The 72,089-nt window shown below is 37.1% G+C and overlaps 3 protein-coding genes, 2 non-coding genes and 2 pseudogenes across 5 annotated transcripts; 5 read left to right on the top strand and 2 right to left on the bottom strand.

Moving 5' to 3' along the window:
• Positions 1-25,023: 25,023 nt before the first annotated feature.
• LOC132614925 (uncharacterized) lies at positions 25,024-27,756 on the bottom strand. Its single transcript, XM_060329479.1, has 2 exons — positions 25,915-27,756; positions 25,024-25,842 (listed from the first exon to the last, which is right to left on the bottom strand). Exons 1-2 carry the CDS (start codon positions 27,754-27,756, stop codon positions 25,024-25,026), a joined length of 2,661 nt encoding a protein of 886 aa, XP_060185462.1.
• A 7,007-nt stretch (positions 27,757-34,763) lies between these two features.
• LOC132639398 (uncharacterized) lies at positions 34,764-37,525 on the top strand. The gene is made up of 2 exons (XM_060355847.1): positions 34,764-34,953; positions 36,297-37,525. Exon 2 carries the CDS (start codon positions 36,728-36,730, stop codon positions 37,355-37,357), a length of 630 nt encoding a protein of 209 aa, XP_060211830.1. The 5' UTR covers positions 34,764-34,953; positions 36,297-36,727; the 3' UTR covers positions 37,358-37,525.
• A 603-nt stretch (positions 37,526-38,128) lies between these two features.
• Positions 38,129-46,271, bottom strand: LOC132639402 (pleiotropic drug resistance protein 1-like; annotated as a pseudogene).
• A 2,519-nt stretch (positions 46,272-48,790) lies between these two features.
• On the top strand, positions 48,791-48,862 carry TRNAG-UCC (transfer RNA glycine (anticodon UCC)). The gene has a single exon. It is a non-coding gene; the product is annotated as a tRNA-Gly (tRNA).
• Positions 48,863-50,322: 1,460 nt separating this feature from the next.
• On the top strand, positions 50,323-50,417 carry TRNAY-GUA (transfer RNA tyrosine (anticodon GUA)). Its single transcript has 2 exons — positions 50,323-50,359; positions 50,382-50,417. It is a non-coding gene; the product is annotated as a tRNA-Tyr (tRNA).
• A 2,127-nt stretch (positions 50,418-52,544) lies between these two features.
• On the top strand, positions 52,545-63,554 carry LOC132614914 (ferric reduction oxidase 2-like; annotated as a pseudogene).
• A 2,387-nt stretch (positions 63,555-65,941) lies between these two features.
• On the top strand, positions 65,942-67,415 carry LOC132607088 (mitogen-activated protein kinase kinase kinase 20-like). The gene has a single exon (XM_060320943.1). The coding sequence runs from the start codon at positions 66,220-66,222 to the stop codon at positions 67,210-67,212; it is 993 nt and encodes a 330-aa protein (XP_060176926.1). The 5' UTR covers positions 65,942-66,219; the 3' UTR covers positions 67,213-67,415.
• Positions 67,416-72,089: the final 4,674 nt, after the last annotated feature.

Raw genomic sequence — 72,089 nt, 5'->3', positions numbered from 1 at the left:
GCCCAATATATCTCGGACTGAGCTTTCCTTTCTTACCAAATCGCATAACACCTTTCATAGGTGACACTTTCAGGAGTTCCCAATCGCCAATCTGGAATTCTAACGGTCGACATCGTTTATCACCATAAGATTTCTGTCGACTCTGGGCCGCTAATAGTCGCTCTCGAATCAGTTTCACTTTATTGACTGTCTGCTGGACCACATCTGGACCAATTACTGAATCTCACCCACGTCAAACCAACCAATCGGGGATCTGCATTTCTTGCCATTCAAAGCCTCATATGGTGCCATCTGAATACTGGAGTGATAACGATTTTATTATAAACAAATTCAATTAGCGACAATGATCACCCCAACAACCTCTGAAATCAATAACACAGGCCCATAGCATATCTTCCGGTGTCTGAATAGCACACTCGGCCTGTCCGTCGGACTGAGGATGAAATATTGTGCTATGACTCATCTGAGTCTCCAGCCCTTCCTGGGACGATCTTCAGAAGTTAGCCGTAAACTGAGCACCTCAGTCGGTTATAATAGATATAGGAATCCCGTAAAGTCTTATTATCTCATTAATATACACTCTGTCATAACTCTCAGCCGAATAAGTAGTCCTGGCTGGAAGAAAATGGGCTGATTTCACTAATCTATCAACAATACTCCGAATAGAATCGTATCCGCATTGAGTGCGCGGTAAGCCTATAATGAAGTTCATGCGAATCGTTCCTCGTTCCCGAACTGAAATTTCTAATTCCTGAAGTAACCTGTTGGGCCTTTGATACTCGATCTTGACTTACTGACAATTTGGGCATTGGCCAACGAACTCTGCAGTGTCCCTTTCTCATACCATCCCATCAGCATAAATATTTTAGATCATGATACATTTTTGTGGATTCAGAATGAACAGAATGTCGAACATTAAGTGCTTCGCCCATAATTGATCATCACAGCCCTGCAACGTCGGGCACACATAATCTGCCTTCGTATAATAATATCCCTTTCAGACGAAATTTCAAACTAAGTCTTTTCTTTATCAAAGGTCATATCTTTGTATTGTACAAGGATAGGATCCTCAAACTGATGTTGTTTTACTTCTTCTATAATCGACGATTCATCAACTTCTCGAACAAAATCCCAATATCTCCAGAATCAACCAAACGGACTCCAAGGCTAGCTAACTGATAAATTTCCACGAACCAATTCTTTCTCATCAAACTGTACATCAGTCAAACTGCCCATGGACTTACGGCTAAGTGCATTAGCTACCACCTTGGCTTTTCCAGGATGACACAGAATATCGACATTATAATCTTTCAATAATTCAAGCCATTTATGCCGCAGATTTAGCTCCCTTTTGCATAAAAATATACTGGGCTCTTATGGTCCGTATACATATCAGCGTGGACCCCATGTAAGTAATGCCGCCACATTCTCAAAACATGAATCGCCGCGGCTAATTCCAGATTATGTATGGGATAATTTCTCTCGTGCGATTTAAACTGCCGGGGAGCCTAGGCCATAACTTGACTGTGCTGTACTAATTCATAACTTATCCCAATATCAAAAGCATCATAATAAGTAACATACCCGACTGGCCCCTCGGGAAGAGCGAGAACTAGAGCTGTAATTAATTTTTTTTTCCTCCAGTGCTGGAAACTGCTTTCTCACGTACTGGTTCACCGAAATTTCACGGCCTTCTGAGTTAGCTTCGTTAATAGTGTCGTAATAGAAGCAAAGTCCTTCACAAATTTTCGGTAACACCTGGCTAATCCCCAAAAACTGCGTATCTCGGTCTATGTCGAAGACCTAGGCCAACTTTTTATCGCTTCAATCTTCTGTGTGTCAATTGTTTCTATTTCTATTTACTTTACTTCACTTTCATCCGCTCCCCCTCCTTTGGGGTTGTGCTCATACCGTATCCATGTTTTTCCTCTATAATCCATAACTTGATTACCTTCGTACGAGATCTTAACAAAATTACGAAGTGATGAAGTTCTCAATCATATAGTACAAATCTTATCTGATAGCTGGCACTCGAATAATTTAATTAATATAGCAATTTATCCTTTTAAAAAATCATATCCTTCCTTCATGCCCGTTCCTTATCCGTCGTTCTATTTTCTCGATAGTCAAATTACTTAATATTTGCATGATTCATCATTCCATGCCATAGGTTTTCCTTTGCCCTGCACTATTACACTTAAGTTCGTTTTCGCAAATAATTTCGTATTTTGCCTGTCGACCCTTTTAGAGGCTCTACTTAATTAGGTTTCTTACTTGTCAATTTTCTGGCATTTTGATCTCCTTATCTTATACTCAATTACTCTCTTTTCCTTCCAAAATATCGTCGTATTAGAAACTTCTATATTCTATAATCGATAAGTACCAATACGCAGTGGGGGAGTTGATCCCATTTTCTAAGAGCGAATGAGTCCATACTTATTTATCATTAGAAAGACCTATTCGTAATAATTTGAGTTTAGTCATTCTGTCTTTCTTTATGAATTTTGAGAACCTATGGATAAAATATCTCAACCAGTAGCAAAACAAATATCAGTTCATTTCATGACATATGTACCATATCTTCGCTTTGTCTCATAAATTCTTTTCAGTTAATGCCTCCCATATATTACAACGCTGGCTATTAAAATTCACCCATCGATCAACATAGTCATAAATGGGGCCCTACACATACATATATATATCACTAGCATTTCTTTTACAAGACATCTGCAATCATTTGTTCAAACTCACTCTAATTCTAGAGTTGCGTTGCTCTTTCTTCTTTTTCACTAATCTAATCCGTCTCAGCCCACGCGACCTTTATAAAGTTTCTAATCATTCCACATACCTTAATTTCCTTTTAGGTTACTACAAATTTCCTATTTGTTTCTTACATCCATATTTGCGACAATTTTTGTACATTTCCTAGGAGGTCACCCATCCCAGAATTGTTCTGGCCCTGACACGCTTAACCTTACAACTTTAATGTCTTTAGACGCGTTAAGGCCGGTATAATTGCATCAATTTCCCCGCACAACCTTTATCACATAATTCAAGGCAATTCGGGGTCTTACATATTTTCAAAACGTTCTCGTAGCGGGTCCCACCCCGAACTAGAGAGAATTCTTTTACTTTTCGGACTATCTAGTCACCGTGTCGCCCTCTGTAAATCATCAATATTTTTTCTCCTCATGCATATACATATATAATTTTAAATAGCCCACAAATTTAAGTTTTTATTCCACAAATTCCATCTCCAATTAGTCGATGAAGACTGATAAAATACTACTGTAAGGCATTCTCCAACCACCAGCAAAGAAAACCAGAGCCCGACGAACTTCGCGGAAATCTTTTAGTACTTAATTCACATATTTGCCTCCATATTTATACTTATATATATTTTTCCTTGAGTCGTAAGCAAACTATTCAATTCCCAACTGCCTGTTATACATTTAGTATTCTTCAAATGAATCGAAACTTAATCATTGGACATTTCTGCCCTTCAACATAGGCTTTTCCGAAGCACGATGTGGTTGAAACGCATTCTGGTCCGTTTAAATGAATTGCAAATTTGTTGCTCATAAATGCTTTCTCGGAATAAAATTTTCCAAACAAGAATGATACTTCTTACGATTGACACGGAGGTATCCCTTAAACTTTAATCCCACATAATGGATTTACCCTATCGATATCGACTTTCAAAACATACTAAGAACTCATATCTCGATCTCCTTTTTATATTTCTGGAAAAATTTGGGCAGAGGTTCCTCTGTATTTCTTACTATTCCAAAACCTGTACACAGGAAATACCAATCATGCCTCACAGGGCCAACACATATACGTATATATATCATCATATCACATCATATCGTAGCCACACAGGGCTAACAATTGCAATTAAAAGTATACAGATGTCGAGACTTACCTCACATGCCTAGCTCAACGGCATCGGAGGCGACTTCCTGTTTATCTTTCTTTTCAATCTTCAACTTTATATTTCCATCATACTTCAAATAGCCCCTCGACATACATCTTTCATACCATTTCTTACCTGTGTACGATATAGCTTCCAATATCGTCGATCACTTTCTTACGTCGATACCGTCCTCCAGCTGCAATTAAAGGTTAGCAGAAAGAGATTCATTTCCTACGGCTGGCTCGATCGCACGATCTAAGATTCAAAGAAAGGAAACATCTTAAATGCCCTGTAGCCTCCTGTTTATCGATGTGGTGCACAACACACCGATAAACAAGACTCTACTAGACACGGTCTGTAGACATCCCAAGGACAAACTGCTCTGATACCACTTCTGTCACGACCCAACCCCGCGGGCCGTGACTAGTGCCCGAATTGGGCACCCGAACACAATCACAAATCCGAGCGGCAAACAGATGACTTATACCGATACAAATATCAAACGCTGCCTCAGATTATATCAAACACATCCAGGTATATAACAGAAGCCGACAAGGCGGTGTTTGATATTTACAAGATTTTCAAAGAAAATTTCGGCAGAGTTTCCTTTGTTTTTCGGACTATCCAAAATAACCCTGTACACAGCAAATACCAACAAAGGCCACACAGTGCCAACAAAATAACATATACATGTGCGAGCCGACAAGGCTGCCATAACGAAAGAGATCATATGGACACAACTGTACAGTAGTAGGCACACACACCCACAAATAAGTCTACAGACCTCTAAATAGACCAAACGAATCATATGGCGGAACAGGGCCCCGCCGTACCCGGAACAAATATATATATACATACATAACGAACAAAAGTATATACCAAAAGTGTATGCTCTAAAATGAGAAGAGCACTCCAAACAGCTGAAGGGGATATCCTAAACTGGGGGATCACCGAACTGTGCGTCTGTACCTGCGGGCATGAAACGCAGCCCCCGAAGAAAGGGGGTCAGTACGAAATATGTACTGAGTATGCAAAGCAGAGTGTACAGAAAGCAAATCTGAGACATAACGAAATGGGAGTATCAGACATAAGTGCAAATCCAATCTTATCAAATTATTTAGTTTCAAATATGTGAGTCATGCATAGGGTACAGAAAAATATGGTCGCCCGCCTGTCGATGGCGCCATAAACACAGCATAACACTAGAAAGATTTCAAATCTCCGTATCTCCGTCACATATCACATCACAGCATAACGCCATACCCAACATAACACCAAATATAAGTGGAACCCGACCCTCTTTTGCGAGTAGCTCGGTGAACCATAAACACAGCATAACTCCGGAGTATATCAAAGTGCGCACGATAACAGAACCGGCCCGGGACTCGGCGAAGGAGTAACAGAATGCACGAGTAGAGTCGTGAGTAGTCATATGCATAAATTCATTATCATAAATTCAAACATAAGCAAAATGATCATACTTGATATTCGAAATAATAATCATAACAAATTCTTTCAAAAAATTTCCGAATTACATAAAGGAAAGTCGCGGGACCCACGGACGGGTATTGACCCGAGTCGGGCCCGCCTATAGAAAACATATTCATCATATGCCATATAAACTCTTACCAAAATATTAAAGCAATCCGAACCTTTCGGAGGAAGATATGGCGTTTATAGTTCGGAATTCTTTAAAACAACTTATTGTGCAAAGTTTAGAAATCAATTTTTTTCAAAGGCATAATAGTTCATATTTCATCATATCATACATAGGAATGCCAAAGAATATATGTAAAGATCATAGCGAACTCGGATTTCGAATTTAGGATTTCCTTAAGGCTAGTAGTCTAGCCTATTTATAACTAAAGCATGCCAAACGAAAGAAGGGCTACGCTTTACATACCTCGTACGCACTCCAAGCTAGCCGATCTAAAGTAAATTTCAATCTACGCCTCGGGCTCCCCAAGGTCTACAAATAGGCCAACGAATACCAAACATTAGCTAAGGGCACTTAAGCCATTCATTCCAACTACTCATTAAATTCTACAGAAAATTCGGCAGCATTTCCCCTGTAAATAGGCCATCCCGAGAATTTAACTCGCTCAAAATCAACAACAACAACCACAATAACCAACCTAGCAACATAAATAATAAATTCGGAAGGCAAAATAACATTAATAGCTCTCTTTTTCATCATTCGACAACTTTTCAATTATTGATTCAATGGCTTACTTTCAAGTCACAATATCGTTCGTACATTCGATTATTAACCCAAATCCATACTAACAACATTCAAGAACACTCTAAACAATTCACATAATTTTTCCAACAAGACAATAATTTTTCTCCAAGTGGCCGAAAACAGTCCCCTTAGCCGAGAGCAGCCCCCTATTTTCTTTCCTCATTTTCAAGTCATGTTTTGTATCACAATCCACAATATATCGATGTCATTTTCACAAATATACGACTTACATCAAACGCATAATAGGACCCAAATCAGCCCACAAAATCTCAACCTCATTCTTGAGTCATTAAATGCTCAATTCCAACTAGAATTCATAACGACGACAACTAAAACACTAAGCGATATTAATGCGATTTTTGCCAAACATTTGGGACCATGCACGGCCACACCCACATATATACATATAGATGGTTCTAATTTATTTCTTCGCTCTACGACAATCAAACATGCTACAAGGAATTTAATTCATCAATTTTGTCACAACACCCATTTACATAACCACACCCATACACACGGCTAACACACCCATCACACACCCCACTTCCAACATACTATATTTCATGATTTTCATCCATATTAACATACCATAACATGAATTAAACGTCCATAACACATAAACAAGAGCAAAACTTACCTTTCCTTCTTCAATTCCACAAATGGCTAGGGTTTGCTATTTGACACGAAGGGTGGTTGGATGACCCAAACGATACTTTCACGCCACTTAGGGACCTCCAAATAGTGGGTTTATACCAAAGAAATAATTTTTAGGGAGGCAAAAATGGGACTTGATTTTCCATGGCTCTAGCCGTGAGCCTCCTTGTTGGAGCTCTTCAACTTTTGTTATTTTTGTCCAAGTGTAAAATGATAGAAAGATGACTTGAAGTCATCTTTTTAAGTCCACAAAATATCTCTACTAGTTTATGGCCCACACATGTGTTGGACCAATTAAAATTGGCCACACAATGTGTGGGACCTTTTTGTGGACCACACGGCTACAAGGCCATTTTTGGGCAAGATTTTTAATTCCAATTTTATGAATTGTGGTCCCAATTTTTCCTAAGTGTTCAATGCCATCAATTTCATATTCAACTTATGTCTCAAAATAAAATCGAATGGTCAAAAGTCCCGACTTCAAATCCCGGAATAGTCTTGGCCTCAAATTATCATAGTTAATCCGGGTTGTCCCAATGTATAAAAATACGGGACGTAACACATAGTTTGGACTTAGCTTGAGTTGGATCATATTGGAGAGCGTTTGAGGTATGTAAAGCAACCTTTCTTCTTTTGGCATGCCTTAGTTTCACATAGGCTAGATTAGAGCTTTAAGGGAATTCCAAATTCGAGATCCGAGCATGTTATGATCCATATATATATTCTTTGGAACTCTTATGTATGTTTTTATGAAATATGAACCATGATGTATTTGAAGTAATCGCTTTCCGAAATTCGCATAGAAAATGTTCACTTTAAGGAATTTTGTAATCTCTGAATGCCATATTTTTCGCATAGAGGCTCGGATCGCTCCAATAATTTTTATAGGAGTTTTCTTGATGTATAATGGGTATGTTTTTCATAGGCGGGCTCAGTTCGGGTCTATACTCGTCCGTGGGTCCCGCGACGCCCTTTATGTAAATTCGACAACTTTGAATCAAAAAGTGATAATTATTATTCCGATTTCGAATATGACTATTTTACTTATCCTTCGGATTTATAATAATGATTTTATGCATATGATTCCTCACTACTCCGCTCGTGCCTACTATGATATCGTTCGCCGGTTCCCGGGCCGGTTCTGTTGTCGTGCGCTTTTTGATACATTCCGGTGTTATGCTGTGTTTATGGTTCACCGTGCTCCTCGCTCGAGGGCCGAGTTCCACTTATGTTTGGCGTTATGCTGTGTTTGGCGTTAGCTGTGTTGTGATGTGTGACGGGGATTCGGAGATTTGAAACTTTCTGGCGTTATGCTGTGTTATGGCGCCATCGACAGACGGGTGACCACATTTTCCAGTGCCCTATGCATAATTTATACTTTGGAAATAAACATTTTGATATGTATTATTTTCTATATATCTGATTCGATTATTATTCAGATTTATTTCTGTACCTTCTGCTTTGCATACTCAGTACATATTTCGTACTGACCCCCTTCTCCGGGGGCTGCGTTTCATGCCCGCAGGTACAGACGCACAGCCTGGTGATCCACCTGTTTAGGACACCCTTTCTGCTATTCGGAGTGCTCCTCTCTTTCCGGAGCTTATACTTTTGGTATATATATTTATTAGTGCATTTGTATATATTCGTTCATGGGTACGGCGGGGCCCTGTCCCGTCATATGATTCTGTCGGTCTGTTTAGAGGTCTGTGGACATGTTTGTGGGTTAGGGTCTTTCTGTATGGATGTATGTACATGTCGTTTGGGCGATCCCATACGCCGAGGCGGCCGGTCCGCATATGTTGTTTGGGCGATCCTATACGCCGAGGCGGCCGGTCCGCATATGTTTATATATTGCTTGGTTAGCCCTGTGTGGCTTTTGTTGGTATTTTCTGCGTGCATGGTATATTGGATAGTCCGTAAAACAAAGGAAACTCTGCCGAAGTTTTCTGGAAATTACCTAAATTTGAAATAAAGTCTTGTCGGCTTCCGCCATATACTAGAATGAGTTGATAGAATTTGAGATAATATTTGATAGATGGGTTCGGGTGCCCAGATCGGACACTAGTCACGGCCTACGGGGTTGGGTCGTGACAAAAGTGGTATCAGAGCGGTTTGTCCTCGGAATGTCTACAGACCGTGTCTAGTAGAGTCTTGTTTATCGGTGTGTTGTGCACCACATCTGTAAACAGGAAGCTACAGGACATTTAGGATGTTTCCTTTCTTTGAATCTTAGATCGTGCGATAGAGCTGTGCTATTAGGATGATTCTGTTCTGATCTGTTGTTGTTTTTCTTTCAGTGATGCCTCCGAAAAAGGCGACGGCCGCCCAGAAGAAAAAGGGCGTAGTAGGAGAGACCAGCCGGGCTCAGAAGGATACTTGGACCCTTGCTCAGATGATGCGTGATATTACGTCCCGGCCAGCCGACTCTGCTACGTCTTCATCGTCAGAGGAGTCTGGAGCAGCTTCACCATTAGCTCCAGGGGCTCCAGCTCCCGCGCCTCCAGTTTCTCAGCCAGGGGCGGAGGACAGGACACTGAGAGAGGCTGTGCAGTTATTGACCACTCTGGTAGCGGGACAGGCTCGCAGACGCGGGCGGAGAGATGATGATGATGACGATAGGCGTGACAGCCTGACGGTTCGAGAGTTTCTATTATGTGGCCCTCCAGAGTTTTACGGGTCTAAGCCCGACAAGGACCCCCATGACTTTATTCGGGGGATGCGGCGCTCACTAGATTTGGTCAGGGCTTCAGAGACTGAGTCTGTTGAGTTGGCTTCGCATAGACTACGGGATGTTGCTGCTCACTGGTATGAGTCCTGGGAGCTATCCAGGGGTGAGGGTGCTACCCCAGCTACTTGGGACGAGTTAGTGACTGCTTTCACTCACCACTTTTTGCCCCCAGAGTTACGGCGGGCGCGGGTTGACCGATTTTTGCATCTGCAGCAGAGGGGTCGGAGCGTCCGTGAGTATAATATGGAGTTTGATTCTTTGGCCCGGTATGCACCTGCCATAGTAGCAGATATGGCCGATCGGATGCACAAATACGTGATGGGGTTAGACCGCTATTTGATTGATAGTAGTATGGCGGTGGCATTGCAGGCAGACATGGATATTGCCCGACTACAGGCTTATGCCCTGGGTATGGAGGACCGACATAGAGCTGATTATTCTAGCAGAGATCGGGACAGGAGGCCGCCCAAGAGGGCCAGATTCGCAGGTTATTCTGGAGATTCTCGAGGCGGACAGCCCCAGCAGCAGCAGTCAGGCAGACATCCTCCTCCGTCAGGCCGGGGTACACAGCCAGCCGATAGGAGATTTGACAGTGCAGGACAGTCTGGGGCCGGTCAGAGCTCCAGAGCATCAGGGTCACAGATAGCTAGAGGTCCCAGCCAGTCCAGACCACCCAGGCCCCGTTGTTCCCATTGCGGGAAATCGCACCCAGGAGAGTGTTATCGACTTACTGGATCCTGTTTTTCATGCGGTGGTCAGGGCCATCTTATGCGAGATTGTCCGTTGGCGAGCGGTTCTGGTAGTGTGGCTCAGCCGACGGGGTCAGCCGCTGGTTCATCATCTGCTCCATCAGTTGCACGCCCTGCGGGGCGAGGTATGCCTGCACCTGCGGGACGCGGTCGAGGTCGTGGCAGTGCTTCAGGTTCTAGCGGTCCTTCAAACCGCATTTATGCCTTAGCCAGCAGACAGGACCAGGAGGCTTCGCCTAATGTCGTCACAGGTATATTACTGGTTTTCTCTCGTGATGTGTATGCATTGATTGATCCTGGTTCTACATTATCATTTATATCTCCACTCGTTGCTGATACAATTGGGATAGAATCCGAACCGATAGAGCCTTTTGAGGTAGCTACACCAGTAAGGGACTCTGTTATAGCCAGTCAGATTTATAGAGATTGTTCCGTGATTATCTGTGGCCGCTGCACTAAGGCGGATTTGGTGGAGTTAGATATGATCGAGTTTGACGTGATTATGGGTATGGATTGGCTAGCTTCTTGCTATGCTAATGTTGATTGTCAAAAGAAGATAGTCCGATTCCAATTCCCAGGGGAGCCAGTTATAGAGTGGGCAGGTAATACAGTATCGCCGAGGGGTAAGTTTATTTCATACCTCAAGGCTGAGAAAATGATCAGAAAGGGGTATATTTATCATCTGGTCCGTGTTCATGATTTAGAGGCAGAGGCACCGACTCTTCAGTCAGTCCCAGTGGTTAATGAATTTGTAGATGTATTCCCAGATGAGCTTCCAGGTCTTCCTCCCGAACGGGAGATAGAGTTTGCTATTGATCTGTTGCCAGACACTCAGCCTATCTCTATTCCTCCGTACAGAATGGCACCTGCAGAATTGAAAGAATTGAAAGAGCAGCTGAGAGATTTATTGGAGAAGGGTTTCATTCGACCTAGTGCGTCACCCTGGGGAGCTCCGGTATTATTTGTGAGGAAGAAAGACGGCTCGCTGCGGATGTGCATTGATTATCGGCAGTTAAATAAGGTAACCATCAAGAATAAATATCCCCTCCCCAGGATTGATGATTTGTTTGATCAGCTGCAGGGTGCCAGGTATTTCTCGAAGATAGACCTGCGATCGGGTTACCATCAGGTACGGGTACGAGAGGCTGATATTCCCAAGACAGCATTCAGGACCCGATATGGGCACTATGAGTTCAGAGTTATGTCTTTTGGGCTGACAAATGCCCCAGCAGTATTTATGGACCTGATGAATCGGGTATTCAGACCGTTCTTGGATATGTTTGTGATCGTATTTATCGATGATATTCTGGTTTATTCTCGGTCAGAGGCAGAGCATGCGGACCATTTCAGGACGGTACTTGGCACACTTCGGCACCAGGAATTATATGCTAAATTTTCTAAGTGTGAATTCTGGTTATCTTCAGTGGCATTTCTGGGACATATTATTGGGGCTGATGGCGTCCGGGTGGATACCCAGAAGATCGACGCCGTAAAGAATTGGCCTAGACCTACGACGCCGACAGAGGTGGGTAGCTTTCTGGGATTGGCTGGTTATTATCGGAGATTCGTGGAGAAGTTTGCTTCCATTTCAGCGCCTTTGACAAGGCTGACTCAGAAGGGAGCTAAGTTTCAGTGGTCAGATGCTTGCGAGCGTAGCTTCCAGTTGCTGAAAGAGAAGTTGACTACGGCTCCAGTCCTGACTCTTCCGGAGGGTCCAGATGGGTATGTGATTTATTGTGATGCCTCTGGTATTGGTTTGGGATGTGTGTTGATGCAGCACGGCAGGGTGATAGCTTATGCTTCCCGGCAGCTCAGAAAACATGAAAAGAATTATCCTACTCACGATTTGGAGCTGGCCGCGGTCATTCATGCTTTGAAGATGTGGAGACATTATTTATATGGGGTTCACGTTGACATTTATACAGATCATAAGAGCCTTCAGTACATCTTTAGGCAAAAGGAGCTGAACTTGCGGCAGCGGAGGTGGTTAGAGTTGCTGAAAGATTATGATGTTGACATTCTCTACCATCCTGGGAAAGCTAATGTTGTGGCGGATGCACTCAGCCGCAAGTCTATGGGCAGCCTAGCAGACGTGCCATCAGAGAGTAAAGAAATGGTTCGCAATATTCATCAGTTGGCTAGTCTTGGAGTTCGCTTGGCTGATTCTGGAGATGTTGGGGTTTCTGTTCGAGGTATTGCTGAGTCCTCTATTACAGAAGATATTAAGCGGCATCAGTATGAGGATCCTATTCTGGCACAGTACAGAGACGCAGCGCTGGCACAGGAGAAGACTCTGTTTGAGATTTCACCTAATGGAGTGTTATTTCACAGAGGCAGATTGTGTGTACCTGACGTTGCAGGGTTGCGGCGACAGGTTATGGGCGAGGCACATTATGCCCGATATTCTGTTCACCCAGGGTCGACGAAGATGTACCATGATATCAGATGCCTATATTGGTGGGACGGTATGAAAAGAGATATAGCAGAGTTCGTTGCTCAGTGTCCAAATTGCCAGCAGGTTAAGATTGAGCACCAGAAGCCCGGTGGGCTATTGCAGGAGATGGAGATACCGACGTGGAAGTGGGAGATCATTAATATGGACTTTATTACAGGTCTACCTCGCACTCCACGGAGGTATGATTCTATTTGGGTTATTGTTGATCGGCTGACGAAATCAGCCCATTTTCTTCCGGTTCGGACCACCTATTCAGCTGAGGATTATGCCAGGCTTTATGTCAGGGAGATTGTACGACTTCATGGAGTTCCTGTGTCTGTTATTTCCGATAGAGGTGCCCAGTTTACAGCTAAGTTCTGGAGATCGTTTCAGGAGGGATTGGGGACCCAGGTGAGCCTGAGTACAGCCTTCCATCCCCAGTCCGACGGACAGGCCGAGCGCACTATTCAGACATTGGAAGATATGTTGCGTACCTGTGTTATTGATTTCAGGGGTAGCTGGGACGACCATTTACCGCTTGTTGAGTTTGCGTATAATAACAGCTACCACTCCAGTATTCAGATGGCACCATATGAGGCTTTGTATGGCAGGAAGTGTAGATCACCGATCGGTTGGTTTGATGTTGGGGAGACTGAGTTGATTGGCCCAGATGTGGTCCAGCAGGCCGTGGATAAGGTGAAACTTATTCGAGAAAGATTGTTGGCAGCCCAGAGCCGACAGAAATCTTATTAGGTTGGTTGTTGTTGTTGTTGTTGATTGATACGGCCGAGTTAAATTCTCGGGGTAGCCTATTTACAGGGGAAATGCTGCCCAAATTTCTGTAGAATTAAGGGCGAAATTGGAATTTAATGCCCAAAGAGTCTTTTAGCTAATGTTTGGCATTTTATGGCTTATTTTTAAATCGTGGGCAGCCCGAATCATAGTTTGGACTTAGCTTGAGTTGGATCATATTGGAGAGCGTTTGAGGTATGTAAAGCAACCTTCCTTCTTTTGGCATGCCTTAGTTTCACATAGGCTAGATTAGAGCTTTAAGGGAATTCCAAATTCGAGATCCGAGCATGTTATGATCCATATATATATATTCTTTGGCACTCTTATGTATATTTTTATGAAATATGAACCATGATGTATTTGAAGTAACCGCTTTCCGAAATTCGCATAGAAAATGTTCACTTTAAGGAATTTTGTAATCTCTGAATGCCATATTTTTCGCATAGAGGCTCGGATCGCTCCAATAATTTTTATAGGAGTTTGCTTGATGTATAATGGGTATGTTTTTCATAGGCGGGCTCAGTTCGGGTCTATACTCGTCCGTGGGTCCCGCGACGCCCTTTATGTAAATTCGACAACTTTGAATCAAAAAGTGATAATTATTATTCCGATTTCGAATATGACTATTTTACTTATCCTTCGAATTTATAATAATGATTTTATGCATATTATTCCTCACTACTCCGCTCGTGCCTACTATGATATCGTTCGCCGGTTCTGTTGTCGTGCGCTTTTTGATACATTCCGGTGTTATGCTGTGTTTATGGTTCACCGTGCTCCTCGCTCGAGGGTCGGGTTCCACTTATGTTTGGCGTTATGCTGTGTTTGGCGTTATGCTGTGTTGTGATGTGTGACGGGGATTCGGAGATTTGAAACTTTCTGGTGTTATGCTGTGTTGTGGCGCCATCGACAGGCGGGCGACCACATTTTCCAGTGCCCTATGCATAATTTATACTTTGGAAATAAACATTTTGATATGTATTATTTTCTATATATCTGATTCGATTATTATTCAGATTTATTTCTGTACCTTCTGCTTTGCATACTCAGTACATATTTCGTACTGACCCCCTTCTCCGGGGGCTGCGTTTTATGCCCGCAGGTACAGACGCACAGCCTGGTGATCCACCTGTTTAGGACACCCTTTCTGCTATTCGGAGTGCTCCTCTCTTTCCGGAGCTTATACTTTTGGTATATATATTTATTAGTGCATTTGTATATATTCGTTCATGGGTACGGCGGGGCCCTGTCCCGTCATATGATTCTGTCGGTCTGTTTAGAGGTCTGTGGACATGTTTGTGGGTTAGGGTCTTTCTGTATGGATGTATGTACATGTCGTTTGGGCGATCCCATACGCCGAGGCGGCCGGTCCGCATATGTTGTTTGGGCGATCCTATACGCCGAGGCGGCCGGTCCGCATATGTTTATATATTGCTTGGTTAGCCCTGTGTGGCTTTTGTTGGTATTTTCTGCGTGCAGGGTATATTGGATAGTCCGTAAAACAAAGGAAACTCTGCCGAAATTTTCTGGAAATTACCTAAATTTGAAATAAAGTCTTGTCGGCTTCCGCCATATACTAGAATGAGTTGATAGAATTTGAGATAATATTTGATAGATGGGTTCGGGTGCCCAGATCGGGCACTAGTCACGGCCTACGGGGTTGGGTCGTGACACCACCAACCAAACGTTGACCCTAAGTTACATAATTGGTGACCTCTCGTGTAATTCAGAGGAGTGTCCACCTGAGCTCGGGCAAGCACAAGTAGTCAACTCTGTGTCATAATTTATAGCACCTAAGGATTACGGAAAATATTTGTTGAAAAATAATTACAGTATTTTGTTTACTTATTCGTTGGTGTTTGATAAGTAAGTAAGAAAAATAATATTATCCAAAAAGCAGTTTAATGTAATCTAAAATATATTATGGGGTGAGAGTGCAGGTCAGGGGTGGCAGCTAGGGCGAGGGGGTCAAGCGGTGGCGGGAAGTAGGGGCTTAGGTGTTAGGTGGCGGGGGAGGCAATGAGCTTGGATCTATACCACACATACCTAGATGAAAAGAAAAAAAAAGGAGCATCATACTGCTGAAGGATATTCAAATAACGAGATTTGATGTGTAAAGCGTTTTCAGGTATAATAGATAAGCTAGTGTAGCACATCATATTTGATAATCTACTAAATGATCTTATCATACTAAGCTACGTCTGATAGTTATTGTTTTGAGTAAATTCTTTACAATATAAGCAGATAAATAATTAAGTCGTCCTTGACCAGTAATCCGCATGATGTCAAAGCACTTTCACATAATTGACCCGTGAACTTTTAGGCAAGCAATAAGAAATTAGGCTTTAAGCAACAATCTTTTTGAAAAATTGGCTTTAAAAATGCCTAGCAAATTAAATGGATCCAAGTATCACTTAGTATAGTATAATACTTGATGGTATCCCCCTCACCCCTCCATTATCTATTTTAGACTTGCCCTGTCAATTGCCAATTGCCACCAAACCAACAAGTGCCAATTACTAACACAACCTTTAACACTATACAAAAGTAATTATTTAGTTCCATGACTCCATCTTGTTACCAAAGTAGAATAAAAAACCTTTTTGATACCAACAAAGGCCGTTTTCACATTCCACTCAATGTCATTATTTGATTTAGATTAGTAAAGTGGAAAAGCAACGATTATTCAATTATTTTAGAGTTGTCTCATGAGCATATTATCGGGCGCAATCTAAGGCTACGTGTTTATGTATTAACTATCCATGACGAACCATAGAGAATATATTTTTGGATAGGCACTACTCATAAGTTGTTGGGTATTATACTATTATACGTTCATAATGGAGTAATAGTTTCTTTTTGGATAATGATGGTGCTAGGATCATTGGATTATAACTTTGGCATACTAATGAAGTGATTCTCCAGTAGAGAAAAGTGCTGGTAGAAAGGTAGCTCCTTGATTTTCTTTTTATGCCTTTTAGGATGAGCTAACTTAATTCACAAACTTGATTCAGTAGGATTACTTTAATTCACTTTTTCCATTGTATTTGGTCCATGAGACTTGTGGAAATTATGAAGAAGAAAAAAAAGGAAAAGTCTAAATGGCTTATAACGGACTTAGTGATTTTACATAATGTTGTTGCTATATATCCTCTTCAATTTGTAAATTAGCTAACTTGTTTCGCATTCTTTTGGTAGGTTATTAATTGCCCAATTCTAAATATATTTTTCTCTCTTCCAGTTTCATGAGGCCAACCTATGGCAGAGCTAACCCTACAAATACATCGAATTCACTATGTTCTTAGCGGTCGTAAATTGAATTAAGATCTACGTATAAGTTTTAAAATCTGGTAGTGTCCCCGAACTGAGCAGTATGCGCTGAAAGGGGTTGATTTTGTTGAAAGTTGATGCTTTTGTATGTGGCTCGAATAGTATTATCAGAATTACATTTCACTTTGGATATGAACTAAGATGAAATCATATATTAAACTATTTAATGATAAAAATACCATTTTAAAAATAAATAATTAATGTATAACAATTCCTTATTATTAAAAATCGCACATCAATGCTTTCATTATTGATTACCGCATAAACTTCCTACACTGTAAATAAATCCCATATAACTAGTAAGTGAATCAAATAATCCATGAAGTCATACAGTAAGTTATGTAAATTCAGTCAAATAGTCAATCAATTTCAAACATTCCTTCAAAATGTGGGCATCAAGACTTCCAAAAGGAATTTATTAGTTGTTCATGAGTCATGACCACCTGATCTTAATAGTAATATGGGGCTGTTAGAAAATTACAAGAGGAAAACAAAAATAAAGAAGGCTTGAGGTGTGAGAACAACTTTTTTTAAAGAAAATATTGCTCGTATACAAATTTAGGGAAAATACGGACAATCTTCTTCAGGATACAACAAGCCACATCAGGATACAAAAAGCCACAAATATGATACTTGCTGATTTTTCTAATTGTACAAGCAGCTAAATTTAAATCAAATAAACTGATTTTCTGTTATAGAAATAAAATAAAATAATTAATTTATTATTCGGCAAGGACTTAATATATATATATATATATATATATATATATATATATATATATATATTATACTATCAAATATATGATAATATTTTTTTAATCAAATATAATGAGTAGACAAGGACTTAAAAAAGGGCCAAATATGGCTTCACCCATCGATGTGTTAGAAAAATATTATTTTCTATTTAATATCTCAAAAATAAAAAGATAATTTCTAAGGTTTTTATTGGTTTTAATACAAAAGAAATAATTTTATTCATTATTTTAATACTATAATAATGACTATTTAATAGGCTAATTATTGTATAATATTATATGAGCTTTAATCCTTAACAGACAATTTGACTTGGTCTTTGAATTCAAGTTTTGCAAAATATAACATATGACTTAAATTGACTTGAATGGCCTTTTAATTATGGTCTAACAATTGGACGTTTTCAATCAGCAATAAGGGTCTGTTTTCAGCTATTTTGGTTCCTCTTCTTCTTATATATGCATATATTCTTATGTGCTGATAAAGTGACAGTGATGAGTAAAACAAAGAAAAAGAACTTTTCTCTTCTTATTTCTTTTGTAATGCTGGGTTTCTCTTTTGGTTAATCTTTGTTAGATTCTGGCCCCTAGTTTTATACTAGAAGAGCTTGTTGAAACCTGGGGGATACACCCAAACGGGGTGAAATATCCTTTATAAGGACAGTGTATTAATTGACACGCCTCAAGCTATGAGATTGTTCAAGAATTCAGTACAGTGTTTGTGATCAAGTATTTTCCGTAAGATTTCCAACAATCTTAAGGATATTTGTCACTCTATTAATTCTTATGGAAAATATAAAGAGAATAACTTAGTGCAATCTGTCTAAGTTCTAGGTATGCTTCTCAATTATATTATGATGGAAAATATATGTATAACTATATAAAAGGAAAGTAGTAGTGATCTTAATATGATTAATTTATACTTTTATTCGAGACTTTTAAGTTGTGCTTGGAATGTAAAAATTATAAGTGTGTTTATTATGATGTTCTACAAGTTTGAGATTATGAGGTGACAATTTTTATATTGGATAATGTATTAAATTACTTAGACTCTGAAATTAATCATGTTTTTGTCTTGGTCAAGACTTTTATTTGGAGATAAAGTCTCTAAACTATGTTAATTTTTTGGTTAAAGAATTTAAGTTGTCTTCAATTCTAAACAAAGTTGAGTGTGTGGATCTGTGTACACCGTATGTGATTATTGATTTTTTGAGGTGGAAGAATGATTAATTTATTATAGCTTATAATTAATTTGTTGATATTGGAGTATTATAAATACATATAAGTCTCCTCTCGTTATATTTGAAATGTTTAGACATAATTTGTTGAGACTTGAGATATTTTACAGAATATAAATCATGAGGCTCACTAATTGTGAAGGGTATTGTCCTTCAACTATTTTTTTTTTCATAACTATGTCTTCATGAAGTATACTTGGTGAGTAAAATTTTTTAGCTCGAAAAATAACAATATATGAGATGGTCAATTATTCCTGATTGATGATTTCATTCTGATGGTGGAATGTGTTAATTGAGCTTAACACAATTCTGTAGACCTAAGAGATCAATGGAGAAGAGTGATCTCTGAACAGTGCAACAGAAAGAGAGATACCAATAGAGAAGACAAAGAGAGATAGAGCTTATTATCACTAATCAAGGTAATCCTTACAATGACTTGTATCTTTGTATATGTACAGAATTACTTAACCGACTACTACTGTTAACAACCTCTAACAAGTCGGTTACTTCTACTAACTACCTCCGGCTGTCACTTAGCTGTGAATTGACTATTATACCCTCCTATACCACTGTCAGTTGACTACTATGCCCTCTTATACAAATATGGCATGTAACAACATCCTCCCCTCTCAAAAGTCCTTGTCCTCAAGGACAAAATGTGGAAACTGTTGTTTAAAAGAATGCAGATCCAACCAGGTGCTATCTTCAGAGGAGCAATTAAACCACTTCACCAAGACTTGAGTAATTGATTTGCCTCGTTTGAGCAGTTGCCTGCTGTCCAGGATGGCTTCCGGATCCATAACAATATGACCATAAGTGGAGATGGCCACAGGTAAATCAGGAACAGTATGAGCAGCCCCCACCTGCAACTTCAACTGAGAAACATGAAAATTGTGGTGTATCTTTTCATTAGAGGGCAGATCCAACTGATAAGCAACGGACCCCACTTTCTTGATCACTTTGAATGGACCAAAGTACTTAGGGCTGAGCTTATGGTAAGAGTGACCCTTCAGAGACATTTGTCTGTAGGTGTTGACACCCAATTTTGTCCCTCCTTTATTCTAATTTATTTTCTTGGGCTTTTAAATTTATTAACGAGCTAAATACTTTGTTTTCACTACTATTTTTATTACTATTAACATCGTTACTTTCATTACTTCATTACAAATTTTAAATGGTTCGTCATCACTTTATTTTCGGATTTTGTACTCGTTAAATTAATTTTACTTTATTAAATCCTTTACTTTCTACATACTAATTATTATTTGTCTTCACATAATATATATTGTACTAGTTGTTAATTAGAAACCCCAAAAATAATTTAAATAAAGAAGAAGAACCCACATTTTTCGGACCAACATTTGATCTCAAATAACTAGCCCATATATTAAATTTAACAGCCCAATGCCCACAACCAAAATTCACCCAGACCAGCCCAAAAAAGGACGACCCGGTCCATTCCCCTTCATTTTCATCAGCTTCCCCTAAAACCTAATTCCTTCATACCGCCGCTCCTCCTCTATTCGCTCACCCGCCCCTTCTCCCTCCTCCTCTCTCCTCACGCTCCTCTCCACTTCTCCTCTCTCCTCACGCTCCTCTCCACTTCCCCTTGTCCCCCACGCCTCTGTCTCCTCTGTTCCCCGCTTCGTCTCTCTCCCACGCTCCTCTCTTTACTTTAATACAAACAAAACCCTATAAATGGGATCCGAAGTTGAATCGTTTGGGGAGGAGGATTCAGTTTTTGAGGGGACTCAACATTGTTTTGGAAAAGGGGGATTTTTCAGTATTTGGGGGGATTTTTCAGATTTTGGGAATGATTTCAGTATTTTTGAGGGATACATACCATCTTCCACACTTGACTTTTCCTTTTTCCAGTGAACTTTAGCCGCGACCAACAATTACTCTATTTTTCATTTTTCGTTTTGAAACTTTATTTACTTTAATCGGGTTTCGGTTCGTTCGAGTTCGAGCACAGATTCAAGACCTCGACACCCCGTTCACTGCACCTGAAAAAGGTGTGTAATTTGCCTTTCATTTATGTTCTTCTCTGATTTGTTTTTATCTTGTTTGAGTAATTATGTGTTAGTTGGTATTAGAGCATGTTAATTAGTGGGTTTAACAAGGGGTTTTTGTGTGTAACTCGGTGTATTCTCCTGATTGCGGCACTCGGGTATGTTAGTATAACCGAAGACGTTTGCTGGTAATAGTAATGTTCAAGCATGTCTTATTTGTGTAAGTGTTGATTTTCTATTTGAGAGTATGGGAGATATACCTAAATATACTAGATGTATATAGTTCCTGTATACCTTTGAGCTACAAGAATTTGTACATTAGAGTATATATATCAGGTATATCATTTATGTGGACTCCGAATTATTAGTTTGTGCGTCATAATGGTATTAAGTTGGATCTGGACTTTAATTGTTTGCTTCATTGGACTGCTCTTTATTAGTTTCTAGATTCTGAATATTGTGTGTATCATTCGAGTTTTGTCTTGTTTATTAGAAATATGGAATTAATTAAGCAGGGTTGAGTTTTACGAATTTAGATATTTAATGTCGTTTCAGCTTTCAACATGTATGCGAAGTATGACTTTTTGTTGCCCTGTTCTGTTTTCATCTCCATGTTGTTAAATATGTCCATTTACAAATATGAATATCCTTGTTGAATGCGGCTGTTTTGTGTGAATTGGTGTTGGTTATTGGTTTAGTTCATGTTTGGTTTAAGTTTAGTATGCATATGCTGTTTCGTGGATAATCTGGTCCTCTTTTGTTTGTTTAATAATAGCAGTATAGACATGAGTTTTAAGCATAAATTATTGTTCTAGTGCGTATTCTAAGCGGTTGGGATCAAAGGAATATGTTACGAATAATTAGTTAAGTTCCAGCTCTTGTCTTAGCGGTTTAGAGAAAATACAATGATACATGGTTATTTAAGCTCAATCTAGGTAGTATAATCTGTTAACGAGAATGCTACAGACTGAAATGGCCCCTTTAAATGGTCCTTGGATATTGCTTAAATCTGCTAAATATGTTTAAAGACTAATTTTAGTGTCTGAAGAAATCTGAGAATACTAGACAAGCTAGATTTATGTGAATCTATTTGGATATGAATGATTTGTTACTCGAATCTGTCTAAATATACCATTTGGGTCCAAAGATGAGAATATGCATGTGTTGAGTCTATCTTGATCAAAGGAATTCAGGGGAGTTATTGTAACTGAGATTTCGAGTTAACTGAAATACACGACGACATGGTTGTGCTGTTTGTTTGAGTATCTCGAATCCGTCTTGTGCCATTAAGTAATGTACGAAGAGCATGTTGCTGAAATTAGCAAAGAAAACAAGTTTGAGGCTGTAGCAAATTGAGTAGACTTAAAGGATACAAATCATGTTGATAAATGGCTATCCCATTTTAAATATCTGGTAAACGATGGTACACTTTGAAAACATCAGAAACTCAAGTACGAATGTGTTAGTTTGATTTCGGATCTGCTTGTGCTTATACTCACTGTTGGAGTGTAAAATATTCCAGTGAACCTGCATATGAATTTGGTTCTTCTTATACTTTATTTGCTGATCCGAAACGGACTAATTAACTTTACATTCTTTTCTTTGCATGAACTGGGAATTTCGAATCCCAAACATCCTCGAGTTGCTCGACGATCTCGCTGCTACATTTATGAAATAATATTGCTTGTTGCTGCTGCTTCCCCGTGACGAATCGCCGTATATCTTAGGCAAACAGTTGGCGTGCTTAAGGCCTAAGCCAACTGCTGACCATAAGCTGCTGTTACACTTCTGTTTTCTTTCTTTCCATGATTCGAGCTGCATGGGTTATACATTGGCTAAATGTTCCACTGTTTGTTTCGTTGTGTAGTTTACTTGTCTCCATTTGCTCGTGTGATACTTGTTGAACAAAAGACTAGCAATTGGTTTTATTTAGTCACGCTAAAGTCCGTCTATAACCAGTGATTAAAGGAGCAATTTTAGCACATATAACGGTACATGTCCCCCAACTGGCAATAGCTAGAACATTAAAATCAGTTAAACAATTAGAAGTTTCATGAGTTAAGATACATTTTAAGTTAGCTGAGCTTTGAGAAGAAGCAATTTTAGGAAGGCAGTAACCCAGACATTCAGAATCAGAAGTTCTAGGAGTCAAAACGTGTTTTAAAATCAGTTGGGCTTGACATTTGGAATTTTACGTATCCAAGATTTCTTTCTGCAGGTGAAGGGTAATAGGTTATTAACTTTTCTAGATCTCCAAAATAAGCTAACTGGTCTTTCGGATTCTAAAAAAATCATACGAGCTCATTTTCTTAGATGTGTTGATTCTTTTCCCCAGACATGAGTCAACACATTTCTTGGTTACTTTAAAACAATTCTTATCTTTCTTTGGATTAGAACGTCGTTCAAATTCTGGTTTTCTGAAAAGGAACGTTTCATTAAATTTTTACTCACTATTTCAAATTACTTTGAAAGTCATATATTTAATCTGATGTTTGAATTACTCTTCAAAACGTGATTTTCATTTTGGCATATAAGGTTTTTCAATGATTTCCCAAGTCTAATTAAATAACATAAGTCCGGTCGGTTAACCATTGTTAATGGGTCTTAAAGGGTGCCTAATACCTTCCCTTTAGACTAGTTGAACCCTTACCTAGAATCTTAAGTTTCGTAGACTTTAAAATAAAATTAACTTTAAAATAACTTTAAAATAACTTTAAAAAACTTTAGGTGTCCTAATTCACCATAAATAATTAGGTGGTGACTCCTTAAAATAAACAGAAAATAGGAATCACCAATATGTTGTACTCTACTTTAACCCGGTTAAAAAGGGGTATGACAGTAGGGTTGCAGTTTCACATACACCATATCTCCAACAGCAAAACACCTAGCACTTCTCTTCTTATCTGCTTGAGCCTTCATTCTAAATTGCGCTAACAACAAATGATGTTTAAGAAGCCTGATAGTACTCTCCCTTGCTTGTAGACTTCGATCCACTTGATCCACCATAGAGTTGTGGGGAATATAGGGAAGATGTAGGGGAGGTTTCTGACCATATAACACTTCGAAAGGTGTCATCTTTATAGCAGAGTGATAGGTGGAATTGTACCACCATTCAGCAAGTGCCAACCAATGCACCCATTCTTTGGGTCTATCATTACACATGCACCTTAAGTAGCCTTCTAAGCACTTATTAACAACCTCAGTCTGGCCATCGGACTGAGGGTGGTAAGTTGTGGAGTGATGCAACTGAACTCCTTGGACTGCAAAGAGAGCTTGCCAGAACTTGCTCAGAAATATAGTGTCTCGATCACTGATAATGGTCTGAGGAAGGCCATGCAGTTTATAAATGTTGTCTAAGAAAGCCTGAGCAACTGTGGATACTGAATAGGGGTGAGTCAAGCTAATAAAGTGAGCATACTTGCTCAATCGATCAACTACAACCAAAATAACAGATTTGTTGTTTACTTTAGGGAGTCCTTCAATAAAATCTAGGCTGATATCCTGCCATACCCTCTCAGGGATGGGTAGGGGTTGCAACAAGCCTGGAGACTTCACATTTTCTCCTTTGCATTACTGAAAAACAGGGCACTTCTTGACATGAGCATAAACATCTTGTTTCATGCCCTTCCAATAATAGATTTGGCTTACTCTGTGTAGAGTAGAAGCCATGCCAGAGTGGCCACCAACAGCACCATCATGCAAGAAATGTAGTATATCATCCTTGAGTTGGGGATCTTGAGCAATGACAATTCTTCCCTTTCTATACAGAACCCCATCGTGTAACAAGTAAATGGGGTTGGAGAGGGCATTACTGGATAATTGTAAGAGCAGTTGCTGCAGTCTCAAGTCCTTATCATATGTTGTTCTGATTCTAGCTAAGAAATCAGATGTAATAGTGGATAATGTGTGCAGTTGGATACCTTCACAAGGAAATCTGGACAAAGCATCTGCTACTAAGTTGTCCTTCCCCTTCTTGTATAAGATCGTGTAGTCATACCCCATCAACTTGGCAAGCCATTTCTGTTGGCTGGGTGTGGAAATTCTCTGCTCCAATAAGTACTTAAGACTTTGGTGATCTATCATAATAAAGAAATGCCTCCCAATTAAGTAAGGCCTCCACTTGTCTATTGCAGCAACAATTGCCTTCATTTCCTTCTCATACACAGATAGTTGTTAATGTTTCACACTCAGGTCTTTACTCATGTATGCTAGAGGATGATCATTTTGCATTAAGACAGCCCCAATGCCATACCCGCATGCATCGGTTTCAATAACAAAATCTAGGGAAAAATCAGGAAGTACCAGTACAGGAGATGTACTCATTGCTATCTTCAATTTCTCTACTGCCTCAGTAGCTGCACCAGACCATTCAAACTTGTCCCTTTTCAAGAGATCAGTAAGGGGTTTAGCAATCACACCATACCCCCTCACAAACCTTCTGTAATAGCCAGTAAGACCTAAGAACCCTCTAGGTTCTTTAATAGTCGTAGGGGTAGGCCATTCCTTCATTACTTTGACCTTATGAGGGTCAGCTGCTACACCCTCCTGAGTGATAATGTGACCAAGATAATCTACTTCCATCTTGCCAAAAGAACATTTGCTAAGTTTGACAAATAGAGTGTGATGTTCCAGCACTTTGAAAGCCTGCTCTAAGTGCAATAAATGGGAAGACCAAGAGGGACTGTAGACTAATATATCATCAAAAAATACAAGAATGAACTTCCTTAGGTAAGGTTGAAAAATGGTGTTCATCAAACTCTGAAAAGTGGATGGTGCATTTGTTAAACCAAATGGCATAACAACAAATTCATAATGCCCATTGTGTGATCTAAATGCTGTCTTTTCAATGTCCGATTCTGCCATCCTAATTTGGTGGCATCCAGCTCTAAGGTCCAATTTAGAGAAGAATTTGGACCCTCCCAATTCATCTAGAAGTTCCTCTATGACAGGGATAGGGAATTTGTCTTTAACAGTGTTATTGTTTAGTTGTCTCTAGTCAATACATAATCTCCAAGACCCATCTTTCTTTTTAACCATGACTATAGGGGAAGAATAGGGACTTACACTTGGTCTGATGACACCAGACTCCAACATTTCTGCAATCATCTTTTCAATTTCATCTTTTTGGCTGGCTGCATATCTGTAGGGTCTCACATTCACAGGTGAGACTCCATCTTTCAGTATGATCTTGTGATCATGAGCTCTTCTAGGAGGCAACTCTTTGGGCACCTCAAACAATGAGGAGAATTGATCTAAGAGTTTCTGCAAATCCGGGGCTATCTCTACCTGTTGACTATTGAGAGTTGTTAAGCACTGCTCTTGGGACTGCACAAATGCTACTGTCATCATGTTCAGCTGAGCTGGCTTACTCAACAACTTGTGCATTTGGATATTGTCAACCAGTTTAGGGGGGTTAGGTTTGCTTCCCCTAAGTGAAACCTTCCTTCCATGAATCATGAATTCCATCTTCAGGTCTCTAAAATTCCATTTAATGTCCCCCAAGGTAATAAGCCATTGAATACCAAGAACAACATCGGCCCCTCCTAGTGGAATCACCAACATATCAGCCATGAAATCTACACCTTGCATCTTCCATTCGACCTTCCTACTCATGAATTTGCTATACACTTTGTTCCCATTAGCTATAGCTACCGAGAAAGCAGGAATAGTCTCAATCTTCATACCCAATCTCCTAGCAATATTGACATCCATGAAGTTGTGTGTGGCACCCGAATCCACCAGTACATGAACCATCTTACTCTTCACCGACCCTTTCACTCTCATAGTTGTGAAATCTACTGTTCCTTCTAGTGCATGAGCAGACATTTGGGGGCACAATTCAAACTCTTGTGCACTCTCTTCCATTAGGGCTAACTCATCTAGGTCATAGATTGGTTCAGGTGGTTCTTTTATGTCTTCCTCGACCTCAAGAATCAACAGCTGTTTCCTCTTCTTACATACATGGTTTGGAGTAAATTTCTCATCACACCAAAAGCATAACCCCTTAGCCCTCTTCTCATCCATCTCACTACTTGAGAGTCTCTTGGGGGGTGCATTTCTACCATTAAAAGTACTGTAATTCGAAGCTCTATTATTGCTAAAGCCTTTACTACTATCACCGTGATACTGATTCTTGTAATTAGAGTTCCAAGAAGTACCTGGGGTGGGTAACAATGCCTTAGAAGTTCTGATAAATGACTGGTTCTGCAACTTTAGTAATTGTTCAGTCAATTTGGATAGGTTATATGCTTTCATCAAGGTTCTTGGTGATAACATCCTAATATTAACTTCAATCTCTGGTTTCAGTCCATTCAAGAAACAACTGATTGAATACTCCTCTGTCAATTCCACATGGTTCAACAGTTTATCAAATTTGTCCAAAAATTCTTGGACACTCCCATTTTGCCTCAATCCGATCAACTCTGCCATTGGATCATCGCTCATAGTATGGCTAAACGTGAGATTCAAAGCACACACATAACCTCCCAAATTTGGAAGGTCTCGACCCAATCGAGATTTCACCAACGCTTGATGCCATTGAAGAGCCCTTCCCTCCATATTAATTGCGGCTAACTTCAATTCTTCTGGTGTTTCATCAACCTCGAAGAATTGCTCGCATCGACAGATCCAACCTCTCATATCGTCACCATTGAATCTGGGAAATTCTACCCGTGAATAACGAGTGTTTACGAAATTGGGGTTTCCACCGCGATTTCCTCTTCCATTCTGATTTCCTCCACCATTGACGTGCATATCACCATTTTCATGGATCTCCTCTCCTGCTGGAGCTCGATTTTGACCCATCTGTACAATCAATTGACGGATTTCCTCCATCGTTGTACCCATAGTTTGCATTTGTCCTCGCAATTCATCGACATCCCGTCTCAATTCTTGAGTTACCGTCATGATTCCGCAGTCGTACCGCTCTGATACCAAATGGAATGTGTTAATTGAGCTTAACACAATTCTGTAGACCTAAGAGATCAATGGAGAAGAATGATCTCTGAACAGTGCAACAGAAAGAGAGATACCAATAGAGAAGACAAAGAGAGATAGAGTTTATTATCACTAATCAAGGTAATCCTTACAATGACTTGTATCTTTGTATATGTACAGAATTACTTAACCGACTACTATTGTTAACAACCTCTAACAAGTCGGTTACTTCTACTAACTACCTCCAGCTGTCACTTAGCTGTAAATTGACTATTATTGTTATATCCCATATTTTCATACATTGGGACGTTTTAAACTAAACGTGACAAGTTAAAGACAAGACTATTTTAAGATACGAAGTAGAGATTTTAACTTCCGGTTTCGTTTCAAGTCATAATTTAACTACAATTTCGTTTGGCATTGATATATTAATGGAAAATTGGGATTAAACTAACCATAAGTGGGATTGGGAACAAAAACAATCTGCCCATATTTTTTTCCATGTGTAGCCGTGTAGATTAGTGCCATGGTCAAAGGTTATTGACCCAAGATTAGTGTGGTACACATGTCCAAGTCTTGTAGGGAATACACATAGTGAAAAATCTGATTCACTCCACAACTCACTACATCATTTCAACACTTACAAGTTAAGAACACATAGAGAGAGAAAGAGAAACTCTTGACCTAGAGCTAGCCGAGAGTGAGGTCCAAATTTGCTCCCAAAAAAAATCAGTTTTCTTCCTCAAATCAACTCCTCATTTAGTGTACAAGAATATGTAGTAGTTGTTGAAACGAAACAAAGAAGTGTAGCACCTCAATAGTGTTGAAGATTCGGCCAAAGTGAAGAACAAGATTGTAAGGTAAGAATGCTTATTGTTCTTGTGTTTCATGACGATTTGAATGTATAGTTCATGCATGTTGTTGTTGGATTGTTGTTGTAGTTGAAGTAGAGAGTTAGCCATGAGTATTGGTGAAGTCATGGTTGATTTCATTTTGCTTGTATTGTTGATGAATTGAATATGTATCAACATAGGTAAATGAACAAAGATTGTAGAAGTTTGTTTGTGATGTGGCATGTTGGATATTGGACTGTTTTTCTAAAAATTAAAATGAGCCGTGTGTTGAAGACTCTAATGAAATCATGTTTAATCTTCTTGTACATGTATTGGAAATGGATTGAATGTGTTGTAGTTTGGATAAAAGGATGAAAATCATGAAGTTGTTGGAATAGTGTTGAAGCCGTGTAAAGGAACTGTTTTAGGGGAGATTATGGACTGTTTTGTGTCACATTTTGATTGTTGTTGTTATGGACATTGTGGTGTATTGTATACATGTTGAATATGTGAATTAAGGTGTTAAAGAAGTGAATTATGTTGAAGCATACAAGCAGTCCAAAACAGTGGACTGTTTTAGTGCTAGAGGTGAATTTGTATGTGTTGAGTGTTGATTCTTGTTGTGAACGTTTAGTGAAAGTGAAGTGCAATGATTCAGGTCGAAATTGGAATGATTTGTGGGATATTATAAGAATGGAAATGATGCTAAAACAGTTCCAAGAATCATGAAAGTAATGTCATTAAACATGTTGTTGTCGTTGTAAGGTTTTAGTGTCGACAATGTAGCTATTTGCGTACGAATTTGGTGATATATTTATCGTGTGACTGCTGGTCGTATTTTACTGAAATTATATGAAATGAAGACATGAAATAATGTGTAAGAATCATATGTGGTTTGCTTGGTATGTTCGTAAACGTTTGCAAGAATTCCGGGCACCTTTATGTTGTTGGTTAGGGACTGTTTTGGGCGTGTTGATTGGTTAGGGACTGTTTTGGGCGTGTTGTGGTTAGGAACTGTTTTGAAAATGTTGTCTTCTTTAAATTGGAAAGACTAATGATAGTTAAGAATATATATTGTATTTACGTTGTTTGGGTTGTTGTAAAGTTGTTACACGAAAACGTTAAGGCTACGGATTATTAGGAGTAACTTGAGAATGTAGTAGTCGTATGTGAATCGTTATGGAATGTTGTATTTGGAATGTTATGTGGGCTGTCCGGATTGGTATTGAACATATGATTATTGATGTTGGATTGGTTGTATGTAGTTGGTTTGAATGCGAACGAAACGTCGTTTAAACGTTAGAAAGGGATTGTGAGCGTCAAAATACGTATTAAATTCCTTTGTAGACTAATTGTAGCTCTCGATATCTTGATATAGGATAAGTGTTATTGGGCAGCAAGTACAAGTATAATACGACTAAACGCTAAAGGTATGTAAAGCCTATTCTTTCTTTCTTTTGGCATGTCCTAGACGTAAGTATGAAATGATATGAACTTTGGGGTAAATTCTATTCTCTAGTTCCATGCATGACTTATGATTCTATATTTCCTTAATGCTATTGTCACGAGTCTACTACATGATTGACTAATGAATGATGTATAGAAGTTCTTACTCTTAAAAGAATGGCATGAACAGAAGCATGCTTGACTTTCAAAAAATACACCATGTCAAATTGATACATGTACATGAAAGCTGAAACGTTCCTTGCTATAACTTATAATGAGAGTTGAAAAGAATTGAATATGATTATTATCCCAATACTTTAGAGCTGGTTAGTTGCTTATCTATTGAGTCTCAAAAGATGAATTGCATATATGTGGTTGCTTATTATTCTGCTCGTGCTTACCGCTATATCCTTCACTGAGTCCCGGGCCAGGACACGTTCTCGTGCGCATATTTACTATATTAATCACCGAGTCCCTCACTAGAGGGCCGGGACACGTTATATATATATATATATATATATATATATATATATATATATGATGATATGATGATATGATGATGTGATGATATGATGACATGATGATATGGAGATGGTGGCCAGGAGGGCATATTCCCTATTACCGAGTCCCTTATTAAAGGGCCGGGACACGTCTATGTTTATGTTTATGATGCTATGATTTTAATTACCGAGTCCCTCATTAAAGGGCCGGGACACGTTATATATATGTTATATACAGAATGATTATGCAGCTTTGATTACAAAACTCTATAACGATATTGATATGAGAATGATACAGATGAAATATGTCCAAGGCAAGTTTTATGAATTTCTGATTGTTGCATTGGGTCCTACATACTTTGTCTCCTTATGAGTCTATTACTACATTTCATGTTTTACATGCTCAGTACATATTCCGTACTGACCCCCTTTCTTCGGGGGGCTGCGTTCATGCCCGCAGGTACAAACACTCGTTTTGGAGATCCGTCAGCTTAGGGTACCTATTCAGCTATTTTGGACTGCTCCTTTGTTCCGGAGCCTAGCCTGTGGTATAACTTCCTTTTATGGTATATATAAGTGTTTACTCGGGGTACGGCGGGGCCCTGTCCCGTCATATGATATTGTCGTTACTCTTAGAGGTCTGTGGACATCTGTGTGGGTCTGTGTATAGTTGTTGTTGTGTTGTGTGAACATGACTTATGTTTGGGGCGTACCCATTCGTGATGGCAGCCTTGTCGGCTTGCATATGTATGTATGTTTGGAATGTTGCGTGTAATGGCAGCCTTGTCGGCTTGCGTATATATAAATATATGTTGTTGTTGAAAATGGTAACTCCTCAGGAGATAGGTGCTTATGACATACAGAATCGTGACAGTTTTAAAATGACACTCTACCTTTTTATACAAATAAGTTCATGACATGCTAGTTATAAATGATTACAGTTGACAGGCAATATGAGTGTCCAATTCGGGCACTAATCACGGCCTACGGGGTTGGGTCGTGACAATTATACCCTCCTATACCACTGTCAGTTGACTACTATGCCCTCTTATACAAATATGGCATGTAACAGATGGCCTTTCGTAGAAATAATATTGTTTTGGTGTATGGCAAAATAAGTCATCGTGTCCCTTAATGTAGAAGAAGATTCGGATGATGATAATCCCGCTAAGCAAAAATATATTTGACGAAGCGGATGATGTAATGTAACTATTGTGGTCATTTCTCAAGTGATTCTTATGACTAAATATGAGAGATTGGGTGTTAGACGAGTTTGGTGCTACTAAGCATCTTTGTGCTAATAAATAATTTTGTGGTTTAAACCCAAGTTGAAGAAGAAGAGTAATGTATTTATCTTGGTAATTCAAGAACTTGAGTAGTACTTTTTGAAAAAGGAAAAGTTCTTTATATATATATATATATATATATATATATATATATATAGAGAGAGAGAGAGAGAGAGAGAGAGAGAGAGAGACAGAGAGAGAGAGAGAGAGAAAGAGAGAGAGAGAGAGTGAAGGTTATTTGAGTATAATAAGGTTGTGTTAATCAAAATAATATTTTTGTGAGCAATGAATATTGTAACCATAGTTTATTTGTGCTTACTATTTTTTTAAATAAATGACGGAGATATTAGTATCGACACCTATTTTTTTTTTTCACATTGATTTCTTATAATGTTTATTGTTGATGACGTAGTGTGAGTAAATTTTAAATAATTACTTGAGTGAAATTATATTATTAACTTGTTATTTATATGATGAATGTCTTATGAAAAAATAGTAATACTCCTTATTATTATGAAAGTATTATCCCTTATCTTAAAATATTTGAAAATGTGGGGGTTACGATGTCTTATGAGTTATGAAAATATTATTCCCTTATCTTAAAATTTTGAAAATGTGGGGGTTATGTGTCATACTAGAATTATGTTGAGAGAATTTTTTAAAAGATAATATTTTATTTGATATTATTATTCAAAGGATTTTTGAAAACAATCTTTTGGAAAGAAGCCATTGATGATGAGATCAATTCTATTTTTGGAAAAATAATATTTGAGAGATACCATGAATCATGGTATTAAATGGATTTTCCGTTGTATTACAGAGATACAATGATGATATGGATCTTTGATTCAGATGAGACAAAATTCACTAGAAACTATGTGTGTTCACCTTTCGTGGAGGTGAAATAACCAAACAAAGCTTAATTACTATATAGATAATGATATTTGAATTGAGGCTTTGGAGTTGGTTGGTTATGAAGCCGAGTGGTTAAGAAACTACTTAGCATGTATTAAATTGAAACAAAGTCAATATTATTTGTGTCGACACGTGTCGACATAATGTGATAAAGCAGCTGCTAAAAGATGAAACTATAAATTATGTGAAGTCTGAGGTGAATTTGGCCGATTCACGGGATTAAAAGAAACATCGAAGGGAGTGAGACTTTTGTCAATTGAGAAGATCAACAATGATGGTAACTCAACTTCTCTGATTGGAGATTCCATGAATTAGGTTCATATGGGTAATAACAAGTCATTAGTTGATCAAAGTGCATTATTAAATTATGTTCCTTCCAATGGTGTGTGAATGTAGTGCAGCAAGACAAAGTGAGGTTGAGTTATAAACTCTTAATCCATTACCATATCCTTTATAGGTGGTATATTGCTCTGCAGAGTACACTTGATGTGTGGACCTATATGAGTGTGGAGTGGTGCTGCTTCTATGAAATTGTGACGAATATCTAGAGCACTCATGAATACCAAGACACGTGCATGACCTCTTAGCGCAAAACTGCGATAACGACAAAGATTGTGCGAGTATAATGTGATAGAATAAGATTCTATGCTTATAAAAGAGTTCTTGGTTCATGGAAGTTTTAAAGTTCACCAATTATTTTATAAGCTTAATCTTATTTTATCTAGGTCCGGTTCATAATCTACGCGACACCAGATTCGACGCATTGTACTCATATATGTAAACCCAACAAAACGGCTTATTTTACTTATTTTATTATTTTTGGGGATTGTTAGAAAAATATCGTTTTCTATTTAATATCTCAAAAATAAAATAATTATTTCTAAGGATTTTATTGGCTTTAATACAAAGAAATATTTTTATTTATTATTTTAATACTATATTAATGACTCTTTAATGGGCTAATTATTGTATAATATTATATGAGCTTTAAATTTTAATGCTTAACAGACAATTTGACTTGGTCTTTGAATTCAAGTTTTGCAAAATATAACATATGACTTAAATTGCCTTGAATGAACTTTTTATTATAGTCTAATAATTGGACGTTTTCAATCAGCAATAACGGTCAGTTTTCAGCTATTTTGGTTCTTCTTCTTCTTCTTCTTCTTATATATACATATTTTCTTATGTGGTGATAAAGTGATAGTGATGAGTAAGACAAAGAAAAAAACTTTTCTCTTCTCATTTCTTTTATAGTGCTGGATTTTTCTTTTGGTTAATCTTTATTAGATTCTGATTCTTAATTTTGTATTAGAAGAGCTTTCACACAGGGTGAAATATCCTTAAGGACAGTTTCCCTATTATATACTCTCTCTGTCCCAATTTATGTGATGCGCTTTTCTCTTTAATCCGTCACAAAAAGAATGATACATTTTCTTATTTGGAAACGGTTTAACTTTAAACTTTACTTTTTACGCTTAATGAGATGATCTATAACCACACAAATATCTTTGACTTGTTTTAGATCACAAGATTCAATTTTTTTTTTTTAAATTTCATATCCAATCAAACTATATCACATAAATTAGGACGGAGAGAGTAACAAACTATCGAACAGAGGCATTAACGTAGGAAGATATTTTATGACGATTTTTTTCTTTACATAGGGCTTGTCAATTTTGCTTTAAACACTACCAATGAATTATAGATGCAAGTTTTCAAATCCAAATCGAACACCAATTACATAGTACTAAGAAGAAACAAAGAAAACATAATTTTCCTCTAATAGGGCCCCATACATAAACTTAAATCTCAGCAAAATGCAACGGCTCAACTTGCCATCATATCCACAGGCTGTTCCCATGTGTCCATTCATCACTAGAAAGGTCAGAAATTCTAGAATCACTATACTCTATCTGCCACGTGTCCACATATCATTTTATATTTACGATAATACCCTTCCATCTATTAGCAATTTCATGTGACCAATTTTCCTAAAATTTCACTTTCATTTCTTTATCTTTCCCTCTTATAGACCCTTTTTCTTTGTTCTCTCCCCCGTTTTTGTTGAATTTTGAGTGCCTTATCATTAGATCCATATACCCTTCAATTATATAAATCTGCAAATATTATCATCTCTTTATTTCTGTTATACCTACGCTCTTGGTAGGTGGCTATCTCCGACAGGTATGCTTTTACTTTTTTTTTTTTTTTTTATTAATAAATTTTTTTATACAGTCTTTGATTTATGTTTAATTAAGATCTGTAAGTTTTGTAATTTATGTGAATTTTTGGCTTGTGGGTATTCTTGATCTGATCAGAATAACGTGTGAAAGTGGTTGATTTTGTTGAAAGTTGAGATTTTTTTTATGTGGGTCGGGTCAGATTATCAGAATTAGGTTTTCAATTTGGATATGAACTAAATTGAATTGGGGTTTTTTCTTTATGATTTATGTTTTATAACTGATTATTGATGATTTCTGTGGATTTTCAGTAGGTATGTTAAGATGATTTCAATTTTGTGAAATTGGGGTTTCGTCAATTTGTGAAATTGGTGTTCTTGTTTGGGGAAACAGTGTGCTAATTCCAACTGTGACTGCTAAATTGTTTTTAATGAAAAAATAGGGTTTTGTCAAGTTATTTTCTCAGTCTCAGCCTCCATTTCTTTTAGGAAAGTATGTGGAACAATTAGAGGTTTTTAATAATTTCATCATGCCTGGAAAATTATTTTGGAAAGAAGTGTACTAATTCAGCTACAGATGGCTAACTTAATGTTGTATGAAAAATTTGTGCTTTTTTGCTTATAAAGGAAAGAGGAAAAATTCGGTTTTTTTTTCCTTTCCAAATTGCCTTCCTCGCTTCTGTGTTTCTGTTTTTTCTTTCTTTTGAACTTGTACGCTTAGAGTGAATAAAATTGTTGTTTTATGAACAACTAAGTTAAAAGTAGGTGTGGGGTTTCCTTTATTTTTCATTGAAAGGTTTAAATTCTAATGCACGATGAGATTTCGAGATAGTTAGGGAGCTCTGAAAAGTTCCTGGTGTTTCATAACATCAGATTGCGGAATTATGGAGGATTTAGCCCCTGCAAATGATTTAAGTGAATTAGTTGGGGAATTAAGGATATTTTGTGTGCTGTTTACACAGATCTCTATGGATGTGTGAGGACTTCAATGCTTTGTTAAGCTACATATCTTGGGTGGAACGTATCCCAGCCGTCGATTTTGAAACATACTCAAATGGATGGCTTTGGTTGACCAACTGCATTTGTTCCACCCAAGAAACAGTCATTTGTTAATGATGCTATCAAGCTGTTCATGTCCTATCTTTCTCTCTATTGTTAAGAGTTCTCCTGATAACCAAATTCTGTTGTAAAGCATCTTTCTTATGGAGGTTTATGAGTCGTGATGCTATTTCACCCGTGTGGTTTTTTGTTTGTTTGTTTGTGAGACACATGATATGGTATAAACTTTCTTAATTATGTTTTGAAAATATTGTTTATGCATATACTAAGTTGCTTTTTCTGCTTGTAGGAGGGAAGGCCATGGGAGTCGTTTGAAGAAGAGTTGAACATATACTTTATAAAATTTGAGTCGCGATATTTTCTGGGAGATGGATAAATGCAAGGGTGTTGGGAAACTGGGAAGAATGGTGAGAGACAGGATTATGAGTTTTTACCAGTCTTCTCTTCTTCATTCGCCTGTTGTTTCTGTTTGGGATTGTATTGTGCGCACAATGAGGTATTCCTACATACCTGAGTGGGTGTAGTTGTAGTTTAGTGTATTGGTTTCATAATACTTCTAATATTTGGAATCATTAGTTTTTGTTATAGTATTAATAACAGGATATAAAAGGAAAGTGAGATAAATAGTTGTAGAGATAATGTATACCTCTTAAAGAAACTTGTAACAAAAGGAAATTCAAGAAGGTCTTGGGGCAATAGATCTGAAAATTTGTCGATAATATGGAATGTGCTAAAGTTGCGCCTGCTGTTAGAAAAGGGAAAAAGAAGCAAGTAAAGGATGAGTTGGATCGAATTAAACAGGCTGAGAAAAAAAAGAGGCGCTTAGAGAAAGCCTTGGCTACTTCAGCTGCCATTCGCTCTGAATTGGAAAAGAAGAAACAGAAAAAGAAAGAAGAACAGCAAAAGCTGGATGAAGAGGGTGCGGCGATCGCTGAGGCAGTTGCTCTGCATGTCCTAGTAGGTGAAGAATCTGATGATTCATGTGAGCTTTTGCTTAAGAAGGATAAAGAATCAAACCCATGGGATCTTGATAGAAATTTTGACTTTTTTATGGGTGGAGAAAGAGCAATGCTTCCTCATCAAGACCTCTCAATATATTCAGTTGAGGAAACACAATGGGTGTCTGGTCCCAACGGGGATGGATGCATGTGGAATGAGCAGGAAAATACCGCGTGGATGGTGTCTTCTGTACCTTGGGTAGGAAATGCTCACCATCAATGGTTTGATGAGGGGAATTGGGAGGTTCAAAGAATTTCGGCTGGTCTTCTTGCAGCACAGGCTGTCTCATCACTTCAGATTGCAGAAGATGCTCCAGTGGACTCATATGTCTTCGGTCGGATGCTGCGATAGTGAATTGAAGATCTTAATTCTATCATCTTGCTGGCAGTACCTTATGACATGTTTTTTGTGGTTTTTGAATAATCCTATGTATATATTTCAAGTGAACTCAATCCGCATTGTTTGCGAGTTTGTATGCTTCATGCTTGAGCTTTTAAAATTCACTATGTTTGACTCTGAGTGATTGTCGCACTTTGAATGCTACATGATAGTTGTGAAACTAATATATTGTTGTGTATGTGAGTCCACAGCTGAGACTCATTAGACTACAGATAATCTAAATTTGAGCAAGAAATTTATGTGTTCACCTTTTGAGTGGTTTTATATAGTTTCTGAATGTTTATTGCATATGGGGTACTGTCATTTTAAGCTGTCGCTTGTCGCTTTGCCTAAGTATAGCAATGAAGGTCAGGTGAGAAGGGAAGCTTTTCCAACTGAGCTGTTAGCTTAGTTTCTAGGTTGGGGCATATGTGATCTTATATTATACCAATGTACGATTCACACAGTTATTGTATGCCAATGGCACCAAAACCATAGCCAAGTGTTGAATGTGCTTCGAAAAGTATAGCTTGTACTTTCAATATCAACTAACAAAATTTCTACTGATTTTTCTGGTAACTTATTATTACTGTAGTGCTCCACATGTTTGACAGCGCTTTCAATTTCATATTCTATGTCTAGAGATGTGCAAATGTTTATGTTTGTATACAGCATACATGCATGTGACATAAGGTTTTCCATTCTAAAATTGAGCAGGGAAAAAGATGGTGAAAAGAAAGAAGAAAACTACTACTATATGATAACTCTAATATATATAGTCTCTGTACAGGAAAGCCCTTTCTTATCAGAATATTAATGTTATATATGGACCTATCTATCTTTTCTGCAAGTTAAATGCTACAACTTTGGATGATCCACTGCTTATAAATTCTGTCCAGCAAATGCCAAGAGGGGCCACTGGTTCATATATCTTGGATAGGAGACAAATGCCTAGCATGAGGATAAGATATGACAAAGCTATATTTTTTGTGAGCTAATTTGTCTAAAGCATAGTATGTAGTAGAGAATGTACAGCTAACTTAGGTTTAACATTCTCTTTTTTTGGGGTGATTGCTATTCAATCGGTGACGTATATTTGGGGTAAGGTCTAGTCCCCCACTTCTTTTGTGTTTTCATGAATAATATACATCACCATGACATCAAATCCTGGAAATTTAAAAAAAAATAAAAAAAAATATGCCTTGATTGAGTATGCAAATACGCAGCCAAAAACAACATAAAATCCTACATGAATGAGGGCAACACATCCCACAAAATCATATTTGAAGTAAAAGTAACCTTCCTATAAATTGTTCCACTGTTTCACCCGTGTCAAGCTTGTCCTTTAGGTCTCCAAACTGTGAGGCCATTAGTCCATATAATGTCCAAGCTGCAGGACAAAAGTAATAGTACCATCTCCACCAAACTGGAATACTCTGCAATTATCCAGAACAAAAATAGTTGTAGGTTTCTTTTTTTCTTTTGTGGTGTATTCACGATGGAAAAAATGAGATCACTCAACGTGAAAGTTTTAGAAACAATATAATAAATAATATTACTACTATAATGTATATACGTTTGTTGTAGCAATGAACTAGTAAAAGGTAACTTTCTGCATTTGGAATGATAAATCCTGAGAAAAGATTCCAGTGTCCATAGAATGCAGATGTATTGATGGTTGCAAGGCCGTGATTAGGAGTAGCAGCTACTGTCATCATTCCAAAAAAGGTAAAATATAGCAAGGTGAAGTACATGAAGAAGAGATACTAAAAGAACTTAGGTGACTGTCCACTCATATCCTATCATGGCATATACTATGACTCCATATATCATTGTCTGGATGAATAGGTAAGGGATCTCAATCATAACCTGCATAACCAAAAATATTCCATGAGGATGGTTAATAGAGGTGATGATACTAGGATATCAGTGGTGTACGCAAAACTATCAACACCCGGTGTCGGTCTATTTTCACGGTTCGTCTTGGAAATGTGTTTGTGTCAGGCATCCGCCCCTTAATAAAAGGTACTTCTGCCACTGCAGGGCATGACAGCTTGACACATGACAGTGACAAAATGGTAAGCTCATATAAGACGACAATTACTGGAGTCAACATCTATGAAGATTAAAGGAAACTCATGTACAAGAGAGAACAAAATCCTGAAAGAAATCAAAGACAAATGGGGTCAGTATAGGTATATGGAGCAATAGACTGTAGGGGATGCCTCTGTTGGCCCCTTTCTTCCTCCTGCCATTGGTGATTGTGATATTCTTATCATCTTGAGATGGACTTCACCCAAGTATGTATACTACTCTTGGTATCTCATTTTGTATGAAACTACTACTATTTGGATAAGTCGAAACTATGTCTTTTACTATTAACTTTTTAAATGCAACTACTGTGCCTCATTCCCAAACAAGTCGAGGTCAGCTTTACTTGCCAATCCATAGAGAAATACGAATTTGTACCTGTCCAAAAGCATAAGGTAGAGCTGAATACATCCCAGCTGCTCTTTCCCTTTAGAAAACTGTCCTCTCTATGGAGATAATTCGCTGAACTGACTGAAGAATTTTGCACAGCAAGAAACATAACAGCAGCATACATAGAACCTACGGCATTGAAGAAATCTTGTTGCCTTCCCCTGAAATTTCGTTCAAGCAAAATATTAGACCTGAAATTAAGAGAAACAAATATCTTGTAAATCAGGAACAGTTCTTGTAGTGTGTCTTCTCTTTTTTCCTCTTTACCTCTTGGAGCTAAGATCCCAGGATATCGTTCCAAACATTACAGCAACGAAGATCGTAAACAGAAGCCTGACTGCTGTGTATGGAGGATTTCTCCAGTATGACAAATGCTGTTTCCACAGGCAAGCCATGCATTGTGTGAAGAAAGACTGAGAGTACTTTGTAGGGAAGTATAAATCTTTTGCACCCGGAGCTGGCACACTTAGTTCCTTGATTAATGCTTTGTTTCTCCTGAATTATTTGGTAATAAAATCTACTTTATAATCATGATTAAACATGTCCAATTCTGTTCAGTTTCAAGAGATTCATACTTATGCAACTCTGAGTTCTTGTATAATTCTGCCAAGTCAATTCCAAGAAGTGCTTCTTGTGCTGCAGTAGTGATTTCCAGCATCCATGTTGCAGGATTGTAACCATCTTTTATTTTAGGGACTCCATCAATTCCCTTAGGTGAGAAAACAAAAAAGCCCTTAGTTAAGTACCTAGCCAGCACTATGATGCACATTATGCCACCTAGATTTTTCTCACCTCAAAATATTTAATAAGCGGAGAAGAATGGCGTCCTAATCGATCGACATATATAAGTTCACCTCCCCGTTTTAGAAATATATGTCGATGCTTGGCTGATGAATGGTGCATACCACTGTTCGACCTGTATCTACTGTATTTCTCACTGTCCTCATTACTATTGCGGCTGCCGTAGCATCTAGTCCTGAGGTTGGTTCATCCATGATATAATGGACGGATTAGCAACAAGCTCAACTGCAATTGTAAGTCTCTTTCGCTGTTCAGTTGAGACACCATTGACTCCAGGCAAGCCAACTACTGATTCTCTTAATGAGGTTAGCTCTGCAAGTTCCGTGAGCTCTTCAATAAACGTCTGCAGCATAAATATCTAGTTTAGCAGCCAGTTTCTATAACCACCTGTGTGATTTTTTCTTAATTCTTAAATGTACCTTTCTAGTTGCAGTGTTAACTTCATGAGGCAATCTAAGACGAGCAGACTATTGCAGGGATTCATATACTGTCACATGTGGTGAATGAATGTCAGTTTTGCTCACAGTATCCTGCTATTCGTGCAAATGTTTCTTGCTTCTTGGGGTACCCTGCTATAGTGATGCTTCATTCAATGTATCCACTGGTTTTCTTTCCGGATAAGACGTCCATCAGGGTGGTTTTACCAGCTCCAGTAACACCCACCAAAGCTGTCAAAACTCCAGGCCTAATAGCACCACTTACGCCTTTCAAGATTTCAAGCCGATCCTCAGTAATAACTCGGGCTTTCATTTCCTGGAGTCACAACATTACTTTTTATTTTGTGCACCATAGAAAATTAAAGATCAAAAGAGTTTAGATTTTATGATCTGCAGCATTCACTTGAGAATTATTTTCAAACATATATTTCATGGCAATTTTGCATGGAGTAATCTGCAACTTACTTTTGGTACATCTACTGCATATCTGATATGATCAAAAGCTATACAAAGGGGTTCAAAAGGAAGAATCATTCCTCTTTTCCTTTTTGCATCGGCCTCGTTTATGCTGCCTACTCTTGAGGATATAGACCTGGAGGATTCACTTTGTAGAACTTCATTTCCTCCTCCTGTGTTTTTGCAAACTAAAGCACAACGGGAGTTATGCCCGCCAAGAGAGATCCTTTCTCCTGTTGATAGTTCAATAACCTCACCCTTTGTGCTGGCTAACCTCTCTGTCACAGTTTCTTCAGATAGAATTGGCTGAGGTCTCCCAAATGCTGCACAAAAGGCTCTCCCACTTAGTCTACATGTTGTCCTTCTATAAATGGTATAGAAAAGAAGTAAGATAGATTATTACGGTTGAGATAAGTTAGGGCAACTGAGAAAAGGAAATTGAAGAGCAAAACATATCTAAGAAGAGCTCCTACTCCAATTCAATACCAGCTTGCAGATGGATAGAGTCTGAGCAATTTTAGGAATGTTTAACCTAAGGTATCTGTGGAGTTTGGAGGAACCTACAAAACAAAAAGAGGTGAACTTTCAACAATGCAGCCTTGACATCTTTTTTGTTTTCATAGTTCATAATCTCTTACTTACATGTGCCCAAATCTTCCCAAGAAATTAGTTAACAGCAATGGTATTCTGTGCATACATCATAGGTAAAAACCAGTAGCCCCATATCCACCATTTCTTCACATCATCTGATAGACAATTAGCATTATCCTGGTTAATACAAGTCACAAACAGGCAGGGTGAACATTTAAGTTGGATATTTCTCAACACAGCCTGCAATTTTACCTCTAGATAGAATGAATCCATCCATCACCATAACAGTAAGCAGTGCAAATGATCCGAATGTGTTTGCAACTATTAGATTTCTTCCAAGAGCTACCAATAAGTGAAATAGTGCTGAGACCATCTGGTTAACACATACAAAGAAATATCTGTTTGAAGAACCTGAAAAATGTGAATCAATCTCCATCAGATTTTGAACTGAAAACATTCTCGGATATGAATAAAAAAGACTGATTTTCTACCTTCCAACATCTGCATCAAATCCTATGACATAATAAGTCATATACACCCAAATGCATACTTCCACAAGTGTGATTGGTATCTTAAGAATTCATGTAGGTAGAGCATATGCACAAGCAGAAAAGAAGAGAAAATCGCGTTGCTTGTAGAAGATAGGAAGCTTCACAATACTTAGGGCAAGCTCTGAGTATCTGCTGAACATAATCATCATTATACCAAAAAGCAGTGCACCCAAGTAAGCACCACCATCCCTTGTTGTACTCTTGTGCATCTCCGTTCGTAGGAGTTGTCATTGTTATGAAAGCCATTATGATAAGCTGGAAAGTAGAACAGAACACTTTGTTTACCTCTAGAATAGCACTCAGCAACTTAAAAGGGGTAAAAAAAAATCATTTCTTTGGAATGCTACTCACTTGTGCTCTTTTGAATATATAGATGAATGAATTCCTCTTCATAAGAAGGAATTCTCCAGCTGAGAAAGCTTTCAGTAGTTCCTTCTTGCTACACCATAACTCTTTGTGGTTAGAGCAGTAGGGTGGTTCTTGGATTTGTCAAAGGGACACCAAGCTTATCCCCTAGCTTCTGCCCAATATGAAATGATTAGAATTTTTCAGAAAAATCCCTCACAGTAACAAACTTATAAGGTTCATCTCGACTAGCCCAGTATTGCTCTTGCTCCTTCCTTGATGTCACCTGCTATTAACACAGTAAAAGACTTAGTCAGAAACCTGAAATGTTCTGCGATTGGAAATACTAAACTAAATCAGTTAGAAATGAGGCTTACTTCTTGTAAGAAATCAGCTACTCCTTTCCTTTCGGGGCATTTGAACCCCATGCATTCAAAGAAATCTAACACGTTTTCACGAGGACCTTGGTAAATAATTTGTCCATCTGATAGAAGAACTATGTCATCGAATAAGTCATAGGTTTCTGGTGCAGGCTGTAGGAGTGAGATCATAGTAATTCCTTGAAGAATGTGGATTGATTGCCTAATTGAATTCACTATCTGAAATGTTGTTGAGCTGTCTAAAGCCAGTTGAAATCTCATCCATGAAAAGTGCTACATCTGGTCCAACCATCATCTCCCCTGTATTATATGTTATCATCAACAGCAACAACAAGCCCAGTATAATCCCACCATGTGGGGTCTGGGGAGGGTAGAGTGTACGCAGACCTAACCCCCACCTTGAAAGGTAGGGCGGCTGTATCCGAAAGACCCTCGGCTCAAGAGAGGAAAACAAGAGAAGAAAACAAGACAAAAAGTCAGATAGGACCAAGCATATCGAAAACAATATGAAAACAAGGAATAACAAAAGCGAGAAAGTCATGGTAGAACAGTCCGGAAAGAAAGGAGCATTAACTACTATAGATAAATAAGATAACCAGATAACCAAAGTACAACGGCCCAACAAATATAAGCAGCAATCAAATGGCAATAAACAAATGAGCAAAACTACAACTACTATGGTGAAAGGATAAGCCACCTAGCCTTCTATCCTAATCTGAGTCCTCCACAACCTCTTATCTAAGGTCATGTCCTCGGTGAGCTGAAACTGTGCCATATCCTGTCTAATCACCTCTCCCTAATACTTCTTCGGCCTCCCTTTGCCTCTCCTGAAACCGTCCATAGCCAACCTCTCACACCTCCGCACTGGAGCATCTGTGTATTATATGTTATCATCAAGTTTTAATAACCTTAAGTACAAAAATTTATTCCCTCAATTATTTAAGCTTAGGGTTCTTACCACATAAATCACTATCTCTAGGTTCTAGAGTATCTGGTTTTGATCTAAACTGCAGTAACTCGCTTTTTCTGTCCACCTGAAATGCCTCGAAACAATTCATCTCCAACGAGGGTATCCGCGGAGATGTCAAGTCCCGATATCTGGGAAATTTGGAGAATAGAACAGTATATTTCAGGAAAGATATCTTCATTGAATTTGTAACTCAGGAAATGCCATCTTACCTTGAGAGTATAGTCTGTTACAACACTAGCATCCTGCCCTTCTATTGAAGCTGCCTGTTGGATTGGACAAATAAACCAATAACATTGTGTCATTTCTCTCAAAATTGACAAAGAGAAAGAGACGAGAAGTGTGAACCGAATGTTCTGTCGAAATCTATTCACCTTCATAAAGATATCAACATCAGGATCAGGCTTAATGCTAGCTTCCTTTTCTCTCCTAGACAGCTCAGCTAACATTTCTGCATAGTTTTGCAAGAAAATTAGAGAAAAGGAAAATGAACAGCAGACCAATTCTGGAGATGCAACTTGCCTAATTATCAGAGCACATAGGATAAGAAAATATCTTTGACCATATCTGGCTCCAACTCCTTGATATCTCGCAGAAAAGGCTAGTGTTTACCTGACTGTTAGTTCTCCGATATGAAGATCATTCTGACTTATATAAGCAGATGCCCTTTGTGGTACAAATTCATCCATCCCATGACCATTGCATGTCAATCTCCCAGACACCTGAAGCCTCAACAAAAATGCATTAAATAATAGAATGATATTCAAGGCTGCGCGAAAAATGTTGAAGTCTACATGTGAGTTATGTTTCTTACTTTGAGATCTCTGTCTAGTTTCCCAGCCAAAGTTAACCGCAATGTTGTTTTAACAGAACATGGAGGGCCTAAAAGCAGTATCATTCTGCATAATCATAACGAAAAGTATGAACGACAAGGATAGTCAAAATTGTTTTGAGAATGAAACTTTTTAACAAAATTGTCTCACCTTCCTGGCTTGACAATTCCGCTGACCTCATGAAGAATTGGCAATTGTCTCTTTCTATTTGGAAGAATATGAAGAGAATTCAAGAAACCCTTTACAAAGTAACAGCATGATTAGCACTTTGCATGAACTATTGACATATATCATTAACAGTACCATTTATCCTGGAAAAATAGGCCAATTAACTCTAAGATGTTAACTGTGAAGTTGAATATTGTAGGTACAGATCTATTGCCAACATAAGTTTCTGCATCTACACTCAATTGATCAAAGCGTACTTCGATTCTTGGAAGATCAAGACCAACTCTGTATCATTCAAAAAGCACAAGACCATTAAGAATTCATTGAGGTAAGAATATCCCATATTAGAAACTAAACTACCTAAAGAAAAAGACCATTAATTCAGGACATGTACATAAGCGAGCGGACATTTAAGCATTTGATATGACAGAGGCTAAGTTTGAAATGTCGAAAATGACATTATAGGTAGAACATTTTACCTGTCAATGCGTTGTTTGAGCTTCATCAAGAACTTCCCATTGTCTTCCTCTGCAATTTTGACAAATCTCTCTAAGAGATTCCTCTTCTCCACTAATCCAAGATCTGTTATATCAACTTCTCTAGAGTGTCCTTGTTCAGTTAATATGCCTCTCCTTATTGAAAGATAAGTCGGAAGTTTCTCTATAGCAGCCCATTTTAATGCTTCTTCATCATCTTCTTCTTGTGAAGACCTTGAGAACACATCAATTGTACTACTCAATCGGGCGCTACTCACTTTTAAAATGTCCTGCCACTCTCCATTTTTGCTCACTTGAAGCTGCAGAATGCAGCAGAATAAGTGAATATTGAAGCCAAATATAAGCCTAGTAGAATGCTTGAAACTGTTCTTGCTACTTCTTCACCATGATTCAAATGGGAATCTCTAAGTTAGGTGCAAAAAATTTAAGGTAACAGAAAAAATGGGAATCTTGCTGCTTATTTTCTGCTCCCCTTTATGTCTATCATTAATGTAACATTGATTCTAGGAGGGTCTTTGATCCTTAAAACAAATATTGGTAAGAGAGTGTACTTATATAAATATCCTGTAGAGACGCCCATCTAATAGGTCATTCAACTATGCTTCCTTGTGAATTTTAAGTTAACGTGAAATATATTCAGCCCACAATATTAAGGAGTCACAAATAAAAAAATGATGCATCTCTGGAATAAGCTTTGTACAAAGCAAAAAGTTATAGTTTGGAACATTTCAGACATAAATGATCTGATTTAAGTTTTGTATATAAACTAGTCAGAAGATGATTCATATTTACCAAATATTTTAAATTTTACGTCTGGACAACCAAAGGTAAGTCTGTTGAGATTAAGTTGTGCCAGATAAATGAATCTATAAAAGCCAAATACTCAAACTACAGTCAAACCCCTCTATAATAGCAGCGTTTGTTCGAAAACTTCATGGCTGCTATAGTGAGCTGTTGTTATGTATGTATACTGGCATTTGATGTTTAGATTTTATTTCGCTGCTATAAACAAAATAATCAAACAATTATTTTTCTATACTTTTTATGTTACATATAAGCTAAAACAATATACTTATTAATTTTAAAATCTCAATTGATTTTCATATCTCATTCATTAAAAATTGAAAAGACTAATAATTATTAATAAATCCATAACTAGTTGTACTATACCGATAAAGAATTAAGATCTAAGGAACATATGCATTTAAAATTAATTGAGAATTTAAATATTTCAAGTTTGTCGTAAGATTTCTACAATTGTAGGTTGTTTCGTAAATTTTAGTCTCTTATTGATAATATAATGCTCGAATTGACGAAGAATTTTGTCCAAACTTTCGGCAAAAGGGAATTCAATAGCTTTCTCTTAAAGGTTGTCTAAGAGCTTAATAGTTGACTCTTCTATTTCAGCCCAAGTAACAGTTGACTCTTAACAATAGCTTTTTATGTTTATTATACATAATGTACTTATTACAAAATATTATTACACAATATTTGAGTATGACTGTTATAGAGAGATAATTTTACAAAGAGTGTACTGTTATAATGAATGTCATTGCCTTTATAAGTAGAATGTTATTATAGAAAAGTAAAATGTAACATGAAAAATCGGTTCCAGAGAAAATCAAGTCATTATAGTAAAATGTTGTTATAACGAATGACAATTATAAAGAGATTTGACTGTACCGCAAAACATGAAAATGCTATTTGAAATAATAGTTGGAGATTATTTCAAATAATTGCTTTTTTAAAAATCAGATCCATTGTTTCCAAGTTCAAGCTTGAAATAAAGAATTTGAAGTTTGAGAAACAAGATTGAGTATTACGAATTTCCACTCACAAAACTTCTCAACGTTTCTTTTTCAAGTAAAACTCATGTCTAGACACAATCTTTATCTTCCAAATACCATTTTTCAATTTCAACGTTAAATACTCATATTTTGTTTTTCAAACTTCCAAGGAAATCACGTCCAAACGTCTACTTAACAAGCTCATACAAAGCATGATTAGGATATTACGTAAACCATAACCGCATATGATCGTGTTGTTGTGAACTTTACTTACGTCATCAATAACGACTATGGTTTAAAATTAAAGTGGGAGCCGACGTTAGCACCCAAAAGGAAAGATTCGTACCTTTCTGAAGTTTTGCTTTTGTATTCTAGTAAATGTCCTGCCATTGGATAATGGATTGATACACTTTTTATTCTAAATTCGATTAAGGTAGTTATTAATATGTAATCACAACATTGATAGATATTAACATATAATTGGAAGTATAATAACCATAGTGATTGACAGTGTGAAAACAGTCCAAGTTGGAATATCGAAGTTTGATGTCTTTTTGCCTAATGATTTGAAGGCATCTTCAATATATGCACCGAACGAGTTAACTATACGTCACAATTAAGCTCACTCTGCTCCATAACTCTGTACTTAAATAAATCTTATTGTTCAAATCAACAAACTAATCTGGCCAATATTATAATCTCATCTATGCATCTTACAAATTAAACTTATTAATCTCCTTCTTGAAAACTAATTAACAGCTTGTTTTTTTGCAATTCTGGGCTTTTGAGCTGACTTTTAGAAAAGCAAAAAAAAAGAAAGGGAATATCATTTCTAAATTAATATTCTCTACGTACTACATTTTCTTTCATGTGAAGATTGTTCAAAAATATATAATATTCTTTCACTGAGAAATGTACTCTAATTATAAACACACGAGGATTATGATTTAAATCAGAAAAAGACCGAAACAGAAGAGAATCCAGTAAAAGCAAACAAAAGGTGATATTGCAGGAAGAAATTTATGGAATGAACAAAATCGTATTAGCAAAATATAGAGATTTAACTTTATTAAACCTATATATAGAGTAATAATTACACATAAAATGTGGAAGCGTCTGTAGTCCAACGGTTAGGATAATTGCCTTCCAAGCAATAGACCCGGGTTCGACTCCCGGCAGACGCATATCTTTTGTTTTTCATTTTTTGTATTTTCTGTCTACGTCGTTTTTTGAAGACGTTTCATCTTTTAGAAGTGTGAGAAGACAAATAAGTCCAAATTTTACTTCATAGTAATTTCATTAGCAAATAAGATTTAGTATCATGTCATGTACTAAATACTAAATTACTTATAGGTAGAACACTGTTTAATTAAGATTTATTTTCAACCACAAATTCTCCAAAAAAATTTTATGGGCCAGTACTCAAATTAAGGTGATGTAATGATATTTATATAAACACAGCATTCTTTTGGAACTTCAATCATAAGTTGTATTGTCATCATTTTATTTTGGTTGAATTACTTGGGTGTACCCTTTCCCCAGACTTGCCTCAATTCTTAGTACTATATGCTGCGGTATTTGAAGTTTTTTTGTTTCTCAGAAGCTAGAAATAAGCGTGTTTGACGGTGTAAAGTGACGTTATATGTGATTGTGATTTATTAGCTCATAGAATGTGAACTAAAGTTCACAAATTATGAGAAAAAGGCACTAACAGGGTAGAATAGAATCAATGTAAAGTAAATGAATATACAATCAGAGATATAATACAAAGAGAAATAGTAGGAAAGCAGTAAATATTGATCTTATTCAGTAGAGAAGTCTCCCAAGTTTTGATGGATTACAGTTGGGGGCGGAGCCAGTAACGGGTCAGGGGGTTCGGACAAAAAATTGCACTATATATACAAGATTAAAATTATTTTTTAAACATATATAGTAGATGTTGAACCCCTTGACTTCTTCGTGTGGTAGTAGAAAAGTGCAGTGCGAGAATGAAGGTGTGGTAGTAGAAAAGTGCAGTGCGAGAATGAAGGAGCCATGTTTCATTTAAGCTCTATGTAAATGAGACAAGTGAAAGTTTTGAGTGAATATTGTAAGACGAGACTTTATTGTCCAAATGTTGAAGAATAACTACTTATAAAACGACATATTCATGTGTGGATCGATTAACTAATGTTCGTATTTGTGAGTGTCACTTTGTTAAATTGAAACCACAATTAAGTTGTTAGCAGTAAATAAATTAATAATATCGAACCATAGCATAATCTGTTATAGTTATGGTACAGTACTCCCTCTGTTCCAATTTATGCGATACACTTTTTTAGCCTGTCTAAAAAAGAATGATACATTTTTATATTTAGAAATAATTTACCTTAAAACTTCCTCTTTTACCTTTAATGAAATGGTTTACGGTTACACAAAAATTTATGGCTTGTTTTAGACCACACGTTTCAAGAGTCTTTCTTTCTTTCTTAAACTCCATGCCTAGTCAAACTATATCACATAAATTGGGACGCCGGGAATGATGTTTAATAGCCGAATCCAAATTCTCAAAACTATACCATATCAAAAGATTATACTAAGAATTCATTGAAAAGAATCAAGTATTTGATTATCCCTAATTTTGCTAAGAACAACATAATCAAAGCCGACCTTAGCTCAGTTGGTAGAGCGGAGGACTGTAGTGGGGCAAAGCCTAAACAGCTAATCCTTAGGTCGCTGGTTTGAATCCGGCAGGTCGGATTTTTTAATCCTAAGTAATTTATTGTTTTTCAAAAAACATTAATAAAATCGCAAAAATCGAATTGATCAAATTGGTATTAATTAGTTTACTTTTGATTTTGATAAAAGTCGAACCCAACTGATGGAATTATATTGGTTATGTTGTTGTTGTAAAAGTCGAACTCATTTGAATCGAATCGATCAGACCAAACTATGGTCAATCAATGCCCTACTTCATAGAAGTGTGTAAGAAAAGGAATCCTCGAATCTTGAGCATTTGATTTCCATGATGATATCAAATGGTATACAATCACGTAGAAATTTCTTGAACTTGTCAATTATATGAAATCAGAATGAGATTTAGAAAGAGAGTCTGATCATAATCTTTAGGAAAAATTTGACTAATGTCAAAGAAAGTCTACTCGAAATGCAATCAATGTCCAACTTGTAGAAGTTAAAAAGTTAAAAGCAGTGCAGAAATTGTATTTTAAAAGAAATCCTCAAGTGCAAAAATGGTTTTGACATGGAGTATTGTCGTATACTTGGTATTGGAGATATGTCAATGATAGAGCTGAGATCTTTTTTCCCAACAGCTGAGAGCCTGAGACAGTTTATTTGCTGATATTTGCTTAGAGATACATCTAGGCCTGTGCACAAATCGGTTCAAGCCGAATTTCCGAACCGATTCGAAACAATTCGGATAATTCAATTTGAATAATACAATTCGATTTCGATTTTCAAATGCAATTGCAAAATATTATGGTTTAACAATTTGGATACGGTTTGCTTCAATTATCAACCGAACCGATCCAAACAAACCGAATTTATATGCCACTAGTGACTAATATGACTAATTGGGTATATGTAATGTGGTGTTGGCGGATTTGTATACTTGCACAAGTTGTCAAGCTCTTGTTTTGCTATTTATATGCTATTATGCTTGCAAGTTTATGGTTTTTTCTTGATTAATGTCTTGATTATAAGGCTGCAAGTTTAGGATCTCATTATTTTTTGTTATGTTTACTCTAAAACTGAAATGAAATAGTTGCTTGTTTAAATTTCGAATAAACCGAACAAATCGATTTGTGTAACCGAACCGAAATAATAAAAAAACGAATCAAATTGAACCTAGAATGGATCGAGTTTGATTGAGAATTTTAGAAAGTCGAAATTTCAACTCAATGATGGCCAAAACCGAACCGATTCGTGCACAGGCCTAGATACATCGACTGTTAAAAACAAAAAGGGACTATTAAAAACAAAAAGTTGGTAAAAACGCCGTTGCCGGGGATCGAACCCGGGTGACAGGCGGGAATACTTACCACTATACTACAACGACTTGTTTGTTCATTAGCAACCGCGGACTCTTTTTAATTCATATATCTAATATGATACTGTTAACTCATTTAATGCATTTGAGTTTGCCCTTTGATATCGACAGTCTGGGGCTTACACTTACATAACGAAACTGCTCTTTGGACTATAATGGTATTGGAATAATGTGCTTGCTATTAAGAAAAGAGTTACTCGTACTCATTTGTGTACACCAAATTAAAATAAAAAAAGGTACATTACGTATCTAAAACTTATTAATTAATTATATTATAATATTATTATTTCAATTTATCAGTTAACCCCAGAAATTTTGCTGTATCCACCGGACTGTCGCAGACATGTATGTTTTTATTTCTTTTCCATGATCATAGAGTAATTAAAGTTCAAACCCCATTAAGACTAAAATATGCTTAAAACCCAAAAGCATTTTGTGATGGCGTCTCCGTCTTGGAGCCATTGGACACGAGATTTTATTTTCGAAAGTCCTCTTCTAAACATAATATATGATTATAATCCACGAAGGTCTTGGAGGAAGGTACTATTAAATGTGCGCAGTAATATAACATATACCAAAAAAGGGGCTTGTTCACTGCCAAAAGAGGAGAATAAATTAGAATAAACAAATGGTCAAATATGCAATGAAACCAATTATGTTTATGGGAAAAGAAAAGTGAGTTTTGCTGACAAAAAGGGGAGTCTTCTTTCCTTTATTTTAACTTATTTCTATTTCATCCACTTTAAATAAGAGTGCACTCGTAGAAACCTAGTATTACAAGGGCCAAAGGACTAGTATATCGCACAGACAAAAGGGGAATGGATGCCAAAGAAACTCTTCATCAAAGAATGAATTGGACTATTATTCAACAAGCAATAAAACTGCTGGTATTGTTGATTTTAATGGGCTACTTCATGATTTGGATAATGATGCCCACAAACACATTTTATTTGCATTGGTTGCTTCATGTCTATGCTAAACTCAATTCCACTTACTTTGGAATACAAGGTTTCATCTCTCCTAAATTTAACACCTTTTTATTTACGTAACTATGTCACATCTGCTCAAGTAAGTGATTGATACTTTCTATAAGTCAAGCACGTGAAGATTTTTTTATAATGGGTGACAACGAAACTTGAACTCAAGATCTCTGTGCCTGGTCTGTCAATTACCATGTTGAATTGTGTGACCACTTCATCTAAAAACTTAAGCCCTTAGAGAGAGCACCCTTTTATTTACGTAATTATGTATGTAATATATTAGCCAATCAATGTTGGACTTTTAAGTGTTCATGTTTTTGATGTTTGCAGGTTCAGACATTTTGATATACACATTTCCAGTTATGTTGGTTTCTACTTTAGGATGTCTTTCTCTTCATTTAGTCAACTATACTAATGCACATGATGAAAGGTAAGTAGTGTTGTCCTACTATCAGCTGATTAAGTTTCATTGTTGTTCATTCTGCGTAAGGATTGGTAGCTAAGAATTGGGATTTTATGTCTTACATGGCACATTTCATTTACTCTCTTTGCTGTTTTATGGTAACAGAACCTTAAAAGGTACTCGTTTCGCTTCTTGGAGTCCGCCCAGCAATCATGAAAGGTCCTCTAGGCATTGTTTCATGGACAGAATTATGTTTCTTATTCATGTTCACTGCCCTTCTCATTTGGTCAATCTCATCTTATACACATGGCATGTTCAGGAATATAACCAGACAATCTGCAGCAATGATGGGAGCAGAAGTGTAAGATTTTACTGAAATCTTGTTAATGCTATAAAAAGTCATCTCTGTTTCTTATTTTTGATACAATGGAAAATGAACTCATGGGTGAAAATGACAATTGGCAGATGGCAAGCTAAATTAGAAAGTGTGGCTCTCATGCTAGGCCTTGTAGGAAATATCTGTCTAGCCTTTCTCTTCTTTCCAGTAACCAGAGGATCATCCATTTTGCGACTCTTCGGGCTCACATCAGAGTCCAGTGTTAAGTATCATATTTGGCTGGGGCATGCTGTCATGACTCTCTTCACTGCTCATGGTTTATGTTTCATAATCCTCTGGGCTGATACTTATCAGCTTTCAAAAGTATGTCAACTTTTCCCTTTTATTTTACCTTTAGTATGAAAATAGAGCAGTCTCTAGGTGACCTATTACAATTTTATTTTGTGAAAATGCAGATGTTGCAATGGCATAAAGTTGGAATTTCCATTGTGGCTGGAGAAGTGGCTTTGCTTGCAGGAATAGCTATGTGGTTGCCAAGTTTCCCGCGAATCAGAAGAAAGTTGTTTGAGCTTTTCTTCTATACACATCATCTCTACATTATCTTTGTAGTATTCTTTGTATTTCATGTTGGATTAACTTACTCCTGCATCACGCTTCCTGGATTTTACCTCTTCTTAGTTGACCGCTATTTGAGATTCTTACAATCCCAACAACGTGTGTGCTTAGTTTCTGCAAGTATTTTACCTTGCCAAGCAGTGGAGCTAAACTTCTCTAAAAGTCCAGGTGGTTAACTTGCTCTATGGTACAATGGAATTTTAATCCATTGATAGATGTTACTGTCACAGTGTCACCTTATGTATTTGCAATTCCGGTTTCAGGGCTAAGGTACAATCCAACGAGTTCAGTTTTCATAAATGTGCCTAGTATATCAAAGCTGCAGTGGCATCCATTTACAGTGACTTCCAACAGTAACATGGAACCTGAGAAACTCAGCATTGTCATAAAAAGTGAAGGGAAATGGTCTCAAAAACTGTTTGAGAAGCTCTCATCAACTACAGCAGGACACCATCTTCAAGTTTCTCTTGAGGGGCCTTATGGACCGGCTTCAACCCAATTCTTGAGGTACCAGTCTATAAATGAACAATTCCTTTTGATTTCAACTTTAAGTTGATCGACTTTCTTTCTGATGCTTCAAAATTTCTTACTTGAGTTGTGGAAAATTACTTGTAGACATGATATGCTAGTTATGGTGAGTGGAGGCAGTGGCATCACTCCTTTTATATCTATCATCAGAGAGCTTATTTATATTGCTGGCTCAACAAGCTACAAGATCCCAAAAGTTCTCCTTGTTGCTGCTTTCAAGAAATCAATGGATCTCGCCATGTTAGACGTTCTCCTTCCCCTTTCAGGAACCAACTATGATATTTCGTGAATGCAGCTACAAATTGAAGCTTATGTAACAAGAGAGAAAGAACCTTTAAAAGACAACCAGAAGTTCCTCAAAACACTATGGCTTAAGCCCAATGCTTCAGAAAGAACAGTTTCCGCAGTATTAGGCCAAAACAATCGGCTTTGGCTTGGAGCTATAATCACATCCTCCTTCATCATGTTTCTTCTGCTCATTGGTATTCTAAATTGATATTACATATACCCTGTTGACCATACCACCGAGAAGATATATTCGTATTCAGAAAGTGCAGCTCTTAGTATGTTGTTATTATGTGTGGTTATAGCTATAACTGCATCAGCTGCCTTTGTTTGGAACAAGAAACAGAAGGTTAAGGAAATGGTGCAGATTCAGAATAATGACAGGACAACACCGATAACTTCTCCAGGTCCAGGCTCATGGTTTCACAACATTGATATAGAGCTGGAAAGCCTACTATCATGACCCAACCCCGTAGGCCGCGACTAGTGTCCGTGCTGGACACCCGGACGTACCCCTTAACCCAAACCGGCATATAAGCAGAGTATATAAATATAAAAGTCAAATGGCGTCACTAACTATCACAGATGAACAGATATAGCACGTGGAAGCCGATAAGGCTATCACAGATCATATCAACCCAAAACATATACAGAACCCACATGTACGTCTACAGACCTCTACAGATCACAACAGAATCATAAGACGGGACAGGGCCCCGTCATACCCCTGAATAGCATACATATGTACAATGGCATAAGACTGTACCAAAACGTAGGCTCCGGACAAAAGAGCACTCCAAGACAGTAGAGTAGGATCCTAAACGGGCGGATCAACAAATCGGTCGTCAGTACCTGCGCGGCATGAAAACGCAGCCCCCGACGAAAGGGGGTCAGTACGAAATATGTACTGAATATGTAAAGCCTGAAGTACAGAAACAAAATCATAACCGGAACAAAACGTACAAAAAATGAGTGTAATATCCAGATTATCAAATGCATATTTCCAAAACGTAAAGAACGTATACCGAAACATATGCCATATCATATCCGGCCCCCGTCAAGGGACTCGGTGAACATAACGTGGTCGCCACCCCGACACTGGCACCACAACACATCATGCTCCAGATTAGGGAATAACCCCGTAACATAACATATCATATCAGGTGGCCATATCAAATCATATCATGTCATATCAGAATGTGTGTACATGGCACAGCATACTCCACAACCCATGTACCAGTGAACCTGCCCCCTCACATCGAGGCACGGCGAACAATGCAGTGGAATACGCTTGACAACATATCCTGGCCCGGGCTCAGTGGGGGAAACATTGAGGCATCCACGAATGGAGTAGTGAGAAACTAAATGCAATATAAAATACCATATATTTCCAGAGACTCAATAAGACATATCGAATGACAAATCGAAATAATGAAATCGGACAGAATCATAGTAAGTGTATTTCGGATGTCATAATAAGTTACGGAGAAATAATCTTTCTGAGGTCGCTTCCACATTCCAAAATAGTTTACAAGACTCAAGGGAACTATTAAAACAATTGTCCTTTAGTAGCTAGAAGGATAGTTAAAACGGTTCATTTTACATGGCTTGAAAATAAGACATTAGTACAATAAGAGACAAGTCGGGAATAGTGGGCCCACCTCGGGTCAACTGAAGCGATGGGCGCAAATTACGTATATTAAGTCTATAGAGTCACCCATGGAGGTCCTAGGGAAATTCCCTAACTTTTTAAGCAATTTATGAAAACTTGCACAATTCTTTCAACAAAACATGCATATAGGATTCAATTCTATTGAATGAAAAAGGGACAAATTTAAGCGCGGATTCCTAAGAGTAGAGTCGTCCCCGAGGCTCGTATCCAAACCTATCACACCTAAGACATGCCAAGAGAAGGAAAGGTAAAGCTTTACATACCTTACGTCGTTCAATAACTCGGTCCAACCACGAACTTCCACAATTAATATGCCAAACCTAAATCCTTACTTATACTACCTTCACACATGGCTCTAGAGCTACTGAAAATTTTAGCTCGCGTTACCATCTACAAGTCTCCATTTCAACCTCTGTTCACACTTTACATAAGAAGAGATTGCACCAACGTTGTTGGACACATTTTTGGCCAGGAAAATCAGCAAAGCAAACATTTATTGATTTAAGAAAACACCACTGAATGAAACTTTCTCCATGCCTATCACTTTAGCTAATATTTCTTTTTCTTTAAGGTAGACCATGAAACCTTTATTTGATGTCTTGCTCCTTATGGTCCTTACTAGCGAGAAATAAGAAAAAAATAGCTACAATTGAGTTGTTTTTCACAAGGCGAATCAAACTGCTCAAACATATCAAGGAATTTGAAGTAAAATTAGCTATTAAAGAGACGTATAATCACTGGATGAAGAATAAGAGTAGTAGTAATTTAAATGGTGTTGTGAAGATGGAGATGAAGGAATGGTTTGGAACGAACAGTTTAGGGAAAATGTTATTTGAAAAAGGATTTAAGGGTAATACTCAATATAATGATAAAATATATCATGTGCTGTACTTAAATCATTTTACAAAGCACAAGTGTTTTTTTTTCCCCTTGTTTACACGTAGCAGTAACATTAGTACAACAAATACATATAATAGCATTTGAAGGTATCTTAAAATGATAGCTAATAAACCCCTTTTTATACCCCTCTCAAACATTAATTATTAACCTTGTGTCCATCATCCCATGCACTGATCTTTTCACGTGATATGCCCCCCTTTTTGTCACTTTTAATGAAAAAGATTTTTTTTTCCTTATCATATTGGACGATGGGTCCCACTCCTAATAATGCCACCTAGCTAGCTTAATCACTTAGTCATTCTAGTTGCTGCCACATGGGGATGACATGCACGTTTATTATTTATCCAAAATCCCATAATTAGTTTATTAATCTCCCACTAAAATTTAGTATTTATCCAATTATCCACACAATTAATTCTTGCTCTCAATTCACTTAAACATGAATCACTTTGAACACATTTCATATACTCATTATCATAATCGAGTGGTAAAATTCTAGTCCATAGCCTCTTTATACCTACACAAATATTATTTTCAATCATCGTCGTCACTTTTTTTTTTTTTTTTTTTTTTTGTCTTAAATCATTTCGAAATTTTATTCCTTGTATCCGTACTTTCAGCAAACCAAGCGTCCTTCTTTAGTAACACAAATCTCAACCTTAAGTGTGGTATTTACTTAAATGAGTGAGCATAATCCATTTATGGCCGTGGAACCCATAACTTTTTTGGCTTTACTTATATAAAGAGTTTTGGTCATGAAAGTAAACCAAATGGATACACACATTACATTAGTCACCTTATGCATTTTGCTCATGCATCCACTTGCAAGTAGTTGTCCCCTTTTAACACTTATCCATTAATCAACAACTAATTCACTAATCTTCTACTAATTCAACAATTAACGGAATTTCCTAGATAATTAATAATTTCTCCACTACCCTCCATGTATGATTAATTGCACACATAATTAATTCCTAATCTTCACTAACATCTCCACACTAATAATAATTAACTAGCATCCCGTGCAATTTTTAAAGTTGGGGTTAAAAATTTCTTGTCTCATGTCTCAAAAATAATCTTGTCCTTGAACTTATGTCGATTAGCTTACGAATAACCCAATGTACAAAAGTACGGGATATAACATTCTTCCCCCCTTTAGAACATTCGTCCTCGAATGTTAAACAAGTCCTATATAGGTATACTGGTTATGGTGATCTCATAACAAATCAATTGTAACTCGAACTTATCTATCATGATGTGCCTCTCTTTACTTAGCCTAATGTCATTCTCCACTTGACATCTATTAATAACATTCCTTTTGAATAGTTGAAAACGAGTTTCCTTCTTAGTAATGACTTTTGGTCGCAATACTCCCTTGATTCCTCAGGAATGTCCTTTCAAAAGATATAAGTGAATCACTTTCTTGATATGATCGGACTCGTCTATCCTTTTTCTTGCTCAATAATGGTATTAAGTCTGACATGGTTTGCAACGTTTTCTCACTTCCTTTCTTCCATCTAACTTCACTTCAAAGAAATCTCTGATTTGCTATCAACCGGAGTAAAGCGACGCTAAAATCAAGTAGTCAGCAAGGGCTCGAGGTCGTTTGCCGTATTGTGTTGCTTCAACGTAACTTGTACATTTTTCATGCCTTTGAAAATGAAGTATATAGCTGCTTCCTATATATTTTGCTGCTCCATACGTTCTTAAGAGAATTATCCCTTTTGAAAGGAATGATTTCAAGCACAACTTTTTAATTAGGGACTGTGAGCCCATTCTTCACTTTAACATATATACATATATCATTTGTCTTCAACATGCCACCAACAAAATGTCATGAAAGGTGTTAATTTGCTGTCCCTAATCATGGATACGTGGTGTGCATGTTAACATACCATTTGTCCACTAAATTTTTTATTTAATTCCTTTCTCTCTCATAATAATCCAATCATAATCATCCACCCCTGTAATTAATTTCTAGGGAAATTTTGGCAGAATTTCCTCTGTATTTCTTACTATCTCAAAACCTGCACGCAGGAAATACCAACAATGCCTCACAGGGCCAACATATATATGCATGTATCGTATCATATCATAGCCACACAGGGCTCCCAATTTCCAGAAAAAGTATAAAGGTGTCGGGACTTACCTCACATATTGCACCTCGAGACGTACTAGATCCTTTAACGATTTGTCCTGTTATACCTTCCTACCTACCTTCTCTTTCATCCTTCAACTTTACATTTTAATCATATTTCGATATTCTTACCTTATCCGACATGCCTTTTTCGCACCATTGCTTACCTGTGTACTTTGTAGCTTCCAATATCATCAGTCGCTTTCTTCTGTCGATGTCATTCTTCAGCTGAAATCAAAGGTTAGTAAAAGGAATTTCATTTCCTATGGTTGGGCTCTATCGCACGATCTTAGATATGAAAGAAAGGTAACATCCTAAATGTCCTATAGCCTCTTGTTTATAGATGTGGTGCACAACACACCGATAAACAGGACTCTACTAGACACGGTCTGTAGACACTCCGAGGACGAACCGCTCTGATACCACTTTTGTCACGACCCAACCCCGTAGGCCGCGACTAGTGTCCGTGCTGGACACCCGGACGTACCCCTTAACCCAAACCGGCATATAAGCAGAGTATATAAATATAAAAGTCAAATGGCGTCACTAACTATCACAGATGAACAGATATAGCACGTGGAAGCCGATAAGGCTATCACAGATCATATCAACCCAAAACATATACAGAACCCACATGTACGTCTACAGACCTCTACAGATCACAACAGAATCATAAGACGGGACAGGGCCCCGTCATACCCCTGAAACGTAGGCTCCGGACAAAAGAGCACTCCAAGACAGTAGAGTAGGATCCTAAACGGGCGGATCAACAAATCGGTCGTCAGTACCTGCGCGGCATGAAAACGCAGCCCCCGACGAAAGGGGGTCAGTACGAAATATGTACTGAATATGTAAAGCCTGAAGCACAGAAACAAAATCATAACCGGAACAAAACGTACAAAAAATGAGTGTAATATCCAGATTATCAAATGCATATTTCCAAAACGTAAAGAACGTATACCGAAACATATGCCATATCATATCCGGCCCCCGTCAAGGGACTCGGTGAACAGAACGTGGTCGCCACCCCGACACTGGCGCCACAACACATCATGCTCCAGATTAGGGAATAACCCCGTAACATAACATATCATATCAGGTGGCCATATCAAATCATATCATGTCATATCAGAATGTGTGTACATGGCACAGCATACTCCACAACCCATGTACCAGTGAACCTGCCCCCTCACATCGAGGCACGGCGAACAATGCAGTGGAATACGCTTGACAACATATCCTGGCCCGGGCTCAGTGGGGGAAACATTGAGGCATCCACGAATGGAGTAGTGAGAAACTAAATGCAATATAAAATACCATATATTTCCAGAGACTCAATAAGACATATCGAATGACAAATCGAAATAATGAAATCGGACAGAATCATAGTAAGTGTATTTCGGATGTCATAATAAGTTACGGAGAAATAATCTTTCTGAGGTCGCTTCCACATTCCAAAATAGTTTACAAGACTCAAGGGAACTATTAAAACAATTGTCCTTTAGTAGCTAGAAGGATAGTTAAAACGGTTCATTTTACATGGCTTGAAAATAAGACATTAGTACAATAAGAGACAAGTCGGGAATAGTGGGCCCACCTCGGGTCAACTGAAGCGATGGGCGCAAATTACGTATATTAAGTCTATAGAGTCACCCATGGAGGTCCTAGGGAAATTCCCTAACTTTTTAAGCAATTTATGAAAACTTGCACAATTCTTTCAACAAAACATGCATATAGGATTCAATTCTATTGAATGAAAAAGGGACAAATTTAAGCGCGGATTCCTAAGAGTAGAGTCGTCCCCGAGGCTCGTATCCAAACCTATCACACCTAAGACATGCCAAGAGAAGGAAAGGTAAAGCTTTACATACCTTACGTCGTTCAATAACTCGGTCCAACCACGAACTTCCACAATTAATATGCCAAACCTAAATCCTTACTTATACTACCTTCACACATGGCTCTAGAGCTACTGAAAATTTTAGCTCGCGTTACCATCTACAAGTCTCCATTTCAACCTCTGTTCACACTTTACATAAGAAGAGATTGCACCAACGTTGTTGGACACATTTTTGGCCAGGAAAATCAGCAAAGCAAACATTTATTGATTTAAGAAAACACCACTGAATGAAACTTTCTCCATGTCTATCACTTTAGCTAATATTTCTTTTTCTTTAAGGTAGACCATGAAACCTTTATTTGATGTCTTGCTCCTTATGGTCCTTACTAGCGAGAAATAAGAAAAAAATAGCTACAATTGAGTTGTTTTCCACAAGGCGAATCAAACTGCTCAAACATATCAAGGAATTTGAAGTAAAATTAGCTATTAAAGAGACGTATAATCACTGGATGAAGAATAAGAGTAGTAGTAATTTAAATGGTGTTGTGAAGATGGAGATGAAGGAATGGTTTGGAACGAACAGTTTAGGGAAAATGTTATTTGAAAAAGGATTTAAGGGTAATACTCAATATAATGATAAAATATATCATGTGCTGTACTTAAATCATTTTACAAAGCACAAGTGTTTTTTTTTTCCCTTGTTTACACGTAGCAGTAACATTAGTACAACAAATACATATAATAGCATTTGAAGGTATCTTAAAATGATAGCTAATAAACCCCTTTTTATACCCCTCTCAAACATTAATTATTAACCTTGTGTCCATCATCCCATGCACTGATCTTTTCACGTGATATGCCCCCCTTTTTGTCACTTTTAATGAAAAAGATTTTTTTTTCCTTATCATATTGGACGATGGGTCCCACTCCTAATAATGCCACCTAGCTAGCTTAATCACTTAGTCATTCTAGTTGCTGCCACATGGGGATGACATGCACGTTTATTATTTATCCAAAATCCCATAATTAGTTTATTAATCTCCCACTAAAATTTAGTATTTATCCAATTATCCACACAATTAATTCTTGCTCTCAATTCACTTAAACATGAATCACTTTGAACACATTTCATATACTCATTATCATAATCGAGTGGTAAAATTCTAGTCCATAGCCTCTTTATACCTACACAAATATTATTTTCAATCATCGTCGTCACTTTTTTTTTTTTTTTTTTTTTTTTTGTCTTAAATCATTTCGAAATTTTATTCCTTGTATCCGTACTTTCAGCAAACCAAGCGTCCTTCTTTAGTAACACAAATCTCAACCTTAAGTGTGGTATTTACTTAAATGAGTGAGCATAATCCATTTATGGCCGTGGAACCCATAACTTTTTTGGCTTTACTTATATAAAGAGTTTTGGTCATGAAAGTAAACCAAATGGATACACACATTACATTAGTCACCTTATGCATTTTGCTCATGCATCCACGTGCAAGTAGTTGTCCCCTTTTAACACTTATCCATTCATCAACAACTAATTCACTAATCTTCTACTAATTCAACAATTAACGGAATTTCCTAGATAATTAATAATTTCTCCACTACCCTCCATGTATGATTAATTGCACACATAATTAATTCCTAATCTTCACTAACATCTCCACACTAATAATAATTAACTAGCATCCCGTGCAATTTTTAAAGTTGGGGTTAAAAATTTCTTGTCTCATGTCTCAAAAATAATCTTGTCCTTGAACTTATGTCGATTAGCTTACGAATAACCCAATGTACAAAAGTACGGGATATAACACCTACCCTTTCAAACGTTAACTCGAGCGACAAAAATACACTATGGTGAAAGGCCTAATCTAAGAAGTATGATAAGCTGACCTTTTTCCTCTTTTTTTTACTAGCTAAGAAGCACATGAATATTATTCCAATGATTTTTCTAACATTTTTATTTCTATAATGAGGATCGATATTCGTTCTTGCAAAGATCATTATGGAGTGTGAAGAATCAAATGTTGGAGTTTTTGTTAGTGGTCCAAGAAGAATGAAGCAAGAAGTAGCAACAATTTGTTCATCATGTGTGTCCAGTAACTTTCATTTTGAATCCATCAGCTGGTAATACTTGTAACTAATCTCTGCATTACCAATACTGATGTACATTACTCTAACCAACAACCAAACGAAACCAGAATATAATGCTTCTTTGTACCCTAAATTATATGGTTTTATTGCCCCATTGTATAGCAGTGACGTCAAATTTTAGTTCAACTTTCCACAGTGCCTTGTCACATCAAAATTGCACTCTACATACTTTAAACAATCAATCAAAGATTATATTTGTATATGTGAAAATGCTAGCTCAAGTTTGATTAAAAAGAAGGAAAAGGTCCAGATTTTTGCTTTGTACTTTGCAAAAAGGTCCAATTTTGCGCTCTATGTAGAAGTTTGGCTATCCATATTCTCGTTATTACAGTTTTGGCTCGAAATTGCTAGTCATTATTTCAGGGTCATGGCTGAACTAAACTTTAACCACAAGGGCAAATTTGAATATTTTTCCTCTTATTAAATTAATCTCTAATTAGTGATATTGGCACAAATTTTTTCCAAGTAGCTACATTGTGGCTACAGCGCAACAATAATTCAGCTTCACCACAACACAAAAACACGCAAACATAATTTCCTCCACGGCACAACCAAAATGTGTCATGGCTAAAGTAAAGAGAAAAATTTTCGATACATCTTTAGTTCCATTTTATGTGTAAAATTTGTGGTCTTGAAGTTTTGGAGTGATTTTGAAGATGAACGCCGATAATTTTCTCTTTAAGAAAACAATCCTGCATGGATGAGTGGTAGTAAAAGTTGTGATTTTGTGATGGAGGGACGGTGAATGGAGAAATAAATTTTAGATATAAGATTAATTAGAAGATAGGGGCGTCACCGCTACGGCTGATTGGAGGTGGTGGAATAGAGTAGTAGGTTGTGAAGGCAAATTAGTCGAGGAACGGTGAAATTGAGTACCATTATAAATGGTGTAATGGCAGATGATGGCCTGATTAAATTTTGAAATTAAATGGTAGTAGTAGTTTAAACATCTTTTTGAGTAAATGAAAAAAAAAAAAATGGACTTAAAGGTATGAAAATGGAGGAGTACGATTTAAGATTTACGAATATCACGTTTTTTAACTGAAAATGTGATTTTACACACACGCATAAATATGATTGGGCATTAGAAAGGACCATCAAAGTGATTGGAGCTTTGTTTAATACTGTAGTAATAAAAAGGAACGGGTAAGTCATTTAAAAAGAGTTAAAGCATGATATGCGTGCCTAGAATGATTCATCATAATAATAATATATCCAAGCTTTGCAAAATTTGAAGGTCTTCTTCTTTAGCTGTTTACTTTTTATAGTTTAAGAAGGATATTACTGATTAAGACTGATATTAAAAAATTATTGAGACCGTTGTGATGATATGAGCTTAATTTAGGAATTAAATGACATAAGAGGGAAATGTATTAACGTGATTGATGAACTAAACTTAAGAAAATTTTGTTTTTCTTACCGCATCAGTATTTTAGTTGGTAAATTATCTTAGAGAGTAGAAATTTATCAACACTCCATGTTTAACCAGATCAATGAAAATGACATATGTATTGACTTATATACTTATTGCTAAACTATATAGTTAATTAAATAGTACTATATATATTTTAACCTTAGCTTTTTAACCATAATAAAATAGTATGATTTGACATAAATATTAGTGCAAATAAATTTTTACCATCATAGGATATGATATTAACTCTAAATTATACTAAAATTTTTAATTCTTGCAAGTTTCCATTTTCTGCCTACTTGTGAATCGTTAAAGGTGGGATTTGTCTTTTCCGCACTAGGATTAATTGATTGGAGTTTGTTCTCTTTTTTTTTTTTTTTTTGCTGAACTGACGATTTTATTGAAAGAGTTTAAAGTACAAGAACTGAAAAGTAAGAAGGGAATATCTAAACGATATTACCTTGAAAGTGCGGAAATAGATCTAAACGATACTATCTCTAAATAGTCTTTGTTTAGCTGATCAACTAAAAACATAGGGGGATTATCCCAACTTTTTGTTTTGAAATAGTTTTTCAAAAGCTCACACAAATATACTGCCTGATCGATTATAATGTTTTTAAAGAGAAGAGAAAAATTTATACTATCACATTATTTAAAAATCAACTACACAATATTATCTCAAATTACTAATAAAAACAATAGAAACTTCCATTATGGGACCAGTGAAATTAGACAAATATCTACCTATTACCTAACAACAACAAAACAAGATAACTTGCAAAACTGGTTAATAATTTGTTACTACAATTTACAATAAGTTAAAATTGAAACTGTTATTTATTACTTAAAAAAAACACAGAATATTATCGTTTTATGTTTGTAAAAACAGATATTGCTCTTATAATGTGACCAGGGACGTTAGAAAAATATATACCTATTTGCAATTTTGGTGCTAATAAATTAAAAGAAAAAAGAAAAAGTTTTTTTTTTCTCCAAATAATCTTTAAAAAGTAAAAAGGAGAAAAGAACAAATTTGGAAGTTTACTGTCGGCGGCATAAACCTTAAATTAAACACGCATTCCTTACAATCCTAGGACTCTTACAAGGAAACACGGACTTTATAAAAGTACACTGTAAAAGAAGTAAAAAAAATAAAATAAAATAAAAAGTAATATGCTTATTCTGTGTTAACCCAATTGCGTACTCTGAACAAGAAAAGATATTAATAATGGCTTCAATTAAATGGTGTAGAGGAAGAACCATTGGAAAAGGAGGCTATGGCATTGTTACTTTAGCCACTACACAAGACAACTTGTACAATGTGGACATTCCGTCAACAATAGCTGTCAAATCATCCCTCTTTTCTCGTTCGATTTCATTACAAAAGGAGAGAGGATTCTTGAACAAATTTCAGGATTGTTCCCAAGTAATACGTTGTTTCGGAGCCGATGTAACTGAAGAAGATGGCAAGATTCTCTATAATATTTTGCTTGAATATGCTTCTGGTGGGAGTCTTGCCGATAGAATAGATGAAAATTCAACGCAAGGGTTGCCGGATTTTGAGGTAAAGAAGTACTCAAGATCAATTCTTTTGGGGCTTAGTGTAGTTCATGGAAGAGGTTTTGTTCATCGTGACATTAAACCCCACAATATTCTTCTCGTGGGTACTGAAAATACCGCCAAGATTGCCGATTTTGGTTTCGCAAACAGGGTTGGAATTGAGACTCAGAAAAGAAAGCATGGTGGACTTAGGGGAACACCGATTTATATGGCACCAGAATCCGTTCTTGATGCAGAGTATGGAACTGAATCGGATATTTGGGCTTTCGGATGTACCGTGTTTGAGATGATTACGGGGAAGAAAGTGTGGGATTGCACTGGAATTAAGGATACTCTTTATCTATTGTGGAAAATTGCAGTGCAATCACCGGACTTGCAGGACAAAAAATTGTCGAAAGAGGCAGAAGATTTTCTGAAAAAGTGTCTTGCTAGGGATCCACGTTCTCGATGGACAGCTAATATGCTGTTGAATCATCCTTTCCTTTCGTTTGATAATGCTGTTCACGAGGAGAGAAAGAGAAAGGAACTCAACCCCTTTTTGCTTACAAATATTGTTGATCCAATGATTGATGATTTCTGCAATAGTACAGAGCTGAAACCAATGAAGCTATTGAATTGCAGAACCAACAAAAGGAGAAGAAAGTTAGTGGAAGGGTGCTGATTATTGATTTTTTATTAGAATTATACTAATGTAAAGAGTAGGCAGCCTGTGAGGAAAAAAAGATGATCAGGTCCAGCCCCTTGTTTGAAAACAAAACAATTTTGTGTATATGTTCTCTTTATTATTGAACAATCTGTACAAAGAGGGTTTTTGCCTGTAAATTTTGGCTATTAGTGAATGCATTCTCTTTTCAGTGTCTTGCAGATCACGGTCTATTCTTCTTTTCCGATCATACTGATTATATGGCTTAGATCTCTTTCACATTACCTAACTACTCTCAATATTTGTTTATATCAGAGCCTGATGGCATCTGACTGTTGTTTGAGTTTCAGGTTGGTATCTCATAGTAAGATATACTATGTAATCTATAGAGTAACTTGAAGGAGTGTAGCATGCTTTTAACTTGTCAGTTCTTCTTTGAATAACTTTTAAGTTTTTGGAAGAACAAAATATTTCTTGGTATTTGGAGAATTGCATCTTGGATCATACTGTTTTTTGAGTTATTGTAGAAGCTGCTATTAATTTCGCAAGTGATCTTTTTGGAATGTCTTGCACTGCTGCACATTCACTGTCCTAATAGTTCACTGTTTAAGTTTGTTCAGTTCCTCATCAAATTCCATATGCTTACATTGGTCATTGAAACTATGGAAGTTAAGGAAATTCAGAAATTCTAGGCTTCTTGTTTCAGAACCAAGTATAGTACGTAAATCCAAGTACTGATAATCGATGGACCTGTCGAGTAATTTGATTCTTACATTATGGATTCTCAAAGGATATTTAATTATCTGTGCAAAATTGTGAATTTTCTATATTTTGTTAGAGATGTTTACTTGACATCTTGCAGCTCAGTTTATGGTGATTGGTCCTCATTAAAGATTCACTGTACTTTATATCTCTCTGTGCTTGTTCTTATGTTGTATTTTTATAGTCTCAGTTACTTAAACAGCTGCCGAGATTTCACCTATATGTCATTAGTCCTTCGATATTTTTCCTGTAATCAACTGTGCTCATCGGATGGCACAGCAGCCCACATTGTTGTTTCTTTCTTCGTGTGTCAGTAACTTTTCCTTGTAAATCTAGTGATCATTTGTCTTAAAGATGATGATCTTATTTCAGAACCCCATTTTTCTTTTGGTGAAACTTGAATCATGATGGAAGTGACCAAGGTGCTAAAGAGTTACATGTATGATATTCAAGTATGAATTGTCTTTCATAGTAGCTGTTTTCATATTAGCTAGTGTGATCCCGCAAATTTTGCTTAGGAAGTGCTAGATAGACTTCGATTCATGATCCTATTGCTAGAGGATATGCAAATTTGTTTAGGTTTTGCTAATACAGATGACAAATATGTTATCAATTGCTTTTATAAATGATGTCAATTGCTTGGTCTTGGTCACTACCCAGTGTAATCCCATAATAGTGGGGTCTGGGGAGGGTAAGATGTACGCAGCCTTACCCCTACCTGGGTAGGGAGGCTGTTTCCGATTGACCCTCGGCAACCCTCCTCCTTTATCCGGGCTTGGGATCGGCAATGTGAGCGAGCTCACACAGGCGGAGTTAAATGATGTCAATTGCTCTATTAAAATAATTAGGCCTCATTTACAGTTAATTTTTCTGGTTCTGTATTTTAGGAAAAGAATGCTAAACTACCTGGCAATTTGAACTAAGATGCACCTCTAAGATTACAAGAAGTCGAAGTACTAGCATAAGGTTAACGATGAGCTATTTGTTGAACTATAAGTTGTTCAAAAAAAGGCCGATTCCCAAACAGAAAGAACACGTCATTTTCTTTTATTTTCTTTAGTGTTCTGCCTTTTATTTTCTCATTATTTTTAATTTTTACATTCTTGGTGTTAGAATTGGAAACAAATTTACCACATATCAGCAGACACAGGATGAATTTACTTTTTTGAATTTTTTCTGACAATTTAGGTGATATTAATATGAATTCAAAGAGATTACAACCTAGAAAAAACGACAAGCATAGTACCTGTTTTTTTTTTATAAAAAGACAGACAAAAGATGCAGTTATCCAACTTGAGAAGGTCCTAGACAACAACTATTAACAATCCATCCCATCTAACCTGAAACAAACAATTCAGGAAAAAATAGGAGGAAAGAATACAAAGCTAGCCTGCCTGCGTAGTTCTCTAAATAAAGATCAGGAAGGACTAAGACAATGCCAACAGTCAAACAGCTGACTGACCGATGACTACAACAGATCTATTTTACAATTTTTTAAGGGCTGCTAGTGATCAAAGAAGGCACATCAATGCTTTGGCTGAAGAGGTGTTCCAATCAATGCAAAATCTAGAACACAGCCATCCTTCCAGCTGATATATGGTGGTTTTGCTGATTTAGGAGAGGCATCACAAGGTGAAAAAGATACACAAGGCCGCTTATCTTCATTTCTACGAACCTGATCATAAATCAGCAGCTCTGGCATCTCTTCCACTTCGACATAATGCTTTGTTGGGCTTTCTGGCTGATATGTTGATGACTACATTTCAAAAAGAAAATGTAATTTAACAAATCAGAAATTGAATACATAAACACTGTATAAAAAGATTGAATAGACCCCTAAATATATACGTAAAAAAAAGAGTGTCGGGAATGCAAATACCTTCGTTGATGCTCCTAGATGCACATGGACATCATCTGCCATAGGGGTACTGGATCAGCAAAATGTTTTTATAATAACAATATAACAAGGTTCAAGTATCATTTAGTGCCTTACCATGATCTAATCCAACTTCCTTAAGAAAACAACTCATGTCCATTGCCTTTCTCTGTGCTTTGATACAATCCTGATGATTATGGAGAAATTTCTCTTCTGCAAGAGATGACTTGTTTGAGTTTGTAAGATCACCTAGTGCTTTCCTGCCACCCTTTTTCTCAATACCTTTAGAATAGTCATCTTTCCTTCCTGCACTAATTTTGTTTCTAGAGGCATCATCTTTCCCAATAGAAATCACATTCGCGGAATTATTTTTCTTTGATGTCTGCAGAGCAGAAGGCTTTGCTGAGTTTGAGATATCATTAAGTGCAGAAGAATGGATTAGCCATTCTTCTCCCAGTAAAATTAGTGCAATATTATCCTGCAAATCATAGTTGTGGTGATCTGATGAATACCAAAATAGAAGCAGAGCAACAAGGAAGGGGTGATTAAACAACAAACATACTATGATAAACCTAAACTCCAAGAATTTTGTAGTTGTACTACAGAAGATACTAACATATCAATGACTTTCCAAAGGAGAGAATTGGACATCACCTGCCTATGATAAGCAGAAACATCTGGTGCATTGTTAATGATCAATCAATTTGGTAATTGCATTTCTAAATACGAAGATGAAACACCAGATTGGCCCCATCAGGTTGCATGGGATAAATAATCTTCCATCAATTAGAAAGCCAGAGGGCATAGTTTTAGCCATCATATCATATCCTGAAATTTACAGGCTAAAGGCACTCTCAAAAAATCACAAATTACCTCTCCTCCCATCACAGCTAATTTTAAACACAAAAAGGTGTCATCTAATTCTCTGTGATTACTTCTTTTTCTCTTTTCTCCGGGAAAAAAAAAAACACTGGAAGTCTTTTTTCCTTGACATTTTTATTTGTGAATTAGTGCAATAGTTGATGAAATATTTGTTGTTTACATCATTTGAAAAACCTATCAAGATCAGATTGCCACACTTCTCTTACGAGAAAGAACAAGTGGAATCTTCTTTACTTTTACCCCTACACAAACGGCAGTACACTTCTCCTCTTTATATTCATGGGCACTGTTAATCTTCTATCCCTCTGTCCCAATTTATGTCATAATGGATTTCGAGAGTCAAACTTGACCGTGAATTCGGACCTACAATCTTTAAGTTTTTTGAAAGATAATTTACATAATTAGAAACTAGATACTAAAAAGTACTATAAGTCACAATAATTAACAATTTAAACTATTTAAAGGGCATACGAATAAATTGCGGTCAAAGACCTTGTTTGACTCTCGAAAAAACGAAAAGTAACACATAAATTGTAACAAAGAAGAAGATGAAGTAAAGATAGGATTTTTATGGGTGCAATTTATTTAGGTATTTTCTATTTTAATGTTAACATTTCGGGTCAGCAGATGGGCTTTCGTTTGGGCTAAGCTATGGGCGTAGTTTAAGATTAACAACATTGTCATATTATATACTGCATTGTAACGAATCAAGGCCATGTCTTCTGATGAATGAAAATTTCTATTATCTTTCTATTATTTCCTTTTCCATTTATTATACAAAAATTACCAAAAATAGTTCATTTCTTCACATTTGGTATCAGAGCTTTGATCTTAGCTTAACAATGGTCGATCAAAACGCTGCTGCTTGTGCTTTGGAAAGTACAGATGGGTTAAAAATTTTGGAGAACAAGTTTCTTTCCTTCTCCAAAGAAACTAACAAGAAATTTGACCAGATGCAAGCAAAACAGGATTTGTTCAGTTCCAAGCTGGATGAGATGAAGGATTTCGCTGCTTCTTCCAAAAGAGTGGAAGAAATGTTGTTGAACTTGAGATTAAGGGGCAAAACTTCAGGTGCGTCGGCAGATCTGGCTAGTGCAACGGCGGCAATACATGGTCCGTCAAATTGAGATGAAGGACAGTCGTCGGTTGGTAATCTAAGAGCTCAAACCTCTATATCTCAACAAAACATGACCCCCACCGCATTTCGAAACCTAGTAATGTCACCATCACCCTTACCTGGTAACCCTAATTTTTCACCTATCCATTCACCCTTCACCACAGAAACCATGTTCTCTATATAACCAAGCCCATCCACAACCTTTGCAAACACCCCACTAAACTCTGTTTTTAACACCCCTCTAAACCCAGCTGCCAT

The sequence above is a fragment of the Lycium barbarum genome, chromosome 1 (genome assembly GCF_019175385.1).
Source record: "Lycium barbarum isolate Lr01 chromosome 1, ASM1917538v2, whole genome shotgun sequence".
Classification (NCBI taxonomy): domain Eukaryota; kingdom Viridiplantae; phylum Streptophyta; class Magnoliopsida; order Solanales; family Solanaceae; genus Lycium; species Lycium barbarum.
This window is presented reverse-complemented; position numbering and strand designations above follow the sequence as displayed.

Bases quoted from the DNA above. Each gene is read 5' to 3' on its own strand.
- LOC132639398 (XM_060355847.1), top strand. From the start codon at position 36,728: ATGGAATGTGCTAAAGTTGCGCCTGCTGTTAGAAAAGGGAAAAAGAAG.
- LOC132607088 (XM_060320943.1), top strand. From the start codon at position 66,220: ATGGCTTCAATTAAATGGTGTAGAGGAAGAACCATTGGAAAAGGAGGC.
- LOC132614925 (XM_060329479.1), bottom strand. From the start codon at position 27,756: ATGACGGTAACTCAAGAATTGAGACGGGATGTCGATGAATTGCGAGGA. The intron at 25,843-25,914 runs GTAAGTCCCTAT...TGTATTGACTAG, and splicing joins CTGGTGTCATCAGACCAAGT to AGACAACTAAACAATAACAC.